At 48.5% G+C, this 60948-nt stretch overlaps 1 non-coding gene and 10 pseudogenes across 1 annotated transcript; all 11 read right to left on the reverse strand.

The window, feature by feature from the left end:
- Positions 1-38260: 38260 nt before the first annotated feature.
- Positions 38261-38369, reverse strand: LOC143998464 (5S ribosomal RNA; annotated as a pseudogene).
- A 108-nt stretch (positions 38370-38477) lies between these two features.
- On the reverse strand, positions 38478-38594 carry LOC143998814 (5S ribosomal RNA; annotated as a pseudogene).
- A 108-nt stretch (positions 38595-38702) lies between these two features.
- On the reverse strand, positions 38703-38821 carry LOC143999681 (5S ribosomal RNA; annotated as a pseudogene).
- A 148-nt stretch (positions 38822-38969) lies between these two features.
- LOC143999674 (5S ribosomal RNA) lies at positions 38970-39088 on the reverse strand (annotated as a pseudogene).
- A 291-nt stretch (positions 39089-39379) lies between these two features.
- Positions 39380-39498, reverse strand: LOC143999180 (5S ribosomal RNA; annotated as a pseudogene).
- Positions 39499-39606: 108 nt separating this feature from the next.
- Positions 39607-39725, reverse strand: LOC143998712 (5S ribosomal RNA; annotated as a pseudogene).
- Positions 39726-39833: 108 nt separating this feature from the next.
- On the reverse strand, positions 39834-39951 carry LOC144000077 (5S ribosomal RNA; annotated as a pseudogene).
- A 4356-nt stretch (positions 39952-44307) lies between these two features.
- Positions 44308-44426, reverse strand: LOC143998580 (5S ribosomal RNA; annotated as a pseudogene).
- Positions 44427-44534: 108 nt separating this feature from the next.
- Positions 44535-44653, reverse strand: LOC143999662 (5S ribosomal RNA). Its single transcript, XR_013278122.1, has one exon. It is a non-coding gene; the product is annotated as a 5S ribosomal RNA (ribosomal RNA).
- Positions 44654-44760: 107 nt separating this feature from the next.
- On the reverse strand, positions 44761-44879 carry LOC143999667 (5S ribosomal RNA; annotated as a pseudogene).
- Positions 44880-45866: 987 nt separating this feature from the next.
- On the reverse strand, positions 45867-45985 carry LOC143998796 (5S ribosomal RNA; annotated as a pseudogene).
- Between the last annotated feature and the right edge of the window lie 14963 nt (positions 45986-60948).

Consider the following 60948-nt stretch of genomic DNA (forward strand, 5'->3'; position numbering starts at 1 on the left):
AGACTTTCCTGGCCTGCTTCAGGACATCCTGTAAGCCGGGGGAACCTGCCCAAGAACCGCTGCACCACCAGGTTAAGGATAGCTACACAGGGCACATGGGTCAGTTGTCCCTGTCGGAGGGCGGAGAGGAGGTTGGTGCCATTGTCGCAAACCATCATTCCTGGCTTAAGCTGGCATGGCGTCAACCACCTCTTGGCCTGCCCCTGCAGAGCTGACAAAACATCCGCCCCAGAGTGGCTCCTGTCCCCCAAACAAACCAGCGCAAGCACGGCATGGCATCGTTTTGCCTGCGTACTTGCGTAGCCCCTGGAACGCCTACGAAGCACCGCTGGTTCTGAGGACAGAGCACTGGAAGAGGCCATGGAGGAAGAAGAAGAGGAGGGGGTGGAGGAGAGAGGTGTGTCACAACCAATAGTAGCATTTTGGAGGCGTGGTGGCGGAACAACCTCCAACACTACTGCACCTTGTCCTGCATCCTTCCCAGCTGCCAGAAGAGTGACCCAATGGGCCGTGAAAGACAGGTAACGTCCCTGTCCATGCCTGCTGGACCATGAGTCAGCGGTAATATGCACCTTACCGCTGACCGCCCTGTCCAGCGAGGCAAGGACATTGCCTTCCACATGCCGGTAGAGAGCCGGAATCGCCTTCCGTGAGAAAAAGTGGCGTTTGGGGACCTGCCACTGAGGAACCGCACATTGTACAAACTCACGGAAGGGGGCCGAGTCTACCAACTGAAAAGGCAGCAGTTGAAGTGCTAGCAATTTAGCCAAGCTAGCATTCAACCGCTGGGCATGTGGATGGCTGGGAGTGAACTTCTTTCGCCGGTCCAGCAGCTGGGGCAGGGACATTTGCCTGCTATAATCGGACGTGGGTGTACCGCTAGCAGAGTTCCGAAAGCACTTGGCTGTGACACACCTAATTCTACACCTTCATTCCTCTCAGAGCAGGTTTCAGAGAGGACTGAAGGTCTAGTGGGGTTGAAGATGCCAGCTGATGAGGAGCAAGGAGAGGTCCGCTTTGTTCTTTGGTGTGGGTCTTTGAGGTACGCTTGCCAACGAGCTGCATGGCAGGTCAACAGATGTCTGGTCAAGCATGTGGTGCCCAAGCGGCTGATGTTTTGGCCACGCGAGATACGCTTGAGACATATGTTGCAAATAGCAGGGGTGCCATCTGATGCACTCGTCTCAAAAAAGGCCCACACCAAAGAACTTTTAGAATAACGCGCAGAGGCAGCGCCCTGCACAGGCGGAGCTCTGCGGTGTGATTCAGTCGGTGTGCTGCCCCTAAGCTGGCCCTCGGAGGGCATCCTGCCTCGTTGGACATGTGCCTCCTCCTCCTCCTCCTCTCTCCTACCAGGCACCCACGTGGAGTCAGTGCCCTCATCATCCCCTCCCTCTTCATTGCTGTAGCAAACCTGGCAATATGCTGCAGCTTGTGGAACATGACTGCCAGATTGCTGTCCTTGAGCATCCCCTCTCTCTGCATTCACGCTACTGCCTTCCTCTAGCTGAGAGTCATCATCAGAGCCTACAATACACTGGGCATCCTCCTGGAGCATGTACCCAACACTGTGCTCAAAGAGTTCAGGAGACTCCTCAGGAGGACGTGGTGGGTCTAGGGAAGGAGTCACTGATGATGACATTGAGACGAGGGAAGAGGATGCGTTGGCAGCTTCTTTGCTAGTACCCTGAGCCTGGGTGAGAGAGGATGAGAAGGATGAAGAGGGCTTGGTCATCCACTCTACCAAGTCGTTGGCATGTTGCGGTTCAACATGTCCAGCTGCCGAAAAGAAGGACAAGCGTGTCCCATGGCCACGTGCTGATGACAATGCACCACGTTCATGACCAGCACTGTTGTCTCTAGACACAGAGCCTGCTTGCCCTCTTTTATCGGCTAGCGCCTGTCTGCCTCTCCTTGCTGGCCTTCCAGACATGGTAATGGCCTGAAGGGAGTTGGGTAAAACAGCAGCTGGGTAGTGTATATTGTGCTGGAGGCACACAACACCCACTAACTCCTGCAGATGCCTTTATTATAGAACACCAGAGATAAAGGGGTATACTGTACTGGAGGCACACAACACCCACTAACCCTGAAGATGGATCTATTAGAGAACAGCAATAAAGGGTAGATACAGGTGTATATTGTGCTGGAGGCACACAACACCCACTAACTCCTGCAGATGCCTTTATTATAGAACACCAGAGATAAAGGGGTATACTGTACTGGAGGCACACAACACCTACTAAGCCCTGCAGATGGCTCTATTAGAGAACAGCAATAAAGGGTAGATACAGGTGTATATTGTGCTGGAGGCACACAACACCCACTAATTCCTGCAGATGCCTTTAATATAGAACACCAGAGATAAAGGGGTATACTGTAATGGAGGCACACAACACCCACTAAGCCCTGCAGATGGCTCTATTAGAGAACAGCAATAAAGGGTAGATACAGGTGTATATTGTGCTGGAGGCACAAAACACCCACTAACTCCTGCAGATGCCTTTATTATAGAACACCAGAGATAAAGGGGTATATACATATGTATACTGTGCTGTGCTGGAGGCACACACAACTTCCAATAACTCCTGCAGATGGCAGATGGCTCAAATAGAGAAGAGCTATGTAGGTGGATATAGCGGTGTGTACTGTGTACAGAGCACGCAGACAGCACGCACAAGCTCCTAACACTACTGACTGCAAGCTCTATTATAAAAGATAAATCACTAGCTATATAGGTGAGGTGAATATAGCGGTGTATACTGCGGTCAGGGCATGCAGACAACAACCACTACAGAAGAGCAAGATCGAAAATCGGCCGATAACGATCGGTGTATACTGTGTTGAAGGTACACAGAACACCCACTAACTGCTTCAGGCGCCAACACACTACACAAGGCCGCCGCGCTGGCGGCCTTATATAGTGTGGGGCGTGTACTACACAGCCTGAGCTATGATTGGCCACAGGCATCCTGCCTGTGGCCAATCATGGCTCTCCTCGCTGCTGGCGCTGTGATTGGCCAAGCATGCGGGGTCACAGTGCATGCTTGGCCAATCATGAGCCAGCAATACACTGTGATGACGCAGTGCATTGTGGGCCGTGAGCGCCACACGAATTTGGCGCGAACGGCCCATAATGTTCGGAATTCGCCGAACGGGCGAACAGCCGATGTTCAAGTCGAACGTATGTTCGACTCGAACACGAAGCTCATACCTACTTGTGACAGCAATAAAAGTGATCAGAATTTTTTATTTTATTTTTTAAAATGGACAAAGCAAAAAAAGAAAAAAAAATAAGATATTTTTTTTAAAGCACCCCCCTCCCGTCTTCACATGCTTGCGCAGCAAAGAAAACGCATACGTAAGTCACGGCACATATATAAATGGTGTTCAAATCACACGTGAGGTATTGCCACAATCGTCAGAGTAAGAGCAATAATACTAGCACTAGATCTCCTCTGTAACTCTAACCTGGTAACCGTTATATTATTTTTAAAAGCACTGCCTATGGAGATTTACTAGGTACCTTAGTTTGTCGCCATTCCATTAATGTTCACAAGCACGACATGTTAGGTATCTATTAACTTGGCGTAACATCATCTTTCACATTATAGAAAAAAATTGGGCTAACTTTATGGTTTTTTTTTTTCATAAAAGTGTATTTTTCCCCCCAAAAAATGTGTTTGAAAGAGCACTAAGCAAATATCATGAGAAAAAAAAAAAAAACAATTTCAACGATCACCAATTTATTCGCTAGGGTCTCTAGTAAAAAAAAAAAAAAAAAATGTATGTATGTATGTATGTATATAGTTTAATGTTTGGGGGTACCACGTAATTTTCTAGTATAAAAAAAAAAACAGATTTTAACATGTAAGCAACAAATGTCAGAAATAGGCTTCGGGGTGAATGGGTTAAAGTAACGCAGTGCCATATCGCAATAAAAATGGCCTGGTCATGAAGGGGGGGTAAACATCACATACATTAACGTATGTTATATATAACACGTCCTAATACACATTGGTCAGGGAGGCCTGAAGATAATTTAGTTACACACAGCATTTGTCAAAACTCTCCTCCAAAGTAAATTTACAAGCAGCACCGCATCGTAGTATTGTACATTAGACTGTAGCAATGTAGAAGTTTCATCATTAACTACTAGCCGATATACGTCGGCACAATGGCAGCAGTGGGCAAATGGGTGTACCTGTACATCCCCTTTAACTGTACGGGCTGGGCTAGCGCGCACAGCATGACCGGCAAACTCGATGTCCGCCGGTCTCTTGGCGATCGTGTCACGGAGTGGCAGAATAGGGAAGTGCCTATGTAAACAAGGCATTTCTCTGTCATCGGGAGCAGTGATCACTGTCATGTGAGTAGTAGCCCCCCCCCCCCACATTTAGAATCACTCCCACGGACACACTTAACCCATTCATTGCCCCCTAGTGGTTAACCCCTTCCCTGCCAGTCTCATTTACACAGTAATCAGTGCATTTTTATAGCACTGATCACTGTATAAATGGCAGTGGTCCCAAAATAGCGTCAAAATTGTGTCCGCCGTAATGTCACAGTCTCAATAAAAATCACAGATTTTATTGCTCTGGTCAGGAAGGGGGTAAAATATTCCAGAGCTGAAGCTGTTCATTTAGGTTTTCATCGATGAGTAATCAATAGAGGAAAATAAACTGTTTCAGAGATAGTTATTGAAATCTGAATGGGATCGGAAGCTTTGAATGCCTTTGTGGCCATAAATTGCAAATGGGTACACAATGTGGAGAGTAAGGATGAGCTCAGGCGTGTTCGCATGGTCCACGTGCAGAGCCTGCCAGGAAGTAGGCGCAGCGCTGCACTAATCACAGGCAGTGAGATATTGCCCCGATGCGCGGCTGCTGAGATCGGGCAATGTCTCACTGGCTGTGATTAGCACAGCGCTGTGCCGACTTCCTGGCGGGCTCTGCACATGGACCATGCGAACGCGCCTGAGCTCATCTGTAGTGGAGAGGGTGATACAGGGACAAGGTTGCAAGCCAAAGCTTTGAACTTTTACTATATGCTGCAATGGTATAACTTGATATAATATACAAAGCTTGGTTTGGTTCCATGGTGGCGGCTGGATGGAGGGTAAGCAGACTTTATTGAAAGGCGTGAGCCATAGTACATGGAAATACAAAATGTGATCCAAATCTAACATTGTTTTACCTTCTTGATGTCAGGTAGCCATTGTACCCTTAGACAAACTGAATGTAAGGATCCACCTTCTCCAACACATCCCTGTACCAGTGAGTATCTGATTCATTACTGGTGTTGATGTTGCTAAGGTTAACCCTATAACCCAGCACAATGTTCTGCCAGATTTGTTTCTAGGTCTTATAATATAAATACTGTATTGTCAAAAGTATTGGGACACCTTTATACACACATGAACTTTAATGGCATCTCAGGCTTAGTCTGTAGGGTTCAATATTGAGTTGGCCCACCCTTTACAGCTATAAAACTGGGTGCACACTAGTGTGAAGTGGAAATGGGTTTCCCCACTGCCAATTTGCATATCAGGAGATTGTGACCGGCTCTCTATGGAGTAGGGTTGCCACATCATCCCTTTAACCACTTGCCGACCGCCGCACGACGATATACGTCGACAGAATGGCACGGGCAGGCATATGGGCGTATATATACGTCCCTGCCTTCCCGCGGGTGGGGGGCCCGATCGGGATGCGGCGGTCGGTATCCTTTCAGGAGCGATCCGGGATGAGGGGGCGGCCATTCATTCATGGCCACCCCCTCGCGATCGCTCCTGACGAATGGAAATGCTGTGTGACATCACTTCCTCTCCTGTAATGTAAACACAGGCAGAGGAAGTGATGTAATCTCTCCTTGTGTCTGTCTTTTTCGTTTCGGCACCGAGAAGAGAGGAACTGTGAGTTGCACCTAACACTACACTAACAGTAGAACACGCCAGGCACACTTTTCACCCCCCCTTCACCCCCCGATCACCCCCCCCCAATCACCCCTGCACCCCCAGTCACAGTGACACCAATTGCATTTTTTTTTTGCATTGGTGTCATTTGTGACTGTAATAACTGTTAGGGCAGTTAGGGTTAGCCCCCTTTAGCTCTAGGGTACCCCCCTAACCCCCCCAATAAAGGTTTAACCCCGTGATCACCCCCCTGTCGCCAGTGTCACTAATAAGCGATCGTTTTTCTGATCGCTGTATTAGTGTCACAGGTGACGCTAGTTAGGCAGGTAAGTATTTAGGTTCGCCGCAGCTTTTTATAGCATCAGGGACCCCCATATACTACCGCATAAAGCCCCCTGATTGCCCCCTAGTTAACCCTTTCACCAGTGATCACCATATAACTGTTACAGGTGACGCTGGTTGGTTAGTTATTTTTTTTTTGTTTCAGGGCACCCGCCATTTATTACCTAATAAAGGTTTAACCCCCTGATCACCCGGCGGGTGATATAAGTTTGAGGGTCAGATAAGGTCTGCGTCGCCCCAGCGTCAGGTTAGTGCCAGTACCGCTAACACCCACGCGCAAAGCATACACCTCCCTTAGTAATATAGTATCTGATCAGATCTATATTAGCGTTGCCAGCATTTTAGGTTTCCCAAAACGCATTGTTAGCGGGATCAGCCCAGATACCTGCTAGCACCTGCGTTTAGCCCCTCCGCCAAGCCCAGCCCAGCCCACCCAAGTGCAGTATCGATTGATCACTGTCACTTACAAAACACAACACACATAACTGCAGCGTTCGCAGAGTCAGGCTTGATCCCTGCGATCGCTAACAGTTTTTTTTGTAGCGTTTTGAAACAGTCGCTGACAGGCTAGGTGCTTTTTTACCTGTGAGTCTCACTAGTGTACCCCTAAATTTAGAGCCCAAAATGGCAAAGCGAAGGTACACTAGTGAAGAGGCCTACACGTTTCTGAGCATGACAGATAGTGAAGAGGACGTCACTCATCTGTCAGATTCAGGCTCAGAATACGATCCTGTAGAGGACAGCGGCTCCATGACAGATAGCTCTGACGACGGAGATGAGGTCCCTGTTAAGGACAGGTGTGCCCGATCCCGAATGTATTCTGTTGTTCAGGTGCAGGAACCGCAGGTCACTCGTATGGAGCAGAGACGTACTAGAGCCGCTCATCCTTCTGGTGAACTGGCAAGCACCAGCGGCCTAGTACACCCTGGACGTACATCCAGCACTGCAGTAACACGTGGTGACGTGGCGAGTCCCATAAGTGCAGTTCAAGCTGGCGAGGTGGCAAGCACAAGTAGTGTCCCGCTGCCACCAAGACAAAGACAAAGACAGGCCCGTCGTACCCATAGTGCCCTTCCTGCAGAATTCGCCAATCCTAATTGGGTGCCCACCACTTCTGCAGAACCCGTACTTCCCCCATTCACTGGCCAACTTGGCATTAACGTGGAAACAGTTGATTTTACGACACTTGACTTTTACTCACTGTTTTTCACCGAAGATCTCTATAGATCTATTGTGGACCAAACCAATTTGTACGCTGGTCAACACATCGCCACTATTCCCCAGTCCGCCCTTGCCAGACAATGGAAACCAGTTACGGTTTCCGAATTTAAAATCTTTCTGGGCCTCTCCCTCAACATGGGCATAACCAAAAAGAGTGAGTTGCGGTCATATTGGTCCACTGACCCAATTCACCATATGTGCGTGTTCTCTGATTCCATGTCCAGGGCACGATACAAGCAGATTTTGCGGTTCATGCACTTCAGCGACAATGAACTCTGTCGCCCTCGTGGAGACCCTGAATACGATCGGCTCTACAAAATTCGGCCCCTCATAAACCACTTCAACCAACGTTTTGCAGACTTGTTTACTCCCCATCAAGTTGTCTGCGTTGATGAGTCCCTGATTAATTTTTCTGGTCGCTTGTCATTCAAACAATACGTCCCCAACAAGCGTTCCAGATATGGGGTCAAGATGTATAAGCTCTGTGACAGGGCCACAGGCTATACACGTAGTTTTATGGTTTATGAGGGTAAAGATAGTCACGTAGAGCCGGAGAACTGCCCTGACTACATAGGAAGCGCTGGCAAGATAGTGTGGGACATGGTGTCACCCTTATTCGGAAAGGGGTACCACTTGTACGTGGACAATTATTACACAAGCGTGCCACTGTTTAGTCACTTGTTTGATCAGCAGATTGGAGCATGTGGCACCGTGCGACCTAATCGCCGGAGCTTTCCCCAGCGGCTTGTAGAGTCCCGTCTTAGGCTGGGGGAGAGAGCCTGCTTGCGCAGTAATAATTTGCTCGCTATGAAGTGGAGGGATAATAAGAATGTTTTCGTTCTTACCTCCCTTCATGCAGACACGATGGTCCAAATTCCTACGGCGACTGGTATTGTGGAGAAACCCCTCTGTGTCCACAAATATAACCTTAATATGGGAGGGGTGGACCTCAATGACCAGTTGTTGGCGCCGTATCTAGTTGCCCGTAAGGCCAGACGCTGGTACAAAAAAGTGTCTGTTTATTTATTCCAATTGGCTATACTGAATGCTTATGTACTACACAAAGCTTCAGGATGGACTGGATCCTTCCTTAAATTCCAGGAGGATATCGTCAGAGCCCTTCTGTATCCAGGCGGTGCTCCACCTCATGTTCCCCAACCAGATGCAGTAAGCCGGCTGCATGAGAGGCATTATCCTTATGTCCTCCCGAGTACCCCTACCCAACAAGCCCCCCAAAGAAAATGTCGTGTCTGCAGAAAGCGCGGATATAGGCGTGACTCCCGTTATTGTTGTCCCCGCTGTCCTGACAATCCTGGTCTTTGCATTGGTGAATGTTTTGAACGCTACCATGAACTAGTTGAGTTTTAGAGTAGGGTACAGCATTGCACAGGCTAGGCACACGTTCACAGGGTCTCCCAAGATGCCATCGCATTTTGAGAGACCCAAACCGCTGGAACCGTTACAACAGAAGTGTTAAAGTTACATTAAAAAGTGTTTAAAAAAAAAAAAAAGTAAAAAAAAAAAAAAAAATAGTTGTCGTTTTATTGTTCTCTCTCTCTCTATTCTCTCTCTATTGTTCTTCTCCTTTGTACTGTATTCTATTCTGCAATGTTTTATTGTTAACCATTTTTTGTTTTCAGGTACGCCATTCAGCTGTAGCGTGGATTTATTTATCTTGACAGCAACAGCGTTTGCTCCCACGATACGTAAAGCCGCGACTCCAGCACTGTCGGAGGTGATTTCACCACCACAGTTAAAAAAGAGCATATATGCCAAAGCATGGGGGCATACGGGGTGGAGGAGCGATCTGCTCCTACCTTTTGCGGGAGGATGCCCCCATGCTTCGGCATATATATATTTTAGGCACAGATTGTGTTAAATGTGTTATTTTTTGCTATTTTTTTTTGTATTTGCTTTGCAGGTATGGTAAGTCTTACTGTTATACTGTAATGTTACTTTGTTTTATTGTTAACCATCATTTGCTTAGCAGGTACGCCATTCAGTTGCAGCGCGGATTTATTTATCTTGACAGCAACAGCGTTTGCTCCCACGATACATAAAGCTGCGACTCCAGCACTGTCGGGGGTGATTTCACCACCACAGTTAAAAAAGAGTATATATGCCGAAGCATGGGGGCATAAGGGGTGGAGGAGCGATCTGCTCCTACCTTTTGCGGGAGGATGCCCCCATGCTTCGGCATATATAAATGGTGCATGTATGCCCACCATTAGAAGTGGGTGGATGAAGGGAGGTATCTAATGGTGGGCATACCCACTGATCAATATTTTTTTTTCGTTCAGCCCACAGGCTGCATGAAAAAAAAATTACAATATATGCCCAACCAGTTCCAGCAACATACTGGTATGTTGCTGGACTTTGAGTGCTTATACCAGAATGATGCCTGCAGGTTTAGGTATCATCTTGGTATCATTCTTTTCAGCCAGCGGTCGGCTTTTATGTAAAAGCAATCCTAGCGGCTAATTAGCCTCTAGACTACTTTTACAAGCAGTGGGAGGGAATGTCCCCCCCCCCCCGCACCATCTTCCATGGTTTTCTCAGGCTCTCCTGTCCCAACAGGGAACCTGAGAATGCAGCCGGTGGTTCCGCCAGCTGACCATAGAGCTGATCAGAGACCAGAATGGCTCCAATCATCTCTATGGCCTAAGACACCGGAAGCTACGAGCATTTCATGACTTAGATTTTGCGGGATGTAAACAGCGCCATTGGGAAATTGGGAAAGCATTTTATCACACCGATCTCATTTGGGGGGGGTTTTGTGCCATCTTGGCATTTTATGGCCTTCAAAACTGTAATAGGTAGTGAGGAGTGAAATGAAAAATTTACGCCCTTAGAAAGCCTGAAAGCGGTGCTTGGTTTTCGGGGCCCCGTACGCGGCTAGGCTCCCAAAAAGTCCCACACATGTGGTATCCCCGTACTCAGGAGAAGCAGCAGAATTTATTTTGGGGTGTAATTTTACATATGCCCATAGCATGTGTGAGCAATATATCATTTAGTGACAACTTTGTGAAAAATTAATAAAGTTTGTAATTTCCCCGCAACTTGTGGCAAAATATAAAATATTCCATGGACTCAACATGCCTCTCAGCAAATAGCTTGGGGTGTCTACTTTCTAAAATGGGGTCATTTGTGGGGGTTTTGTGCCATCTTGGCATTTTATGGCCTTCAAAACTGTGATAGGTAGTGAGGAGTAAAATGACATATGTACAGTGGTGTGAAAAAGTGTTTGCCCCCTTCCTCATTTCCTGTTCCTTTGCATGTTTGTCACACTTAAGTGTTTCGGAACATCAAACCAATTTAAACAATAGTCAAGGACAACACAAATAAACACAAAATGCAATTTGTAAATGAAGGTGTTTATTATTAAAGGTGAAAAAAAATCCAAACCATCATGGCCCTGTGTGAAAAAGTGATTGCCCCCTTGTTAAAACATACTATAACTGTGGTTGTCCACACCTGAGTTCAATTTCTCTAGCCACACCCAGGCCTGATTATTGCCACACCTGTTCACAATCAAGGCATCACTTAAATAGGAGCTGCTTGACACAGTAAGGTCCACCAGAAGATCCTTAAAAGCTACACATCATGCCGAGACCCAAAGAAATTCAGGAACAATTGAGAAAGAAAGTAATTGAGATCTATCAGTCTGGAAAGGGTTATAAAGCCATTTCCAAAGCTTTGGGAATCCAGCGAACCACAGTGAGAGTCATTATCCACAAATGGCGAAGACATGGAACAGTGGTGAACCTTCCCAGGAGTGGCCGGCCGCCCAAAATTACCCCAAGAGCGCAGCGACGACTCATCCAAGAGGTCACAAAAGACCCCACAACAACGTCCAAGGAACTGCAGGCCTCACTTGCCTCAGTTAAGGTCAGCGTTCATGCCTCCACCATCAGGAAAAGACTGGGCAAAAATGGCCTGCATGGCAGAGTTCCAAGGAGAAAACCACTGCTGAGCAAAAAGAACATCAAAGCTCGTCTCAATTTCTCCACAACACATCTTGATGATCCCCAAGACTTTTGGGACAACATTCTGTGGACCGATGAGACAAAAGTGGAACTCTTTGGAAGGTGTGTGTCCAAGTATATCTGGCGTAGAAGGAACACTGCATTTCATAAAAAGAACATTATACCAACAGTAAAATATGGTGGTGGTAGTGTGATGGTCTGGGGCTGTTTTGCTGCTTCAGGACCTGGAAGACTTGCCGTGATAAAAGGAACTATGAATTCTGCTGTCTACCAAGAGATCCTGAAGGAGAATGTCCGACCATCTGTTCGTGTACTCAAGCTGAAACGAACTTGGGTTCTGCAGCAGGACAATGATCCTAAACACACCAGCAAGTCCACCACCCAATGGCTGAAGAAAAACAAAATGAAGACTTTGGAGTGGCCTAGCCAAAGTCCTGACCTGAATCCTATTGAGATGTTGTGGTATGACTTTAAAAAGGCCGTTCATGCTCGAAAACCCTCTAATGTAACTGAATTAGGACAATTCTGCAAAGATGAGTGGGCCAAAATTCCTCCAGGACGCTGTAAAAGCATCATTGCACGTTATCGCAAACGCTTGGTTGCAGTTGTTGCTGCTAAGGGTGGCCCAACCAGTTATTAGGTTTAGGGGGCAATCACTTTTTCACACAGGGCCATGATGGTTTGGATTTTTTTTCACCTTTAATAATAAACACCTTCATTTACAAATTGCATTTTGTGTTTACTTGTGTTGTCCTTGACTATTGTTTAAATTGGTTTGATGTTCCGAAACACTTAAGTGTGACATACATGCAAAGGTACAGGAAATGAGGAAGGGGGCAAACACTTTTTCACACCACTGTATGCCCTTAGAAATCCTGAAGGCAGTGCTTGGCTTTCGGGGCCCCGTACGCGGCTAGGCTTCCAAAAAGTGGACCACATGTGGTATCCCCGTACTCAGGAGAAGCAGCAGAATGTATTTTGGGGTACAATTCTACATATAACCATGGCATGTGTGAGCAATATATCATTTAGTGACAACTTTGTGTAAAAAAAAAAAAAATATTTTTTTTTGTCATTATTCAATCGCTTGCGGCAAAAAAATAAAATATTCAATGGGCTCAACATGCCTCTTATCAATTTCCTTAGGGTGTCTACTTTCCAAAATGGGGTCATTTGGGGGGGTTTTGTACAGCCCTGCCATTTTAGCACCTCAAGAAATGAGATAGGCAGTCATAAACTAAAAGCTGCGTAAATTTCAGAAAATGTACCTTAGTTTGTAGATGTGACAACTTTTGCGCAAACCAATAAATATACAGTTATTGACTTTTTTTTTACCAAAGACATGTGGCTGAATACATTTTGGCCTAAATGTATGACTAAAATTGAGTTTATTGGATTTTTCTAATAACAAAAAGTAGAAAATATCATTTTTTTTCAAAATTTGCGGTCTTTTTACGTTTATATCGCAAAAAATAAAAATCGCAGAGTCAGTCAAATACCTTTAAAAGAAAGCTCTATTTGTGGGAAAAAAAGAACGCAAATTTCGTTTGGGTACAACATTGCATGACCGCGCAATTACCAGTTAAAGCAGCGCAGTGCCAAATTGTAAAAAGACCTCTGGTCATTGACCAGCAAAATGGTCCGGTCTGAAAGTGGTTAAAACTGAACACATATTAATTGCACAGTTTCTGTGGCTATTTAAGGTGATAATTAAACTCACTTGGTGCCTTATCTGCATGAAATTTGCCTCAGAACCTGTGTAATTCATATGTGTTCAGGTTTAAAGGGATGAGGTGGCAACTCTACTATGGAGCCTGTTCACGTATCTCCGGTGGCTGTGGAGCGGCTTGCACAGGGGTCCTGTGCGTCTTTGGCTCCATTTCAGGGCAGAATTCAGGTAAAAATTTGGCCTCACTGGACCTAGAGATGCCACCTCATCCCTTTAAACCCAAACACATATGAATTACACAGGTTCTGAAACCAATTTAATGCAGATAAGGCACCAAGTAAGTTTAATTACCACCTGAATCAGCCACAGAACCTGTGAAATGGGATGAGAGGGCAACTCTAAGCCCTTGTACACATGGTCTGAGATTCCGACGGAATGTGTCAGATCGGACTGTTTTGTCGGATATTCCGACTGTGTTTGTGGTCTACATCGGACTGTTTCCGTCGGAGTATCCGACGGACCAAGTTTTCCAACTTGTTCGATCATGTGTAGAGAATTCCGATCGGACAAAGTGCCACGCATGCTCAGATCAAATTCCTACACCAAAGCTATTGGCTACTAGCGTGAACGTAGTCCTGTCGTAACAAAATAACGTCATCACGTCGGATTTTCCGACAACTTTGTCCGACCGTGTGTATACAACAGTTTCAGACAAAATCCGTCGGACAAAATCTGATGGACAAAATAAGACGGATTTGGTTGTCGGAATCTCCGACCGTGTGTACAAGGGCTAAGAGTCCATTCACACAGGAGCAACTTTGGATCTGACTTGAAGTCGTCCCAAGTTGCCTCAAGTCGTGCAACATGAAAAAATCAATGTAAGTGAATGAGAGCCGTCTTAATGTACACTACTGAAGTCGCTCCGACTTTAGAAAAGAGAAGCCCGGAGCGTGGTGACACGCAGGGGAACTTGAGAGCAGGGCTGGGCATGACGAGGTGCCCAGTTACGCCCAGGGGAGGGGTTTTGGGAGGAGCTCAGGGGGTGGGAGCGGCAGTATAAAAGAGGGGCGGGGCCGAAGGGGAGCCAGTCGGCATTACTGTGTGCGAGGAGGCGGTTTTGTACACACCGCTCCTCGCTGAGGCAAACAAGATGGCGGACATCACGGAACTGTTGGAGCAATTGCGGGCAGCGGTGGAGACGAGGGGGCTGGCATGGCTTCAGACACAGGTCGCAGCGGTGCTGGCTGGGTGTGGTGAGGTCAGGCATAGCGGAGGCCGCGTGCGGCCGGGTGTCGCGGCCGCCGCTCCGGTATTCCCCGGGGGGCGGGGGCCCTCGAGGATGGATGGGAGCCCGGGAAGGAAGGAATCCACCCCCCGGCTAAGAGGAGCTTGTATTCACCCACGGAGGGGCAGCAGAGGCCTGCACTCCGGTCTACCGGCTCGGGGGGGCCATGGGCCAAGATGGCGCCGCTTCCCATACTCATGGAGGACAGAAGGGTCAGGACGGTCCCCCGGCAGCTCTGCACGGGCTGAGGGGGAGGATTGGGAGCAAGCAGAAGGCGAAAGGCTCCAGCGCTGGGAGGGTCAGGGGGGAGGCTGAGGATTGCGGTGGCACGTCCGGGGGGGCCTTGACCGGGGGCTCCGCTCAGGCGGGGGGTGGGGGACCTGGAAAACGACAGGCGCCTGCTAAGGATGGCAGGGGGGCGCTTTGGAGGGACTATTGCATGGCTCGGGCTCCCCTGCAGCCCTGCACGGGCGGGAGGGCGGACAGAAGGACGTCGGCGCCTTCGGTCACACCTGGTCCTGCGGGCCGGGTTACAGGAGTCGCGGCGGGGAGGTGGACGCCCCCGGGCAATAGCCAACAAGGGTCATGTGTGCAGAGTGGTGCCAAGGACGCCCCTTCTGTGCGGAACCCCGGGAGCAGGGGGACCCCAACGAGGAGCGGTGCATTATCGGTGCGCCACGGAGGGGAGCGGTGTCGCACGGCGTCCAGGTCTCCATCACCTGGGGGGCTACAGTCGGCAAGCGGTCCGGAAGAAGAGGGACGTTCCGAAGGAGAGCTGTCGGAGGAGGACGAAGTGTCCGGATGGTCGGTTCCTGCTCAGGCGGTCAGCGCAATGGCTGTGGGGACGGCACCCAGTCAGCCCGGTAAGTCTTGTGACAACGCTGCTTTTACTACTGCATTACAGTGTTTGATAGGAGTAGTGTTGGGGAGTGGGGGCCAAGGAGTCCCTCCTGCATCGCGGGTGGCCACCACTGGCCAACCGTGGGACGGGGCCGGGACTGGGAATGCGGGGTCTGGGGGTCAGTTGCAGGACTTACTGGAGGGGTTGAGAGTGCTGGTGGCTTTGAAGGGGGGACAGAGCAGTCCGAGGGGGTGGTACAGGGGGTGCCTGGGGGAGGGCCGGCGTTGGGTGTTACGGGGGCTCCTTCTGGGGAAAAAGGTTTTTTTTGCCTCCACTGGGGGCGATAGCTGCTCCCTCGGTGGTGGCTGCAGTTGATGATGTGAGTGCGGGTACAAAAGGGGCCGCGGAGAGGACCGCTAGGTCGGACATAGTGAGGATCGCGGACGCGGCCAAGTGTGAGGTGTATGTGTGCTTCGAGGGGCCACTGGGAGCACATCTGAAGCAGGAGGTTAGGGACAAAATTGTCAAGGGGGAATATGTGAAGATGAGGAGAAGAGGCAATATAGATTGATACCGCAAACGTTTGCCAACTGGTTGCAGGCGTTCGCGATCATGGCCAGTGTCATAGGAGAAAAGAACCCCGAGCATTGCTCGGTGTTATTTTGTTATATGGACGCCATCGGAAAGACTTATAGGGTTTATGGGGGTACTGCTTGGTTGAGGTACGACGAGCAGTTCCGCCAACGGAGGGCGGTCCGACCCACGCTGAGGTGGGACCATAAAGACATTAGCCTCTGGATGAGGCTCATGGCTTCGGCGAGGATGCCAACACAGTTATTTCTAGGGGGGGCCGGGGGTAGCCACTCCTCAAGATCGCCGGCCGGAAAAAAATGGGGAGTGTGCTGGCAATTTAATGAGGGCTCGTGCAAATTTGGAGGAACATGTAAGTTTAAGCATGAGTGCTCGGGGTGTGGGGGAGCCCACACCCTCGCCAGGTGTTTCAAAAAAGGAAGACGTGCCGGGGATCCTGCTCACAAGAGGGACGACGCCGGTGAAGTGGGAAAATATGCAGCCTTTCCTAAATAGATACCCGGACAGGGCAGTGGCGGGGATGCTGGGGGCGGGTTTTGGTCACGGATTTAGGATTCCTTGTGGTTTGAAGGTGGTGCCCCTACAGTCTGGGAACTTACGGTCAGCGTTACAACATCCCGAGGTGGTGACGGACAAATTGGCAAAGGAGGTGGCATTGGGGCGCATGGTCCATTTCGTGTGCAATGTTTGAGGTGTTCAGCTCTTTCCTGGAGTGGGTGGTAAGGGACGTGTCGGGTGTCGGGTGTTGAGTCACTCATCCATTACCTGGACAATTTCTTGTGCGTGGGCCCTCCCTCTTCCAATGTGTGTGCGATTCTGCTTTCTATGTTGCAGCACATGGCAGAGAGGTTCGGCGTGCCATTGGCAGCTGATAAAACAGAGGGTCCTAGGACAGAACTGAGCTTCCTTGGTATCATGATAGATTCCATGGCTATGGAATGTCGATTGCCAGAGGCTATGTTGCTGGACTTGCAGAAGGACATCAGGGAGATTCATGGTATGAGGAAGGTTCGATTACGTTCGTTGCAATCATTGTTGGGCAAGCTAAATTTTGCATGCCGGATTATTCCCATGGGGAGGATTTTCTGTAGAAAGATGTCTGCCGCGACAGCGGGGGTGACCTCCCCAGCTCATTTCATTCACCTCACCAAGGAACATAGGGAAGATCTGAAAGTGTGGTATCAGTTCCTAGCAGAGTACAATGGTAGGGCAGTGTGGATGTCGGGCCCGGTGAGCATTTTCGACGTGGAATTGGTCACCGATGCAGCGGGGTCCACGGGGTACGGGGCATTTTTCCAAGGACGGTGGAGTGCTGAACCCTGGCCTCGGTCCTGGGTCACAGCAGGCCTCGTGTGGAATCTGGTACTGCTGTAACTGTTTCCGGTGGTGCTGGCGCTGGAACTGTGGGGGGAGGCATGTCGGAACCTGAAGCTTAGGCTAAACTGTGACAATATGGGGGTGGTGCAGGTCATCAATAGCATGTCGGCGTCTTCACAACCTGTCGTTCGACTGATGCGGCAGTTGGTGTTGCGTTGCTTGCGATTGAATGTGTTTCTTTACGCTGTGCACATCCCGGGAGTGGATAACACACTGGCTGATGCTTTGTCTCGTTTTCAGTGGGACAAGTTCAGGGCCTTGGCTCCGGAGGCGGACAAAGAAGGCATGCCTTGCCCAAACTGGATGTGGGAACTGGTATTGGAATCACCGCAGGATGGATCAGGAGGTCGGTGAGTGGCGTGACATGGGGGGTATATACGAAGGTGTGAAAGGAATGGTCGGATTTGGTACAGGAGGCGGGAGTGGAGCAGGATGGGTCAGCTGCGCAGTTGTTGGTTTTGTATTTTGTGTCCAGAAACATGGAAGAGGGGTGCTCGGTGTCGTCTATCGAGAAGAAGATGGCAGGTTTGACGTTTTTGTTTAAATTGAGCGGGCAGGAGGATTGGACGAAGTGTTTTTGGGTATGGCAAGCGCTCAAAGGTTACCGGAAGGTGCATCGGTGGCAGGATACGCGCAGGCCTATTGCGTTTGCTAATTTGCTGGCTTTGCTGCAACAACTGGGGTCAGTGTGTTCATCCTCTTATGAGGTGTCACTGTTTTCGGCGGCTTTTTCGTTAGCATTTTTTGGGGCGTTTCGGGTAGGGGAACTGGTTAGCCCATCTAGGGCTGTGGCGGGGGGTGTTTTGAAGGAGGATGTACACCTCTGGGAAGATAGGTTGTCGGTTACGCTACGGAAATCAAAAATGGATCAGCAAGGGAAGGGGGTACAGGTGTGGTTGTTTGCATTGCCAGAGTGTGCAGCGTGCCCGGTGAAGGTGGTGAGGCGTTTTCTCCAAAGGAGGGTGGCTGGTGGAGGGCCTCTGTTGGTGCACGAGGATAGGTCTTATTTGTCTAGATTTCAATTCGTAGCGGTCTTGCGAAAATGTTTTGGTAACCTGGGGATGGACGGTTCGGCATACGCCTCGCACTCATTCCGGATTGGGGCAGCCACGGAGGCTGCCAGGTGCGGGTTAGACGAGGCGGCAGTGCGTAGGATGGGGATATGGGAATCAAAACGATTCCGCAGTTACATTAGGCCAAGTTTGGTTTCGGAATGAATTTTCTGCTTTGCTAAAACAAAAACAAAAAAGGGAATTTACTGTGGTGGGGGAATTGACTTGTTGTGCTAATTTTGGGATGTCTGTTATTTTGTTTGTTTTTTTCATTTCAGATGGAGGTTACCCACGCCTTGTCTGGATTGTGGGACATTCTTATGTATCCTGGGGAGCCAGGAGAGGGGATGCCAGACCTGAGGGGAGACAGTTGGGGATATCCCGGAAGGAGGCTCAGATAAGGTGGCTGGGTAGGCCTGGGATGATGTGGGGAGGGGTGGTCCCGAAGGGGGAAAGGTATGTGAGGTTTGACGGGCCGCCAGACGTGTTGGTGATACATGCAGGGGGTAATGATTTAGGGGTGAGGACAGTCAGGGATCTGATCGCGGATGTAAAGTCGGATCTGGGGTATCTGCGTTCGGCATTTCCGAACACGTTGCTGGTATGGTCGGATATGGTGGCTAGGACGGCATGGCGCATGGCCAGATTGGTAGAAAGGCTTAACAAAGCTAGGATTCGGGTGAACAAGGTGGTCGGGAGGTTTATGGTTCGTGAGGAGGGCTTGGTGGTACGTCACTGGGAACTGGAGAAGAATGTCGGCCTTTACCTAAAGAGGGATGGAGTGCACCTTACTGATGTGGGAATTGATTTATGGTCACTGGGATTGCAGCAGGGGATACAGCAGGCCCTGCGGGTGTGGAGGGGCCCTCTAGGCTGAGGTGTCATCCTTTCAGGCTGTGGCAGTGTTTTGTTTGTTGGTCAGTGACGGGAGCGGTAACGGATGTGACAAAATGGGGTGGGGGGCTCATCGGTAGTATGGCCCCTCCGGTGTATTCATCAAATGGTTGGTGAATACTGGTGGTTGCACTGCGGGAAAAGGGGGTGTCTCCGAGTGGTACAGCTGGAGGCCTATGATGGTTGGTAAAGGTCCCGCAGTGTACTGGTGTGATATATATATATATATATATATATATATATATATATATATATCCGGTGAAAGAGGAGATAGCTACGTCACTGACCAATAAACGGGGGTTGAAACATGTTGTTTCTCATGGTTGTAATTACTTTGTTTTATAAAGTTATTTTGGAGTTTTTTATATGTTATTTGGTTAATAAAAGGCTGTTATGGCCATTTATACTCCATAAGAACGGTGTGGTCTCTTATTCAAAGAAGGTGAAAAAGGGGTATGATGGGTCTGTAACAGTTAGAAGGAAGTTTATCTGGGTTACACTAGTCAAGGTTCCTGCACTACTTCAATCCGACTTCTAGGCAACTTGTACCCATTGATTTCAATAGAAGTTGCCTCCAAGTCTGATCCCCTGTCTTAACTGAAGCATCTTTCCAGGAAGTAAAAATCGTTTTCTTGATCATACATCACGGGACACAGGAGCTCATTACATAGTGGGTTATATAGGCACCTCTGGTGATTGGACACTGGTTAACCCCAATTAAGGAGAATTCCTCCCCTATATAACCCCTCCCATATGGGAGGCACCTCAGTTTTTTTGCCAGTGTCTATGGTGGTTGGTCACGTAAAACATGTGCTATGAAGAAAGCTCTGTGCAGGTCCCTGCAGGGGGCCTAAGGGCTACAACTAACCGAATCCATATCTCGGGCCGATATTTTGACTCCCAAGATTATATGGTACCCGGGCCTCGTCATCTGAAGAAACGAGGTTTGGCCTGTAAGTCCTCTCCTATTGGAAGACTGGGCTCTGGGAAAACCAGACTTGGTGTACTATTTACATAGTGGCACGAAAGTTTCTGGCAGAGTCTTTTACAAGGTCCAGGTCGGAGGTTCTTCTGAGAAGGAACCCCAAAAAAACCTGAAGGTTGACACAACTCTGCACGCTGTGATGGGTGAAGGCTGGAATCTGTCTATTTTCAGCAATTCCTGCGGCGAGGACAGGTAAGGGAAGTTAATCCTATATAAATTATATGATGGATTTCTTCATTGAGTAGTAGTATGTCTTACCTGGTTTCCACCACTAGAGGGAGTAAGAGCAGCCTGATGCATACTTACATGCCTTTCAGTACACACGCTCAGTGAAGCCTGGTTCTCCAGATGTCTCACGTCTCCACTGCAATCCCTGCCACAATAAAGGTAATACAGGGGTCCCACGTAGTCTGGGGGTCCCACGCAGCTCCAATGGCGATTCCCTTCCCCCCTGGATACCGGCAGTCCTCGTGCATGCGCGAGCGCGTGCCGAGCGCGCTCCCGCGCTAATGGAGGAGGGGGGAGTGTGGTTGCGAGCCGTGCACGTCGGTGTGCACGGCGCTGTACTGCGCAGGCGGCAGTTTTAAAAAGCCCAGAGCGTCAGGGGGCTGTAAGTGGAGACACAGGAGCTGTGGGCAGTAAGCATCCCAAGGGATTGGATCCAGGCAAACCGTAGACACCTACTCAGCATCAGGTTGTGCAGTTTAAGCATATATATTTATTGTGAGACTTTAAGCACAACAGTTATTGCACTTTGTATTAGTACCTCTGCTTGTAGCTTAGGACTATGTCTCCTCGTAAGAGGGTCTCAGGGGGAGGTAACAAGGGCACTGGTAAATCACTGCCTAGGTCCAGGGGTTCTAAAAATGCCTGTAAGTTACCATCCCCCCCTGCAAGACTGGAGCCAGTCTCACAGGATGAGTCAATGCCCCTGTCAGGTTTTGCAGCCTCTCCTAATGTCTCAGCCCCAGTATACGTCACTGAGGACTCCCTTAGGGCTACATTGGAGGGTTTTGAAGGGAGAATCATGAATTTTATTTCTGCTTCCCTGAAAGATAGCAGGAAAAGGGGTAGATCCCCTCCCTCTGCTGAGATTCCTCTTTCAGATGACACTTCTGACAATGAGGAGAGATCCCTATCTTGGGACAGGGATCTTGAGCAGTCGGATGAATCAGAGGAAGAGGAGAGAGTCCCCTCCTCCCAGGCACTCAGAAAACAGGTGCAGTATTATACTGAGTTGGTGCGTACCACATTCAGAATGCCTGCTGCTGAGGTCGCTACATCCTCTGTTTCCTCCCTGGGAGTCAGGAAAGTCCCACAGACTGCTTTTTCCTTTCCAATTCATCCCTTAATGGATAAATTGTTGTATAAGGATTGGGGACATCCCGATAAACTGTTTGCTCTTCCTAAAAGGTTTTCTATGCATTATCCTCTGGAGGAAAGTTTCACCAAGAAATGGGGGGTCCCATCTGTCGATACGGCTGTTTCTTGCATGAATAAAAACCTGACCTGTCCTTTGGATAATGCTCAGGTATTTAAAGATCCAACTGATAAGAAGCTGGAAACATTATTAAAAGCCTCCTTTTCCATGACTGGCTCTGTAGTGCAACCTACAGTCGCAGCCGTGGGGTTGTGTCAGTTCCTCAAGGAACAGGTTAAGCAGATGCTTGGCCTCCTTCCCAGTGAGGAAGTGGAGAATTATGCAGAAATACCTCAAATTCTGTTTCATGATTTATGCGATTTTGGATTCGGTCCAACAAGCATCTCGTTTGTCTCTCCTGTTGGTACACATGCAAAGGGCCCTATGGCTAAAGAATTGGGCAGCTGAGCTATCATGCAAGAAGCATTTGATCCCGTTTAATGGGGAACGTTTGTTTGGAGAAGAATTAGGCAAATTTGTCCAAAAAATTTCAGGGGGTAAATCTACTCTCCTTCCAGTCAAAAGGAGCAAACGTCCATCATTTAGGCGTTCTCTCTCTCCCGGAGCATCAAGCTCTAAGCAGTGGCGACGGCCTTCTCAACCCTCCTCTACAGGAAAGGCTCAAGGCCAGGCCCAGCTGCAGAAGAAATCCTGGGGGCGAAAGCCTGCCAAGCAGAGCCCGAAAGCTTCCTTGTGAAGGGGCACCCCCGCTCGGCCGAGTGGGGGGAAGGCTCCTGCAGTTTGCGGAAGCCTGGCGGGAAGAGATCCTCGACAAGTGGGTGATCTCTTCGGTATCTCTGGGCTACAAGCTAGAGTTTCAGGAGATTCCACCTTCTCGCTTTCTAAAGTCAAGGATCCCCAGGGACCCAGTAAAGCAAAAACCGCTATTTCTGGCCTTAGATCACTTACTATCCCAGGGGGTGATAGTAGAAGTGGACCCAAAAGAACAGGGTTCAGGGTTTTACTCGAATCTCTCCACCGTTCCAAAGCCAAATGGAAGTGTCAGACATATCCTGGATCTTAAGGATCTGAACCGTTTTTTACGCATCCGGTCCTTCCGAATGCAGTCAATTCGCACGGTGGTATCCTCCCTGCAAGGGGGAGAGTTTATGGCATCAATAGACATCAAGGATGCATATCTCCATGTGCCAATTTTTCCCGCACACCAAAAGTATCTAAGGTTCGCGGTAGAACGGGGCCATTTTCAATTTGTGGCCTTGCCATTCGGCTCGCTACGGCCCCTCGTGTCTTCACAAAGATTCTGGACCCTCTCTTGGCAAACCTAAGAGCTCAGGGTATAGCCGTCATGCCTTATCTAGACGATTTGCTTCTCATGGAGAAAACAGTAGCGCTCCAGGGCAAGGCATTTCTTCCAAGGCCAAAAGCCTTGGCCATTGGGGATCTGGTGTGCCTAATTCTGGGCAGGAGATCTTCCCCCATTCGGTTGTGCATGAGACTGTTAGGGAAAATGGTCACCTCCTTCGAGGCCGTTCCATTCACCCAGTTCCATTCAAGGCCTCTGCAAAGATGCATCCTTGCGGCTTGGAACAGGAAGCGCCAGTCCTTGGATCTTCCTATGCGTCTATCCCCAGGGACACGCAAGAGTCCGTCTGGTGGTTACAAACCGAGAATTTGCTGAAAGGCAAAACTTTTCTTCCTCTTCCATGGAAGATTTTTACGATAGATGCCAGCCTGACAGGCTGGGGAGCAGTGTTGGAGGAGACGTGCTCGCAGGGGAAATGGTCTGCGATCGAGAAGCTATTGCCCATAAATGTCTTGGAGATCCGGGCAGTTTATATGGCTCTCATAAACTGGTCTTTCAGACTACGGGGTCTCCCTGTTCGGGTTCAGTCCGAAAATGCCACAGCAGTGGCCTATATCAATCACCAGGGCGGTACCAGGAGTCTGGTTGTGCAAAAAGATGTGAATCGCATACTTGTCTGGGCAGAAAAGCATGTTCCATGCCTTTCTGCAGTCTTCATTCCAGGAGTGGAAAATTGGCAGGCGGATTTTCTGAGCCGCCAGCAGTTGTGCCCAGGAGAATGGGCTCTGCACTCCGACGTGTTTTGGAACATATGTCGGAGGTGGGGTACTCCAGACGTAGATCTGTTTGCGTCCAGGTTCAACAGAAAACTGGACAAATTCGTGTCAAGAACAAGAGATACGCTTGCTCAGGGGTCAGATGCTCTGACAGTTCCCTGGGATCAGTAAAATCTGATTTATGCTTTCCCCCGCGTGCCCGCTTCTGTCACGGTTCCTGGGAAGAGTCAAGAGGGAAACAAAGTCGGTCCTATTGGTAGCCCCGGCATGGCCCAGGCGACCGTGGTACGCAGAGATCATTAAGTTGGCCGTAGGCAGGTCATGGATCCTCCCTCTCCGACTTTTCTAGGTTTATAATCCAACCTAGGCGTTCCAGGTGTTCTAGTGTTCTGGAAACACTGTGGTTTAGGAACCCTACTGTTTTCTCCATGAGAAGCAAGTCATCTAGATAAGCCATGACGGCTATACCCTGAGCTCTTAGGTTTGCCAAGAGAGGGTCCAGAATCTTTGTGAAGACTCGAGGGGCCGTAGCGAGCCCCAACGGCAAAGCAACAAATTGAAAATGGCGCCGCTCTACCGCGAACCTTAGATACCTTTGGTGTGCAGGAAAAATTGGCACATGGAGATATGCATCCTTGATGTCTATTGATGCCATAAACTCTCCCCCTTTCAGGGAGGAGACCACAGTGCGAATTGACTGCATTCAGAAGGACCGGATGCGTAAAAACCGGTTCAGATCCTTCAGATCCAGGATAGGTCTGACACTTCCATTTGGCTTCGGAATGGTGAAGAGATTCGAGTAAAACCCTGAACCCTGTTCTTTTGGGTCCACTTCTACTATCACCCCTTGGGATAGTAAGTGATCCAATGCCAGAAATAGCAGTTTTTGCTTTACTGGATCCCTGGGGATCCTTGACCTTAGAAAGCGAGAAGGTGGAATCTGCTGAAACTCTAGCTTGTAGCCCAGAGACACCGAAGAGATCACCCACCTGTCCCGGATCTCTTCCCGCCAGGCTTCCGCAAACTGCCGAAGCCTTCCCCCCACTCGGCCGAGCGGGGGCGCCCCTTCACAAGGAAGCTTTCGGGCTCTGCTTGGCAGGCTTCCGCCCCCAAGGCTTTTTCTGCCCTTGAGCCCGGCCCTGAGCCTTTCCTGTAGAGGAGGGTTGAGAAGGCCGTCGCCACTGCTTAGAGTTTGATGCTCCAGGGGAGAGAGAACGCCTAAATGATGGACGTTTGCTCCTTTTGACTGGAAGGAGAGTAGATTTACCCCCTGAAATTTTTTGGACAAATTTGTCTAATTCTTCTCCAAACAGAACGGGAACTTTAACCACTTAAGGACCGCCGTATTGCCAATGTACGTCATTACAATGGCACAGGCAGGCACAAGCACGTACATGTACGTGCCTGCCTTCCAGCGGGTGGGGGGTCCGATCGGACCCCCTCCCACTGGATACGGCGGTCCGTTTCCCTCCAGGAGCGATCCGTGATGAGGGGATGGCTGTTGGTTTCTGGCCACCCCCTCTGGATCGCTCCTGACCAATGACGAACTTCCTCCCACTGTGTATTGTTTACACAGGAAGGAGGAAGTGATGTCATTCTCCTCGGGGCGGTCTTTTTGACCGGACTACGAGGAGAAGACACAAAGTAAGTGTGCACCAACACTACACTAACATGTAGGCACACACAGGCACACAAACCCCCCCCCCCGATCGCCCCCCGATCCCCCCGCCCCCCCCTCCCCCCCCAGTCACAGTGTCACTGATTGCATTGATCATTTCTTTACTGATCACTGCATTCAGTGTCAGTTGTAAAAGTAAAAACTGTCAGGACAGTTAGTGTTAGGTCCAGGGTAGCCCCCTATCACCCCCCAATAAAGATTTAACCCCCTGATTGCCCCTGGAGTTAACCCTTTCACCCCCTTTTGCCAGTGTCACTAAGCGATAGTTTTTCTGATCGCTGCATGTGTCGCTAGTGTCGCTAGGTAGCTAGTTCTTTTTTTAGGTTCTCCGCTTGGTTTTTATAGCGCTAGGTACCCCGATATACTACCCAATAATGGTTTTAACCCCCTGATTGCCCCTAGTTAACCCTTTCACCCCCTTTTGCCAGTGTCACTAAGCGATCATTTTTCTGATCGCTGCATTAGTGTCGCTAGTGTCGCTAGGTAGCTAGTTATTTTTTTAGGTTCACCGCCAGGTTTTTATAGCGCTAGGTACCCCGATATACTACCCAATAATGGTTTTAACCCCCTGATTGCCGCTAGTTAACCCCTTCACCCCCTTTTGCCAGTGTCACTAAGCGATAATTTTTCTGATCGCTGCATTAGTGTCGCTAGTGTCGCTAGGTAGCTAGTTATTTTTTTAGGTTCACCGCCAGGTTTTTATAGCGCTAGGTACCCCGATATACTACCCAATAATGGTTTTAACCCCCTGATTGCCGCTAGTTAACCCTTTCACCCCCTTTTGCCAGTGTCACTAAGCGATCATTTTTCTGATCGCTGCATTAGTGTCGCTACTGTCGCTAGGTAGCTAGTTATTTTTTTAGGTTCACCGCCAGGTTTTTATAGCGCTAGGTACCCCGATATACTACCCAATAATGGTTTTAACCACCTGATTGCTGCTAGTTAACCCTTTCACCCCCTTTTGCCAGTGTCACTAAGCGATCATTTTTCTGATTGCTGCATTAGTGTCGCTAGTGTCGCTAGGTAGCTAGTTATTTTTTTAGGTTCACTGCCAGGTTTTTATAGCGCTAGGTACCCCGATATACTACCCAATTATGGTTTTAACCCCCTGATTGCCCCTAGTTAACCCTTTCACCCCCTTTTGCCAGTGTCACTAAGCGATCGTTTTTCTGATCGCTGCATTAGTGTCGCTAGTGTCGTTAGGTAGCTAGTTATTTTTTTAGGTTCACCGCCAGGTTTTTATAGCGTTAGGTACCCCCATATACTACCCAATAATGGTTTTAACCCCCTGATTGCCCCTGGAGTTAACCCTTTCACCCCCTTTTGCCAGTGTCACTAAGCGATAGTTTTTCTGATCGCTGCATGTGTCGCTAGTGTCGCTAGGTAGCTAGTTCTTTTTTTAGGTTCTCCGCTTGGTTTTTATAGCGCTAGGTACCCCGATATACTACCCAATAATGGTTTTAACCCCCTGATTGCCCCTAGTTAACCCTTTCACCCCCTTTTGCCAGTGTCACTAAGCGATCATTTTTCTGATTGCTGCATTAGTGTCGCTAGTGTCGCTAGGTAGCTAGTTATTTTTTTAGGTTCACTGCCAGGTTTTTATAGCGCTAGGTACCCTGATATACTACCCAATTATGGTTTTAACCCCCTGATTGCCCCTAGTTAACCCTTTCACCCCCTTTTGCCAGTGTCACTAAGCGATCGTTTTTCTGATCGCTGCATTAGTGTCGCTAGTGTCGTTAGGTAGCTAGTTATTTTTTTAGGTTCACCGCCAGGTTTTTATAGCGTTAGGTACCCCCATATACTACCCAATAATGGTTTTAACCCCCTGATCGCCCCTAGTTAACCCTTTCACCAGCGATCACAGTATAAGTGTCACTGGTGACGCTGGTTAGCCAGTTAGTTATTTAGGTTCCCCGTCAGGTTTTTATATAGCGCCGGGGACCCCCATATACTACCTAATAAAAATTTGAACCCCCTGATTGCCCCTAGTTAACCCTTTCACCACTGATCACCGTATAAGTGTTACGGGTGACTTTGGTTAGTTTGTTTTTTATAGCATCACCCACCATTTATTACCCAATAAAGGTTTAACCCCCTGATCACCCGGCGGGTGATATAAATTAGGTTTTAGGGTCAGGGTCTGCGTCGACCCAGGCAGCGCTAGGTTAGTGCCAGTACCGCTAACACCCACACGCAAAGCATAAACCTCCCGTAGTGGTATAGAATCTGAACAGATCAATATCTGATCTGATCAGATCTATACTAGCGTCCCCAGCAGTTTAGGGTTCCAAAAAAACGCATTGTTAGCGGGATCAGCCCAGATACCTGCTAGCACCTGCATTTTGCCCCTCTGCCCAGCCCACCCAAGTGCAGTATCGATCACTGTCACTTACAAAACACTAAACACATAACTGCAGCGATCGCAGAGTCAGGCCTGATCCCTGCGATCGCTAACAGTTTTTTTGGTAGCATTTTATATTTAAATCCGGAAGGCAGTGCTTGGTTTTCGGGGTCCCGTACGTGGCTAGGCTCCCAAAAAGTCCCCCACATGTGGTATCCCCATACTTGGGAGAAGCAGCAGAATTTATTTTGGGGTGTAATTTGACTTATGCCCATAGCATGTGTGAGCAATATATAATTTAGTGACAACTTTGTGCAAAAAAAAAAAGTTTGTAATATTCCCGCAACTTGTGGCAAAATATAAAATATTCCATGGACTCAACATGCCTCTCAGTAAATAGCTTGGGGTGTCTACTTTCCAAAATGGGGCCATTTTGGGGGGTTTTGTGCTATTTTGGCATTTTATGGCCTTCGAAACTGTGATAGTTAGTGAGGAGTGAAATCAAAAATTTACACCCTTAGAAATCCTGAAGGTGGTGATTGGTTTTCGGGGTGCCGTGCGTGATTAGACTCCCAAAAAGTCCCACACATGTGGTATCCCCATACTCGGGAGAAGTAGCGGAATATATTTTGGGGTGCAATTCCACATATAACCATGGCATGTGTGAGCAATATATAATTTAGTGACAACTTTTTGTAAAAAAATATTTTTATTTTATTTTTTGTCATTATTCAATCCCTTGCGACAAAAAAAAAAAATATTCAATGGTCTCAACATGGCCCTCAGCAAATAGCTTGGGGTGTCTACTTTCCAAAATGGGGTCATTTGGGGGGGTTTTGTGCCATCTTGGCATTTTATGGCCTTCAAAACTGTGATAGGTAGTGAGGAGTAAAATAAAAAAATGTATGCCCTTAGAAATCCTGAAGGCAGTGCTTGGATTTCGGGGTCCCGTACGCGGCTAGGCTCCCAAAAAATCCCACACATGTGGTATCCCTGTACTCAGGAGAAGCAGCAGAATGTATTTTGGGGTGTCATTTCACATATGCCCATAGCATGTGTGAGCAATATATCATTTAGTGACAACTTTGTGCAAAAAAAAAAGTTTGTAATATTCCCGCAACTTGTGGCAAAATATAAAATATTCCATGGACTTAACATGCCTCTCATTAAATAGCTTGGGGTGTCTACTTTCCAAAATGGGGTCATTTTGGGGGGTTTTGTGCTATTTTGGCATTTTATGACCTTCGAAACTGTGATAGGTAGTGAGGAGTAAAATGAAAAAGTTGCACCCTTAGAAATCCTGAAGGTGGTGATTGGTTTTCGGGGTGCCGTGCGCGACTAGACTCCCAAAAAGTCCCACACATGTGGTATCCTCATACTTGGGAGAAGTAGCGGAATATATTTTGGTTTGCAATTCCACATATAACCATGGCATGTGTGAGCAATATATAATTTAGTGACAACTTTTTGTAAAAAAATATATATATATTTTTTTTGTCATTATTCAATCCCTTGCGACAAAAAAAAAAAATATTCAATGGTCTCAACATGGCCCTCAGCAAATAGCTTGGGGTGTCTACTTTCCAAAATGGGGTCATTTGGGGGGGTTTTGTGCCATCTTGGCATTTTATGGCCTTCAAAACTGTGATAGGTAGTGAGGAGTAAAATAAAAAAATGTATGCCCTTAGAAATCCTGAAGGCGGTGCTTGGATTTCGGGGTCCCGTACGCGGCTAGGCTCCCAAAAAATCCCACACATGTGGTATCCCTGTACTCAGGAGAAGCAGCAGAATGTATTTTGGGGTGTCATTTCACATATGCCCATAGCATGTGTGAGCAATATATCATTTAGTGACAACTTTGTGCAAAAAAAAAGTTTGTAATATTCCCGCAACTTGTGGCAAAATATAAAATATTCCATGGACTCAACATGCCTCTCAGTAAATAGCTTGGGGTGTCTACTTTCCAAAATGGGGTCATTTTGGGGGGTTTTGTGCTATTTTGGCATTTTATGGCCTTCGAAACTGTGATAGGTAGTGAGGAGTAAAATGAAAAAGTTGCACCCTTAGAAATCCTGAAGGTGGTGATTGGTTTTCGGGGTGCCGTGCGCGACTAGACTCCCAAAAAGTCCCACACATGTGGTATCCCCATACTCGGGAGAAGTAGCGGAATATATTTTGGTTTGCAATTCCACATATAACCATGGCATGTGTGAGCAATATATAATTTAGTGACAACTTTTTGTAAAAAAATATATATATATTTTTTTTTGTCATTATTCAATCCCTTGCGACAAAAAAAAAAAATATTCAATGGTCTCAACATGGCCCTCAGCAAATAGCTTGGGGTGTCTACTTTCCAAAATGGGGTCATTTGGGGGGGTTTTGTGCCATCTTGGCATTTTATGGCCTTCAAAACTGTGATAGGTAGTGAGGAGTAAAATAAAAAAATGTATGCCCTTAGAAATCCTGAAGGCGGTGCTTGGATTTCGGGGTCCCGTACGCGGCTAGGCTCCCAAAAAATCCCACACATGTGGTATCCCTGTACTCAGGAGAAGCAGCAGAATGTATTTTGGGGTGTCATTTCACATATGCCCATAGCATGTGTGAGCAATATATCATTTAGTGACAACTTTGTGCAAAAAAAAAGTTTGTAATATTCCCGCAACTTGTGGCAAAATATAAAATATTCCATGGACTCAACATGCCTCTCAGTAAATAGCTTGGGGTGTCTACTTTCCAAAATGGGGTCATTTTGGGGGGTTTTGTGCTATTTTGGCATTTTATGGCCTTCGAAACTGTGATAGGTAGTGAGGAGTAAAATGAAAAAGGTGCACCCTTAGAAATCCTGAAGGTGGTGATTGGTTTTCGGGGTGCCGTGCGCGACTAGACTCCCAAAAAGTCCCACACATGTGGTATCCCCATACTTGGGAGAAGTAGCGGAATATATTTTGGTTTGCAATTCCGCATATAACCATGGCATGTGTGAGCAATATATCATTTAGTGACAACTTTTTGTAAAAAAAAAATTTTTTGTCATTATTCAATCCCTTAGGACAAAAAAAATAAATATTCAATGGGCTCAACAGCAATTTCCTTGGGGTGTCTACTTTCCAAAATGGGGTTATTTGGGGGGGGTTTGTACTGCCCTGCCATTTTAGCACCTCAAGAAATTAGATAGGCAGTCATAAATTAAAAGCTGTGTAAATTCCAGAAAATGTACTCTAGTTTGTAGACGCTATAACTTTTGCGCAAACCAAAAAATATACGCTTATTGACATTTTTTTTACTAAAGACATGTGGCTGAATAAATTTTGCCCACAATGTATGACTAAAATTTCGTTTATTCGATTTTTCTTTTAACAAAAAGAAGCAAATATCTTTTTTTTTCAAAATTTTCGCTCTTTTTCCATTTATATCGCAAAAAATTTAAATCGCAGAGGCAATCAAATACCATCATAAGAAAGCTCTATTTGTGGGAAGAAAAGGACGCAAATTTCGTTTGGGTGCAATATTGCATGACCGCGCAATTACCAGTTAAAGCAGCGCAGTGCGAAATTGGAAAAAGACCTCTGGTCCTTAAGGTTTTTATTGGTCCGGGGCTGTAGTGGTTAAACGGGAACCCAATCAAATGCTTCTTGCACGATAGCTCAGCTGCCCAATTCTTTAGCCATAGGGCCCTTCGCATGTGTACCAACAGGAGAGATAAACGAGATGCTTGTTGGACAGAATCCAAAATTGCACTAATCATGAAACACAGAATTTGAGGTATTTCTGCATAATTCTCCACTTCCTCACTGGGAAGGAGGCCAAGCATCCGCTTGACCTGTTCCTTGAGGAACTGACACAACCCCACAGCTGCAACTGTAGGTTGCACTACAGCGCCAGTCATGGAAAAGGAGGCTTTTAATAATGTTTCGAACCTCTTATTAGTTGGATCTTTAAATACCTGTGCATTATCCAACGGACAAGTCAGGTTTTTATTCACACAAGAAACAGCCGCATCGACAAATGGGACCCCCCATTTCTTGGTGAAACTTTCCTCCAGAGGATAATGCATAGAAAACCTTTTAGGAGGAGTAAACTGTTTATCGGGATGTCCCCAATCCTCATACATCAATTTATCCATTAAGGAATGAATTGAGAAGGAAAAAGCAGTCTGTGGGATTTTCCTGACTCCTAGGGAAGAAACAGAGGATGTAACGACTTCAGCAGCAGGCATTCTGAATGTGGTACGCACCAATTCAGTATAATACTGCACCTGTTTTCTGAGCGCCTGGGAGGAGGGGACTCTCTCCTCTTCCTCTGATTCCTCCGACTGCTCAAGATCCCTGTCCCAAGATAGGGATCTCTCCTCATTGTCAGAAGAATCATCTGAGAGAGGAATCTCAGCAAAGGGAGGGGATCTACCCCTTTTCCTGCTATCTTTCAGGGAAGCAGAAATAAAATTCATGATTCTCCCTTCAAAACCCTCCAATGTAGCCCTAAGGGAGTCCTCAGTGACATATACCGGGGCTGGGACATTAGGAGAGGCTGCAAAACCTGACAGAGGCACTGACTCGTCCTGTGAGGCTGGCTCCAGTCTTGCAGAGTGGGATGGTAACTTACAGGCATTTTTAGAACCCCTGGACCTAGGCGGTGATTTACCAGTGCCCTTGTTACCTCCCCCTGAGACCCTCTTACGAGGAGACATAGTCCTAAGCTACAAAGCAGAGGTACTAGTACAAAGTGCAATCAATGTTGTGCTAAAAGTCTCACAATAACATATATATGCTTAATACTGCACAACCTGATGCTGAGTAGGTGTCTAAGGTTTGCCTGGATCCAATCCCCTGGGATGCTTACTGCCCACAGATCCTGTGTCTCTCACTTACAGTCCCCTGATGCTCTGGGCTTTTAAAACTGCCACCTGGCGCCTGCGCAGTACAGCGCCATGCACACCAACGTGCACGGCTCACAACCACACTCCCCCCTCCTCCATTAGCCTGGGAGCGCAAGTGGCGCGCGTGCACGAGGACCGCCGGAATCTAGGGGGGAAAGGAGTCTCATTAGAGCTGCGTGGGACCCCCAGACTACGAGGGACCCCTGTATTACCTTGTTGTGGCAGGGACTGCAGTGGAGACGTGAGACCTCTGGAGAACCAGACTTCACTGAGCGTGTGTACTGAAAGGCATGTAAGTATGCATCAGGCTGCTCTTACTCCCTCTAGTGGTGGAAACCAAGTAAGACATACTACTACTCAATGAAGAAATCCATAATATAATTTATATAGGATTAACTTCCCTTACCAAAAAAACTGAGGTGCCTCCCATATGGGAGGGGTTATATTATGTCCCGTGATGTATGATCAAGAAAATAGGATTTTTATATACAGCTTACCTGTAAAATCCTTTTCTTGAGAGTACATCACGGGACACAGGGCTCCCGCCCCTCTTGGGTTTTACGTGGTTTCCTATTGCTTTGCTACAAAACTGAGGTGCCTCCCATATGGGAGGGGTTATATAGGGGAGGAATTCTCCTTAATTGGGGTTAACCAGTGTCCAATCACCAGAGGTGCCTATATAACCCACTATGTAATGAGCTCCTGTGTTCCGTGATGTACTCTCAAGAAAAGGATTTTACAGACAAGCTGTATATAAAAATCCTATTTTCTAGGCAAACCCCTCCCTCCCACAGAGCTGATTATTATGTGATTGACCTCTGGTAAAGTCCCCTGTCCTGGAAGCAAATTCAAGTTGCCTGATAAGTTGCCTCAAGTCATGCTGTGATTCATACTCAAGTCGTGTCCAAGTTGCCTCTCAAAGTCTCGCTCAAAGTCATGTTGCCCCGTGTGAATGGACTCTAACTGGACCCCTGCTGCGAGCCACATCTGTCTACCAATCCTTAAGCCTCATACACATGATCGGATTGTTGGCCAACAAAACCTCAGACTTTTGTCCAAAAGGCGTGTGCCGGGAACTTGTCCTGCATACAAGATTGTACACAATTGTCGGCCAACAAACACGAACGCAGTGATGTACTACGTGGAATTTCAGCTCTTGAGCGCCACCCTTTGGGCACCTTCTGCTAATGTCGTGTTTGGTGAGCATTGATTCCGCTCATGCGTGTTTGTACTTTGGACTTTTGTGCGACGAGCTTGTGTACATACGATGCAAAATCTGACAACAGACCGTTGTCTGCCAAAAATTTACTAGCATGTCATCTAACATTTGTTGTGATTGGGCAGCTGATGACGTGGTAAAGAACCTATGTCAGAGGCTCTTTAGCTTGATCGAAGATGCGGTATGTCAAACTGACTCACCACACCACCGATCGCTGGGATGCACGCCCTCACAGGCACACGACCACATCTTATCCTGTTGGACGTCATATGTCGCCCAGTCAGGATAATGAAACCACTTCTCAGATGTAATTTTGTTATATGGTGGTTGGGAAGTGGTTAACCACATGCTGACGGTGCTATAGCCAAAATATTGGTCTTGTGTTTGTGGGCTTAGGAAGGACACACTACACTATAATCCCACTATACTGACACAGTACACTATACTCACACCATACTGAAACCCTACACTGAAACTACACAATATTGACACACTATACTCAAACTATACTCACACTATACTAACACTTTCCACTGAGCCACAATAACACACTAAGTCTCTAGAAGAAAACTGAGCCCTGCTCTATCTATCGCAACTCCAACAACACACTGCAAAAGCTTCCTGTGGGAAGGAACCTTTTATAGTGTGGGATGATCACTGAGAAATCATTGAGCAAAGTCTTCATGACTTTGTCCAATCATGGCTCTGACAGTGTTTTGTGCACCGATTAGGTGAAGCTTTGCACCTAACCAGCGGACAGAGGCATTGCTTCAGCCAATCGGGGCCCTACTATGCACTGTGCATTGTAGGGTGCTTGGCGGGCGAACATCCCACAGAGAGCCCCGCAAATTCAGGTGTTCGCCAAACAGGCGATGTTCGGGCCGAACGCTTTCTTGGCTCAAACTGTTCACCAAACTCTAGCTGCAAACAAGGGTCTGCTACCTCTTAAATTCCTTTCTTGTGGACTAGTTCCCTAATCTGCTTCCAGTGATGTACTCCTGAAGAAGATCCTTGGGTGGGGCCTAGTGTCATGTGGCATCAGTACTGTGGAGGGGCTACTCCTTCACAAACTTTTATGTACAAAGTTTTTTTTTTACCAGCAGTATTATAAGCTCCTGTAAGCAGAATATACAGATAATTTGTTTAATCTGAGGATGCATTTTCATCTGTTTCTTGCAGTACCATCATGAACGGCTGTCATCTAGTTCTGGACTTTTAGGACTGTTCCTGCTATTCTTACAGTCATGCTGGGAGGGCTTCTCTTTTGGGGAAGGTGCTCCAGAAAACATGTACATTAGGGATGAGCCAAACACCCCCTGGTTCGGTTCGCACCAGAACTTTCGAACGGACCGCAAATTTGTGCGAACTTTAGAACCCCATTGAAGTCTATGGGACTCGAACGTTCAAAATAAAAAGTGCTAATTTGAATGGCTAATATGCAAGATATTGTCCTAAAAAGCTATTGGGGACCTGGCTCCTGCCCCAGGGGACATGGGTCAATGCCTAAAATGTTTTTAAAAACGGCCATTTTTTCGGGAGCACTGATTTTAACCCTTTCCCGCCGAGTGTACGCAGATGTGCGTACTCGGCTTCCGGGGGGTATACCGGGATGATGCCCACACCTGCAGGCATCATCCTGGTACCGTTTTGTTCAGCGGGTGATTGGCTATCCAGCCATAACAACCGATGCGGCTAAAAGCCGCTCGGCTGTTATGCCAGAGGAGCGGGAGGGGACGCCCCCCCCTCCTGTCGCCTCCCGCCGCTGTTACCGGTGCTCCCGCTCGATCGGGAGCACCGATTCCTGCTGCGCTGCCTCCGGCCGCTGGGGAGGAACTGGAACGAAGCCGTAATTGGCTTCGTTCCAGTCTCCTCATAGTAAACACGGAAGCGACGTCATGACGTCACTTCCCGTTTACTCGGCTGCCAATGGCGCCGGTTTTAAAAAAATATCCGGTATTCAGAATCGCCGTTTTCGGCGATCTGAATACACTGAAGTGTAAAGGAGGGGTGGGAGGTCTTTTAGACCCCCGATCCCTCCATAAAGAGTACCTGTCACCGCCTATTACTGTCACAAGGGATGTTTACATTCCTTGTGACAGCAATAAAAGTGATCAAATTTAAAAAAATTTATTTTAAACAATTTAGTCATTTTAAAATAAATAAAATAAATAAAAAAATAAAAACATTTTTTTTAAAACGCCCGCCGTCCCCGCGAGCTTGCAAAGCAAAGAAAACGCATACGGAAGTCGCGCCCGCGTATGTAAACGGTGTTCAAATCACACGTGTGAGGTATCGCCACGATCGTCAGAGTGAGAGCAATAATTCTAGCACTAGACCTCCTCTGTAACGCTAACCTGGTAACCGTAAAAAATGTTTAAAGTGTCGCCTATTGAGATTTTTAGGTACCGTACTTTGTCGTCAATCCACAAGTGCGTGCAATTATAAAGTGTGACATGTTTGCTATCTATTTACTCGGCGTAACATTATCTTTCACATTATGCAAAAAAAATGGGATAATTTTACTGTTTTTTTTTTTTTAATTCATGAAAGTGTCCCTTTTCCCAAAAAGTTGCATTTAAAACCCCGCTGCGCAAATACCGTGTGACATAAAATATTGCAACAATCGCCGTTTTATTCTCTAGAGTCTCTGTTAAAAATATATATAATGTTTGGGGGTTCCAAGTAATTTTCTAGTAGAAAATATGGATTTTAACTTGTAAACACCAAATTCCAAAAATAGGCTAAGTCATGAAAGGGTTAATGACGACTAAAGTGAAAAAAAAGGGAAATATTCCTTTAAATATCGTGCCTGGGGGTGTCTATAATATGCCTGTGAAGTGCCACGTGTTTCCCGTGTTTAGAACAGTCCCTGCACAAAAATGACATTTAACGGAAAAAAAGTAATTTAAAACTGCTTGCGGTTTTAATGTAATATCTGGTTCCGGCAATGTGGATGAAAATCATTGAGAAAAATGGCATGGGTAACCCCCCTGCTCATTACCAGCCCCTTTGGGTCTTGTACGGATATTAAGGGGAACCCAGTACCCATATTAAAAAAAGGAAAGACGTGGGGTCCCCAGGCCCTCTATACTCAGAACAGCAGTATACAGGCGGTGCAAACAAGTCAGGGACTCTGTAGGTTTGTTGTGTTAAGTAGAATCTGTTTGTAATTTTGAACTGGTACATTTTTAAAGTGTAGCTCCAGTCAAAAAAATCTATTTTTAAGCTTTTTGGAAAACATAGGGAAGGGTTATCATCCCTGTATAATTTTTTTTTTGCCGTACGTCTTTTTTCATCTCACTTCCTGTTGTCTCCTTCCGTTTGTAAGTAGGAGACGTTTGTAAGGTGGATGTTTGAAAGTAGGGGCCTGCCCTATATGCTCTGCAGAAATGGCAGAACAAGGTGTTGGTGTTGCCACAACACTGTAAGCCCTCAAAGTGACTCTTGGTGGGTGCTGGAGCGCCCTGCTGTGAACGATTATATCAAGAATTGTAATTACAAGCCATTGATGAACAGTGGTAGAAAAATTGGGCCTTTGGTGGTGGTGGTGCTGGTGCCACAACACTATATGTCCTCACAGTTACTCTCGGTGGGCACAGGAACGGGTCCTGCTGTGAAATATTATATCAAGAATTGTAATTACATGCCCCTGTTAAACAGGGGCTGAGAAATTGGGCCTTAGGCACTGGTGCTGGTGCCACAACACTGCAACCTCTCCCATATACTCTAGTTGTAGTGCAGGAATGAACCCTGCTGCAAAACATTGCATCAAATTTGTAACTACATGCCCCTGTTAAACAGGGGCTGAAAAATTGGGCCTTAGGCACTGCAACCTCTCCCATATACTCTAGTTGTAGTGCAGGAATGAGCCCTGCTGCAAAGCATTGCATCAAAAATTGTAATTAAACAGTCCTGTTAAACAGGGGCTGAAAAATTGGGCTGGTGGCACTGGTGCCATGACACTGCAACCTCGCCCATATGCTCTAGCTGTAGTGTGGGAATAAGCCCTGCTGCAAAGCATTGCATCAAAAATTGTAATTACATGCCGGCTGACAAATTGAGCCTTAGGCACTGCTGCTGCTGCCACGACACTGCAACCTCTCCCATATACTCTAGTTGTAGTGCAGGAATGAGCCCTGCTGCAAAGCATTGCATCAAACATTGTAATTACATGCCCCTGTTAAACAGGGGCTGAAAAATTGGTCCTTAGGCACCGCAACCTCTCCCATATACTCTAGTTGTTGTGCAGGAATGAGCCCTGCTGCAAAGCATTGCATCCAAAATTGTAATTAAACGCCCCTGTTAACAGGGGCTGAAAAATTGGGCCTTAGGCACTGGTGCTGGTGCAAAGACACTGCAATCTCTCCCATATACTCTAGTTGTAGGGGCGCATTTAGGGTGATGTGGCTGTAGGCGATCTTCCTGGCCACTCTCAACCCTCTTGACAAACGCTAAGATGGTCACCTCAGCAAACAAGCAGAAAAATTAAACAGGTCGTCGACGCCAACAACATATTAAAAAAAAGCCTACAACACCTGGTATTCCCAGGCGGTCTCCCATACAGGTACTAAACAGGCCCGACCCTGCTTAGCATCTGAGATCAGGTGCATTCAGGGTGATGTGGCCGTAGGTGATCTTTCTTGCCACTCTCAACCCTTTTGACAAACACCAAGATGGTCACCTCGGCAAACAAGCAGAAAAATAAAACAGGTCGTCGACGCCAACAACATATTAAAAAAAAGCCTACGGCACCTGGAATTCCCAGGCGGTCTCCCATCCAGATATTAACCAGGCCCGAGTGCTTAGCATCCGAGATCAGATGAGATCAGGCGCATTCAGGGTGATGTGGCCATAGGTGATCTTGCTAGCCACTCTCAAACCTCTTGACAAATGCCAAGATGGTCACCTCGGCAACCAACCAGAAAAATAAAACAGGTCGTTGACGCCAACAAATTATTTTAAAAAAGCCTACGGCACCTGGTATTCCCAGGTGGTCTTCCATCCAGGTACTAACCAGGCCCGACCCTGCTTAGCATTCGAGATCGGACGAGATCGGGGGCATTCTGGGTGATGTGGCCGTAGGGGATGAGATCAGGTGCATTCAGGGGGATGTAGAAGTAGGCCATCTTGCTGGCCACTCTCAACCCTCTTAACAAACGCCAAGATGGTCACCTCAGCAAACAAACAGAAAAATAAAACAGGTCTTTGACGCCAACAACATATTAAAAAAAAAGCCTACGGCACCTGGTATTCCCAGGTGGTCTCCAATCCAGGTACTAACCAGGCCCGACCCTGCTTAGCGTCCGAGATCAGATGAGATTGGGCGCATTAAGGGTGATGTGGCCATAGGCAGTCTTGCTGGCCACTCTCAACCCTCTTGACAAACACCAAGATGGTCACCTCGGCAAACAAGCAGAAAAATAAAACACGTTGTTGACGCCAACAACATATTAAAAAAATCCTACGGCACCTGGTATTCCCAGGCGGTCTCCCATCCAGGTACTCACCAGGCCCAACCCTGCTTAGCATCCGCGAGACTGAGATCAGGAAAATACAGGGTGACAAATGCCAAGATGGTCACCTCGGCAAACAAGCAGAAAAATAAAAAACAGGTCGTTGATGCCAACAACATATTAAAAAAAAGCCTACGGCACCTGGTATTCTTAGGCGGTCTCCCATGCAGGTACTAACCAGGTCCGACGCTGCTTAGCATCCCAGATCAGACGAGATCAGGCGTATTCAAGGTGATGTAGCCGAAGGCCATCTTGCTGGCCATTCTAAACCCTCTTGACAAACGCCAAGATGGTCACCTCGGCAAACAAGCAGAAAAATAAAACAGGTTGTCGACGCCAACAAGATATTAAAAAAAAAACTACGACACCTGGTATTCCTAGGCGGTCTCCCATCCAAGCACAAACCAGGCCCGACCCTGCTTAGCATCTGAGATCAGACGAGATTGGGCACATTCAGAGTGATGTGGCCGTAGGCGATCTTGCTGGTCACTCTCAACCCTCATGACAAATGTCAAGATGGTCACCTAAGCAAACAAGCAGAAAAATAAAACAGGTCATTGACGCCAACAACATATTAAAAAAAAGCCTACGGCACCTGGTATTCCCAGGCGGTCTCCCATCCAGGTACTAACCAGGCCCGACCCTGCTTATCCTCCGAGATCAGACAAGATCGGGCGCATTCAGGGTGATGTACAGTAGGTGTTCTTGCTGGCCACTCTCAACCCTCTTGACAAACGCCATGACCCGTGTAGTCATAATGTCCCCTTCTTCCACTGTTACCCTTCTTCACCCTTTTCTTACCCTTATAATAACGAGACCACACTTTCTCTTTGGAGTAAACTGGCCACAACAGCCTTTATTAAACAACCAATAATTACTCACTCCAAAGATATATATATATAAATAAAGATATAAATATATATATATATAACCATAACAAACATTAAACAAAACACTTTTACTGAACCCAGTCTGGTGATCTCTGACGGTGACCCACTTTACCACATAACACCACCTCACTGCGGTACCTTTTACCATAACAGGCCTCCAGCTGTGACCACTCAGAGACAACCCATTCCTGCAGTGAAACCATCCCAGTATTCTGTCCACCGTTCAGTAATACACCGGAGGGGCCCACATTACCAATGATCCCCCCACCCCTTTTTGATCTCCTCTGTTTACCGCCACCGTCAAAGACCACCAGAAAGATAACGCCACAGCCTGAAAGGGTGACCACCTTACCCTTGAGGACAACCCCACACCCGCAAGGCCTTTTGAATGCCATCCTGCAACCCCAGGGACCATAAATCTATGCCAACGTCGGAGAGATGTACCCCATCCCTTCTCAAATAAAGGCCCACATTAGACTCCAGTTCCCTGTGCCTGATCAACAAACCCCCGTTCTGGACCACAAACCTCCCCACCACCTTATTAATCTGAATCTGGGTCTTCTGGATGCTAGCCACTGATCTAGCCCACCGCCACTTTGTCCTGGCCACAATGTCAGACCACAACAGGACGGTATCAGGAAATCTCTCCACTTCCCCCATAACCCTGTCCCACTTCATGCCAGGGATGCCCAGCCAATGCAAGACAGCTTCACTCCTGGAAATCCCCAGTTGCCTACCATCCAGCCTCATGTCTCCTCTCCTGGCCCCCCAACACAAATATGAGTGGCCTATGATCCAAACGAGGCGTACTGCACCTCCATCTGAAATGAGCACCACAACAGACTGACAAAACATACATTACAACATCACCACTAGCCAGCCCTTAACCATAAAACTCCCCACCGCTCGCCTAACCCCTGTCAAATTAGATCCATACTCCAGTACAGTGTCCTTTTAGTTTTTTTTTTAGTTTTTTTGTTTTTTTAGCAACGCTAGGGAGAAAACCCAACTGCCAGCTGCGGTCGGATATATGACCGAAACCTTCACGACTCCCACCTGCCGATTCTGCGCACCGATGCCTCATCCAACCCACATCTGCCAGCCTCCGTGGCTGCCCCGATGCAGAAGGAGTGTGAGGCATACTCCGATCCTACTAAACCCACAGCCCGCAAACCTCTTCGGAAAACCGACACAAACTGAAACTGCGACAAAAAGGACCCATCCTCGTGCATAAGGAACGGCCCCTCTCTCCCGGGTCTCACCCCCCGATACTCCCACACTGCGGCCACCGGGCAATCCGCAGACCCCGGCAGCGCAAACAGGCACACCCGTTTGGTCCGTTTTGGACCTACTGATATGCAAACACACCCTATCATCTTCCAGCCGCACATCCCGATCCAACAACCCCCCGGGCACCCATTTTGCCGGGCTAACCAACTCCCCCATCCGAAACACCCCGTAAAAGGCCAAGGTAAAAGCTGCTGTAAATAACAGTGCCTCAAACCGAGACGTGCAAATTGAGCCCAACTCCACACATAGAACCACCAAATTCTCAAAAGTGACCAGACGTCTCTTATCCACACTCTTGTTCTGTTTTCTAAAACCCTTCAGCATCTGCCACAACCAAAAGTCTTTAGTCCAATCCTCAGAACCCTGCAACTTGAAAAGAAACGTCAAGCCCACCATTTCCTTGTCAAGCGCGGACGCCGACCGCCCGCCCTCCGTATGTCTAGCTACAAAATATAAAACCAACAGGCTCCCATCACCAGCATCGCCGTCCACACCTGCCTGCAGCACCAACCTCTCCCATTCCTGCCATACCTTCACGTATGCCTTCCATGTGGAACCACTTACGGACCTCTGAATCCATCCTGCGGCGACTCCAAGGGCAGCGCCCAGATCCACTCCGGGCAAGGAACTCCTGCCGCTGCTGCGCCGGGTGCCAGTTCCCTGAACTTGTCACACTGAAACCGAGACAGTGAGTGAGCCAAGGAGTTGTCCATCCCCGAGATATGAACTGCATACATAAAAACATTCAACCGGAGGCAACGAAGCACCAATAACAGTTTGATGACCGGAGGTGAAGACGCAGACCGGAGGTGAAGACGCAGACATGCGATTCACCACCTGCACCACCCCCATGTTATCACAATTAATCCTCAACTTCAGATTCCTGCATTCCTCCCCCCACAGCTCCACCGCAAATAGTTCCAGCAACACTAAGTTGCCCAGGAAACCTGCGGCCTTCCAAGACCGTGGCCGCGGCTCTGCGCTCCACTTGCCCTGGAAAAACGCCCCATAACCCGTCAAGCCCGCTGCATCAGTGACCAATTCCATGTCGAAATTGCTAACTGGTCCAGACATCCACACCGCCCGTCCATTGTAGGAGGACAGGAAATCGTGCCACACTTCCAAATACTCCCTATGCTCCTTCGTCAAGCGAATTAAGTGATCAGGGGCTCGGCACTCCAGCGGTCGCCGCCGACAGCCGTCGGCTGAGCACCCGCCCCATAGGGATGATTCTGCACGCAAAGTTCAGTTTTCCAAGTAACGACTGTAAGGTCCGCAACTGCAACTAACGTCAGCCCCGGATGTCCCGAATCATCGTCCTTCTTGGAGTCATTGGGCTTAACCCTATCCAAGTTGAACTTCTCCAGCAGTAGCAGTGAGAGGATCTCCACATACTCACTCTTGGAGATCTTTTCCCACACTTCCGAATTCAAATGCGCTCTCAGCGGTCCCTCGAAGCACACATACACCTCGCACTTAGCTGCATCCCCAATCCGAACCACATCTGACCGGCCCGCTGCTACCTCCACCGCCTTGTCCCCACTTGTCCCACCGGCCGCACCGGAGCCCCCCCGAGGGAACCGGGGGCACCGCTACTGGATGGTGCTCCACCACCACCTCCCCGCCGGCCACTTCCACCCCCCAAGGTGCCGCTTGGGCTGGACGGCCCTGCCCCCCCAAACCTATCCACCAATGCCCGCAGCCCCTCTAAGAGGTCCTGCATGAGCGGTGCAGGCCCAGACAAAGCAGGTCCAAGCCCTTCCATTGGCTGGTCCGGCACCCCCCCCCCGCTCACTGGTGCCACAAGCCCCCCCGAGCCACCCTGAACCACCCCAGCAACCCCTGCAAAGCATCAGACAGCAAAACATGATCAATGGACTTACCAAGCTGACTAGGAAGACGCCCCGCAGCTGCTCTCCCACTCTCCACTGCTGTCACCGGCAACTCTTCTTCAGAGGACACTTCGGACCGCACATCCAGGTTCACCTCCGGCCGTGTGGTGAGTCCCCTGGGTGAGTCCACCCCAGAGGCCGCTGCCCGCGGGAGTGTGTCTTTCTCCTGCAACAGGGGCCCTATTCCCCCCAGACCGGCAGTGCATACCAGACCTGGGTCGCCCCCGCAGCACTCCCGGTGACTCTCCGCGTCCACTCCTCGCCTGCTGTCCATCCGCTCTGCTCCGCCCCCGCATCATCGAACTAGGCCTCTGGCCGGCCTCCACATCCCCAGCCGCTGCTGCCTGGTCTCTCCCCCCATCCCCCTTGCTCGTGCTGGGGCCCCCATTCGGTCCTCCCACGCAACGGCGTGTTGACCTCCTAGTGCCCAATGTGCCATGCTGCCTCCTTTTTGCGCGGGGGACCGATCAGTCCTCCCCCGGGCTCCGCTGCCCACGAGGTGGCTGGGGTGCAGGCTCAGTAGAGAAGCGCGCCGGAGGCCAGGACCTCCGCGTGCGCTGCGTGGCTCCGCCCATGCTACTCACTCCGTCCCCGACAACCAGCATACCCGACACCTGCCACTCCAGCCATTCCAACCCTCGTACTGCCGCCTGGTCTCTCAGCTGCCCCAACACCGCCTCAATTGCCGCCATTGTGGAGGAGCAGTAGAAAAGCTGCCTCCTCACGTTCGTCTGTTCACCACGCTGTCCTCCACCACCCTTTTATACTACTCCTCCCCTTTTCTTCATTTCTAACCCCACCGCCTGGTCCTTTAACCCTTCCTGTGCAGGCTCCACAGACACAACGGTCATGTCCGCATTACCCTCCCCTTTCCAGGTTGTCCATTCTCGGGGCTCTGTAGATGGTCACCTCAGCAAACAAGCAGAAAAATAAAACAGGTCGAAAAATAAAACAGGTCGTCGACGCCAACAACATATTAAAAAAAGGCCCACGGCACCTGGTATTCCCAGGCGGTCCCTCATCCAGGTACTAACCATGCCCGATCCTTCTTAGCATCCAAGATCAGACGAGATCGAGCGCATTCAGGGTGATGTGGCCATAGGCGATCTTGTTGGCCACTCTCAACCCTCTTGACAAACACCAAGATGGTCACCTCGGCAAACAGGCAGAAAAATAGAACAGGTCGTTGACGCCAACAACATATTAAAAAAAAGCCTACGGCACCTGGTATTCACAGGCGGTCTCCCATCCAGGTACTAACCAGGCTCGACCCTGCTTAGCATCCAAGATCAGATGAGAACGGGTGCATTCAGGGTGACGTGGCCATAGGCAATCTTGCTGGCCCCTCTCAACCCTCTTGACAAACGCCAAGATGGTCAGCTCGGCAAACAGGCAGAAAAATAAAACAAGTCGTCAACGCCAACAACATATTAAAAAAGGCCTATGGCACCTGGTATTCCCAGGCGGTCTCCCATCCAGGTACTAACCAGGCCCAACCCTGCTTAGCATCCGAGATCAGATGAGATTGGGTGCATTCAGGCTGATGTGGCCGTAGGTGATCTTGCTGGCCACACTCAACCCTCTTGACAAACACCAAGATGGTCACCTCGGCAAACAAGCAGAAAAATTAAACATAATAAATTTTGTGAAAAACAGTGTAGCGCTTATTTGTTTTTACCACATTACAATGTGACCAATGTAGTCAATACATATATTAGACTGTGCAAAAAAAATAAAAAAACATTTAAACATTCATTGCTGTATATGCAAAGCTAGAATGTCCAGATAAATATATGAAAAGATGTGTCCAAAAAAATGGAAAAACAGCATGGAAACCAGTGAAGAGTTCTCCGAATTTTCCAAAATATCTGTGTGTGATACGATGAAGTGAAGACAGTCCTACACCTTCTCCAAGGAATAGTCACACAATCACCGCGTGAACCCTCCACCACATAAAATGGGGGCTTACCAGATTTAATAGATCCTGCTCAAAATTATATTTGGAGGATCATATATGCTTGTAGATATACAAAGGCTGTTTTTGGGGTGTTGTCCTTTTCTGGAAGACTTTCAAGTGTGGCTATTTCCTCTGCGGTATGTCTCCATCCACATAAATCATCATAGGTAATGGGATAGATATAAAGGAAGAAAGCAGGGACCACAATAGTGTAACTCCGTTTTTCGTTTCAAGTAATTTAATAAAAAATTATCAAACTCACGTGTACAAAGAACATAAGCGCTTTTTCAATAAAATCTCAGGCTGCAGTGAAGTCCCGACGCGTTTCGTCTTAAGCAGACATCATCACCCCAGATGATGTCTGCTTAAGTCTAATATATGTATTGACTACATTGGTCACATTGTAATGTGGTAAAAACAAATAAGCGCTACACTGTTTTTCACAAAATTTATTATGTCACATTTGTACACCTAGATGTTGTGTTAGCTGCTGTTTGTATATTTGCTACACATTTGAATAGCGCAGTGTTTTTGGCTCTTTTAGAAAAATTAAACAGGTCGTCGACGCCAACAACATATTAAAAAAAAGTCTACACCACCTGGTATTCCCAGGCGGCCTACCATCCATGTACTAACCAGGCCTGACCCTGCTTAGTAACCGAGATCAGACGAGATCGAGCGCATTCAGGGTGATATGGCCATAGGCGATCTTGCTAGGTATGTAATCAGGGCACTGATAATCAGTGCCCACCAGTGCCAGTAATCAGTGGCCAATAGTGATGCCAGTCAGTGCATATTGTGTGGCATATTCGTGCCTCCTCATCAGTGCAGCCTCATAAGCACCCATCAGTGAAGGAGAAAAATTACTTATTTACAAAATTTACTGACAGAAACTAAAAAAAAAACATTTTTTCAACATTGTTGGCCTTTTTTTAATTTCTTTTAGGGAAAAAAAACAGGAGTGATTAAATACCACCAAAAGAAAGCTCTATTTGTGTGAAGAAAATTATAACAATTTCACATGGCTACAGTGTAGCATAACCGTGCAATTGTCATTCAAAGTGTGACAGCACTGAAAGCTGAAAAATGGCCTGGGCAGAAAGGGGGTGAAAGTGTCCGGTATTGAAGTGGTTATGGACCCTGCTTTGTGCACTGGTCAAAATCATTTGGTGGAGGGGGGATTATGGTTTGGGGTAGTTGTTCAGGGGTTGGGCTTGGCCCCTTAGTTCCAGTGAAGGGAACTTTTAAGGTGTCAGCATTTTGGACAATTTCATACCCCCAACTTTGGCGCCTTCCTGTTCCAACATGACTGTGTACGATATATACAGCGGCAAAGCGGCTCCTCTGCACAGAATCACGTACCTGTAGGTGCCCTCAACAACCCCATTTCCGCTGTAATTGGACACAGAGGGAGGCAATCAGTGGGTCTAGTAGATGAGATCCGATCGTTCCCAAGAGAGACAGAAAGGTGATCTACCTATGTAAACCAGGCAGAGCGCCGTTCTGTGAGGAGGGGAGATAGTGATCCTGTGTTTCTCAAAACAGGAAAATGGATCTCTGCCTTCCCATGGTACAAGCACCTCCCCCACACAGTAAGCACTCCCTGGACCAGTGATGGCAAACCTTGGCACCCCAGATGTTTTGGAACTACATTTCCCATGATGCTCATGTACTCTACAGTGTAGTTGAGCATCATGGAGAAATGTACTTCCAAAACATCTGGAGTGCCAAGGTTCGCCATCACTGCCCTAGCAACACATTTAACCCTTTGATCGCCCCTTGATGTTAACTCCTTCCCAGCCAGTGTCATTAGTACAGTTAGAGTGCATATTTTTAGCACTGATCACCATTAGGGATGAGCTTGATGTTCGAGTCAAACATACGTTCGACTCGAACATCGGCTGTTCGCACGTTCGGTGAATACCGAATGTTATGGGCCGTTCGTGCCAAATTCGTGTGGCGATAATGCCCCACAATGCACTGGCGCCATCGCAGTGCATTGCTGGCTCATGATTGGCCAAGCACGCACTGTGACCCTGCATGCTTGGCCAATCACAGCGCCGGCAGCGAGGAGAGCCATGATTGCCCACAGGCAGGATGCCTGTGGCCAATCATAGCTCAGGCTGTGTAGTACAAGCCCAACACTATATATGGCCGCCAGCGCGGCGGCCTTGTGTAGTGTGTTGTCATCTGTAGGAGTTAGTGGGTGTTCTCTGTGTACCTTCAACACAGTATACACCGTTCGTTATCGGCCGATTTAGCGTTCTTGCTCTTCTGTAATTGAGCTTTTAGTAATCTGCAGGAGTTTGTGGGTGTTGTCTGCGTGCCCTGACCGCAGTATACACCATTATATCCATCTATATAGCTAGCTATATTGCTCTTCCGTAATAGAGCTTTCAGTCAGTTGTAGGAGATTGTGCGTGTTGTCTGTGTGCCCTGACCGCACTATACACCATTATATCCAATTATATAGCTAGCTATATTGCTCTTCCGTAATAGAGCTTTCAGTCATTTGTAGGAGATTGTGCATGTTGTCTGCGTGCCCTGACCGCACTATACACCATTATATCCACCTATATAGCTAGCTATATTGCTCTTCTGTAATAGAGCTTTCAGTCAGTTGTAGGAGATTGTGCGTGTTGTCTGCGTGCCCTGACCGCACTATACACCATTATATCCACCTATATAGCTAGCTATATTGCTCTTCTGTAATAGAGCTTTCAGTCAGTTGTAGGAGATTCTGCGTGTTGTCTGCATGCCCTGACCGCAGTATACACCATTATATCCACCTATATAGCTAGGTATATTGCTCTTCTGTAATAGAGCTTTCAGTCAGCTGTAGGAGATTGTGGGTGTTGTCTGTGTGCCCTGACCGCAGTATACACCATTATTCACCTATATAGCTCTTCTCTATTGAAAGCACTCTATGTACTGTACCTATTCCCCTCTATACAGAGTGTGGTTTACCATATCTATATATTTTACAGGTATCTGTCGCATCTGCTCCTGATGAGTGGAGAATACATCCACGAAACGCGTAGAGCTACATTTGATGCTACAGTGATAATTACTACGGCCCGACGTTACTTTTAATTAATTTTTAATATTAATTCAGTACATTTATGTTTACATTATGTGATTACAAACACAGGTACCGGATATGTCGCCCTGAGGCATTTTTAGGCTATGCTGTTGCTCCACATACTATTTACTGTTCATATATGTTTTTTGACTTTATGTGTCTTTACATACACCTTGATGTCTTCATATAACACATTTTGTGCCCAACAATGGCACATGTATGTATGTATATATATGAATTTACTTTGTATCATATATTATGGATTCAATTAAACTACCTTTTTCTGACCCTCACACTTCAGCCGCTTCATTTTAAAGTCCCACTTTTTTCCTTCCTTATTGTGCTAAATACCGGGATGGAGGCGCTAACCCGTGCCTCATTTAAAGTCCCAAACTGCTGTGCCTATCATCAGTGACTCCTTCCCTAGACCCACCACGTCCTCCTGAGGAGTCCCCTGATCTCTTTGAGCACAGTGTTGGGTACATGCTCCAGGAGGATGCCCAGTGTTTTGTAGGCTCTTATGATGATACTCAGCTAGAGGAAGGCACTAGCGTGAGCGCAGAAAGAGGGGATGCTCAAGAAGGACAGCAATCTGGCAGTCATGTTCCACAAGCTGCAGCATACTGCCAGGTTTGCTCCAGCGATGAAGAGGAAGGGGATGATGAGGGCACTGACTCCACGTGGGTGCCTGGTAGGAGAGAGGAGGAGGAGGCAGGATGTCCTCCGGGGGCCAGCTTAGGGGCAGCACACCGACTGAATCACACCGCAGAGCTCCGCCTGTGCAGGGCGCTTCCTCTGCGCGTTATTCTAAAAGTTCTTTGGTGTGGGCCTTTTTTGAGACGAGTGCATCAGATCGCACCGCTGCTATTTGCAACATATGTCTCAAGCGTATCTCTCGTGGCCAAAACATCAGCCGCTTGTGCACCACATGCTTGACCAGACATATGTTGACCTGCCATGCAGCTCGTTGGCAAGCGTACCTCAAAGACCCCCACTAAAGAACAAAGCTGACCTCTCCTAGCTCCTTATCAGCTGGGATCTCCAAACCCACTAGACCTTCAGTCCTCTCTGAAACCTGCTCTGAGAGGAATGAAGGTGTAGAATTAGGTGTGTCACAGCCAAGTGCTTCCGGGCACTCTGCTAGCAGTACACCCACGTCCGATTATAGCAGGCAAATTTCCCTGCCCCAGCTGCTGTACTGTCGAAAGAAGTTCACTCCCAGCCACCCACATGCCAAGTGGTTGAATGCTAGCTTGGCTAAATTGCTAGCACTTAAACTGCTGCCTTTTCAGTTGGTAGACTCGGCCCCATTCCGTGAATTTGTACAATGTGCGGTTCCTCAGTGGCAGGTCCCCAAATGCCACTTTTTCTCACGGAAGGCGATTCTGGCTCTCTACCGGCATGTGGAAGGCAATGTCCTTGCCTTGCTTGACAGGGCGGTCAGCGGTAAGGTGCATATTACCGCTGACTCATGGTGATGTCCTGAAGCAGGCCAGGAAAATCTGTGTGGATTTCCGCGAATCATTTAATGCCTGTGCTCGGCTGGCTGAGCTCCAAAAGGAGTTGAACCTGCCCAAGAACCGCCTTATATGTGACATGCCCACCAGGTGGAACTCAACGTTGGCCATGCTGCAGCGGCTGCACATGGGCCATCAATGAGTACCTGTGCGACTACGGCACCAGGACAGGGTCAGGGGAGCTCGGTTTTTTCTCACCACGCCAGTGGGGCATGATCAGGGATGCATGCACTGCACTGTTACCGTTTGAGGAGGCCACAAGGATGGTGAGCAGTGACAGTGCATGCATCAGTGACACTGTACCTCTTGTCCACCTGTTGGAGCATACGCTGCGTGGAATAATGGACAGGGCACTTGAGGCAGAACAGAGGTAGGAAGAGGAGGACTTCCTTGCCTCTCAAGGCCCCCTTTATCCAGACAGTGTTCCTCCTGTCCCATCCATCACACAGGAAGAGGACGAGAAGGAGGATGAGGAGGAGGAGGATGATTGTGTCAGCATGGAGGTGGAGGCTGGCACTCAGCATCAGCAGCAGCAGCAGTCTTGTAGGGATGATTTACAGTCCCAAGAAACCCGTGGACTTGTACGTGGCTGGGAGGAGGTAGCTACGGATCATGTTGTCCTTAGTGACCCAGAGGACTCCGGACCGAATGCCTCAGCTAACCTACGCTGCATGGCCTCCCTGATCCTGCAAAGCCTGCGGAAGGAGCCTTGCATTCTTCGGATCAAGGTGAGGGAGCATTACTGGCTGGCCACTCTCCTTGATCCAAGGTACAAGGGTAAGGTTGCCGACCTTATCTTGCTATCGCAGAGGGAGCAGAGGATGAGACATCTCTGCGGGGCCTTGCAGAAAGGTCTGTGCAACGCGTTCTCAGAGACTGGGAGGTTACAAACTCCTGGCCCTGGACAACGTGTTGCTGAGGCATCAGTCAGAAGGAGCGGTGGAGAAGGTGGCCATCGGACTGATGCGTTCAGACAATTTTTTAGTCCGCAGCCCCAAGGTATGATCGGTTCCAGCAACCATCGCCAGCGTCTGATTTACATGGTGCAGGAATACCTAGGGGCAAGGTCAGACTTGGACACCTTTCCCACCGAAAATCCTCTGGCTTACTGTGTCTTGAGGATGGATCACTGGTCAGAGCTTGCACAGTATGCAATTGAGCTACTGGCCTGTCCTGCATCCAGCGTTCTTTAGGAACGCACCTTCAGGGCTGCTGGTGGCTTTGTTACCGATCACAGGGTGCGCCTGTCCACCGACTCGGTTGATCGACTGACCTTCATAAAGATGAATCAGTCTTGGATCACCCACAGCTACCAAGCACCTGAAGCTGATGTAACCGAATATTTTTTTTTTAAATATCACATCCCTTCAAGACTGCCTATGCTGATGCTGAGTGACTGTCCTGTTATGTTGATTGTCTATCCTCTTCCTCCTCCGCTGATATGTTGGAAGAACATTTTTGGTTCTGGGTGATGCCACCAGCCCAATTTTCAGCCCCTGTTTAACAGAGGCGTTTAATTACAATTTTTGATGCAATGCTTTGCAGCAGAGCTCATTCGAGCACCACAACTAGAGTATATGGGAGAGGTTGCAGTGTCGTGGCACCAGCACCAGTGCCACCAGCCCAATTTTTCAGCCCCTGTTTAACAGGGGCGTTTAATTACAATTTTTGATGCAATGCTTTGCAGCAGGGCTCATTCCTGCACTACAACTAGAGTATATGGGAGAGGTTGCAGTGTCGTGGCACCTGCACCAGTGCCTAAGGCCCAATTTTTCAGGCCCTGTTTAACAGGGGCGTTTAATTACAATTTTTGATGCAATGCTTTGCAGCCGGGCTCATTCCTGCACAACAACTAGAGTATATTGCAGAGGTTGCAGTGTCATGGCACCAGCACCAGTGCCTAAGGCCCAATTTCTCAGCCCCTGTTTAACAGGGGCATGTAATTACAATTCTTGATATAATATTTCACAGCAGGGCCCGTTCCTGTGCCCACCGAGAGTAACTGTGAGGACTTATAGTGTTGTGGCACCAGCACCACAACCACCAAAGGCCCAATTTTTCTACCACTGTTCAACAATGGCATACAATTACAATTCTTGATATAATCATTCACAGCAGGGCGCTCCAGCGCCCACCAAGAGTCACTTTGAGGGCTTACCATGTTGTAGCAACACCAACACCTTGTTCCACCATTTCTGCAGAGCATATAGGGCAGGCCCCTACTTTCAAACATCCAACTTACAAACATCTCCTACTTGCAAACGGAAGGAGACAACAGGAAGTCAGATGAAAAAAGACAGATGGCAAAACAAATTATACAGGGGTGATAACCCTTCTCTATGTTTTCCAAAAAGCTTAAAAATAGATTTTTTTGACTGGAGCTACACTTTAAAAATGTACCAGTTCAAAATTACAAACAGATTCTACTTAACACAACAAGCCTACACAGTACCTGTCTTGTTTGCACCGCCTGTATACTGCTGTTCTGAGTATATAGGGCCTGGGGGCCCCACGTCTTTCCTTTTTTTAATATGGGTACTGGGTTTCCCCTTTATATCTGTACAAGACCCAAAAGGGGCTGGTAATGGGCGGGGGGGGGGGGGGGGGCTGGCTACCCATGCCATTTTTCTCAAAGATTTTCATCCATATTGCCGGAACCAAATATTACATTAAAACCGCAAGCAGTTTGAAATGACGTCATTTACGTTAAATGTCATTTTGTGCAGGGACTGTTCTAAACACGGGAAACACGTAGCACTTCACAGGCATACTATAGACACCCCCCAGGCATGATATTTAAAGGAATATTTCACTTTTTTTCACTTTAATCGTCATCAAAATCAGTGCTCCCGCCAAAACTGCAATTTTTAAAAACATTTTAGGCATTATTATTATTATTCAGGATTTATATAGCGCCAACAGTTTGCGCAGTGCTTTACAATATGAGGGCAGACAGTACACTTACAATACAAATCAATACAGGAGGGATAAGAGGGCCCTGCTCGTTAGAGCTTACAATCTAGAAGGGAGGGTCAAGTTGAAACTAAAGGTAATAACTGTGGGGGATGAGCTGATGGAGAAAATGAAAATACAGTTAGGTGTGGGTGGGGTAGGCTTCTCTGAAGAGAAGTGTTTTCAGGGATCGTCTAAAATCTAATAAAGTAGGGGGGCGTGGCCTGGAGCTTCATGGTGTAGGACGTGTTGAGTGAGAGCTCCGTCTGAGACCCTATCCTTACATCTCATCCTTTGGGGATTTTCCTCTGATACTCACCGCAACGACGCCCGCGAACCCTGTGCTCACTCTGCCCCCCATGTCGCCGACTAAAAGACCCTCCGAGGTGGTCGCCAAGCTGGTCAAGTACCACCTCGAGGGCCAAGACGCGGCGGAAGAAGATGGCTCCGGCCCTGCTCGCACCGCGGAGGAGCTTCCCTCCAACGACACAGCCAAGATTCTGTTGGCCGTCTCCTCCTGCCAGACTGCCCTTACTACTAAGACAGAGGAGGTAAAAATCGACATCTCACATATTCGGCATGACTTGCAGAAACTGAGGGACAGAGTGTCTGAGGCTGAACGGCGGGTGGACCACGTGGAGGCGGACATTCCTCCTCTACAGACTTCAGTGGAGCTCCTACAACAACAACTCAGTGTCGTCCTCCATAAACAGGACGACATGGAAAATAGACTCCGCAGGTGCAACCTCTGGTTCGTGGGTCTCCCGGAGCGCTCGGAGGGCTCTGACCCCCCCACCTACTTGGAAAACCTCCTTATTAAAACCTTTGGCAGGGAGTCCTTCTCCTCCACATTTGTGATTGAAAGGGCACACCGCCTGGCAGCTTGTCCCCCGCCGGCCGGCGCACCCCCACGGACATTTATTGCCAAGCTACTCAACTACAGGGACCGGGATACAGTGCTTCGTCTCACCCGTGTACGGGGAAATATACCGGTCGACAACGCTACAGTGGCGGTGTTCCCGGACTTTTCGGCGGAGATCCAGCGGAGGCGAGCGCAATTCACCGAGGTCAAGCGCCAGCTGCGTGTCCGCCATCTTCCATATGCAATGCTGTTTCCTGCTCGGCTCTGGGGGACCCGCGAGGGCAAGACACATTTTTTCAAAGACCCTGCCGCTGCCTCATCGTGGCTGGAGCAGGGAGAGGGGTGGGGCCCTGCTCACTGATGACCATCGCTGCCCCCGGAGAGCGCTTACCTACTTACTTCAACAACCGTGAGTGATCCCTGTTCCTGCCTGTCCCCCCGATGTGTCCCCCCTTTCCCACCGATCCCTTGAACTGCCGCCCCTGTCACTGTGGACACCCTCTGTCCAGGAGAACGCTCTGCTGCTGACTGCTGAGTTTGCCCACCCTCATACTCCTTTTGCACCCCGGACCTACGGATGTTATTACCCCCTTAATTGTTTTCTCCTCTGCATTGATGGTCGGGTGGTGGACGGTGGGTGCATCCTCCTCCGCTCTGTCTGTACTGGACACCCGCATGGGGGTGACGCGGGTCACGCTGGGGGATCTGTATCGGGACACGATGCCTCTGCCCTTGCTCCAATCTACTTGTGCCCTCCTCCACCCCCTTCCCTGTCCTTTCCTGCTAGCACATGCGGAGATCCCCCTATGTCTGAATGGACCCCTTGCTTCTATACCTACCCACCACCCCCTCCTGTTTGGTCCCTCGCCCACTCTACTCTGCCCCTCTTCCCCTATGAGCCCCCCACGATATGTTCACTCTTGGTCTCTCAGACGACCAGCTGACCAGCTGACTCTTGCTCTGGAAAATGTATACCATGCACTCCGTTGCACTGTTTCCCTGGCCAGCTGTCAATACCGCGGCTGCGGCGAGTGACCGTTCTGATGTTCTGCCCCGCTGGTCCAGTGTAGGCACTGTTATTAATGTTATTAAGTTTATATATGTCATATACTGTGTTATTTACAGCTGTAGCTTTATTAATGGTGTGTTCTTGTTTTTGTGGGAGATTCCTGGGGGGGGTCCCATAGATGCCTCTGTAACATGCCCACCCGAGCTTCCCATTCTGGGGACCGGTAGTGGGCTTCCACTTATCTGAATGATCCATGGCTGCGCTTAAACTTGCAACTTGGAATGTCAGGGGCCTTGGAGCCAAACCCAAGCGATTGGCTGTCCTTACTCACCTTAAACGCCTGAGAGTGGACATCTCGATCCTCGTCGAGACTCACCTCACAGGCCAATCCCAAAGGGCGCTCAGAAAACCCTGGGTCGGCTGGATGTACAGTGTCCCTTAACCTCCCATTCACGAGGAGTAGCCATTTTAGTTGCCAAAACTGTGCAGTTCCAGCTGCATGACCTGCGTTCAGACCCACACGGTAGATTTCTGTTCCTGCATGCCACCGTGAGTGGACTGACGCTGCTTATCATGGCATTCTACATACCACTGCCCTTTCAATTTCAGGCCCTGCAAGAGGGTCTTACCTTTATGACCAAGTTCCCCACAGTACCCGTAATCTGGATAGGGGACTTCAACATGACCCTTAACCCCGGCCTCAACAGACTCGGCACAACTGACCACCTGTCCCCCCTGCCCACGTCACCAGATTCTGCAAATTTGAACTGGCCATGACAGACTCCGGGAGATATAAACATCCGACCACAAAGGCCTTCTCCTGCTTTACCCCCTCATGCCGTGCCATGTCCCGCATAGACATGGCCCTGCTCTCCCCTCCCCTACTACCCGAATTATTGGAAGTGGGATTCGACGCCAGGGTGCTGTCGGATCACTTCCCATACTGGCTGACATTACGACTGCCATCGACTGTACCTCCCCGCATATGGAGACTGAACCCTTTTTGGCTCACGGTTATCCCGGGTTTGGAGGAATTGCAGAGGGAAGTGGCTTACTTCCTTCGCGCGAACTCGGGGTCTGCATCCGTTGGGTCAGTTTGGGAGGCATTTAAGGTTGAACATATTTTTATTTCCAAGATCAATGAAAGTTCAGTAATACAAAATTACAAAAATTACAAAAATACACAAGTACTGAGGTACATAAATATGGAGAACCTTGTGTGTAACATAACCTTGTTAACATCCATTTTTAAACACATACAGAGGGAGGAATAGGTTGACAGGGAGGGCGGGGAGGAGGAGGGTGGGAAGGGAGAAGGGGAAAAGCAAGGTAGACAGGTGAAGGGGACATGGCAGTTTGATACATAGCATTATACATCTCAAAGACCTTATCCCAGAAAGGACGGACCATGACACATTCCCACCATATGTGAAGAAATGTTCCTTTTGCTCCGTGGCACCTCCAGCACACATCCGTTGATCCGGGGAACATCTTGTGCACCGAGACTGGAACTCTGTACCACCGTGACAACAGTTTGTAATTCTTCTCCTGAGTGAATCCTGATCTGGAGGATTGATGGGTAAGTATAAAGGCTGTATGCCATTGTGTTGGGGTAATCTCTGCGTCAACGTCACTGGACCACTTGTTAGTGTATATAGGAAGAGAGGTGTAGGTGAATGATTGGATCTCCTTATAAAGAAGAGATAGAGTATGTTTAGGAGTGTGGGGGAGGGTGCAAAATTCCTCAAACAGGGTGAGCGGCCTATGGATATTACCGGAGATATGTAGCGATTTACAAAATTGGTTTAGGGATCGCTTGGAAAGCCAGTCCAAGCTGGACGAGGGTAATGATGTTGACGGGTCCCTTAGATGACCTGTGGAAGAGTGAACAAATTGATTAGCCGTGGGCCAGTCCTCTCTATGGAATGCCCCAGCATGGGTTGCTGAGAGGAGAGTGGGTAGGAGTGCATTATCAAAGAGGGGGGAGAGAGGGCTGGGGTCCATAGACAGGCCCAGTTTACAAGACACTTCATACCATTTGGTCAGAACCGCGACTGTTAGTGGAGAAATGAGGGAGTGGGAATACCATGAATAGAAGCATTGTTACGTATAGCCTGTGCCAGGTGTTCCACCGTGATTGTGAACAACAAGGGCGAAAGAGGGCAGCCCTGTCTTGTACCATTGCTAATTTGGAATGGTGCGGACGATTCCCCGTTAGCTGAAACTCGAGCGGTAGGTTGGGAGTACAGGGCCATGACCTTCGAGAGTAATTTTGGACCTAAGCCTATTTGTTGCAGGGATGCTTTGAGGAACTGCCAGCTCACCCTGTCGAACGCCTTTTCAGCGTCGCAGGCCAAGAGGCAGGTAGGAATATTATGTTCTTTAGCGTAAGAAATTAGGTGGAGTGTTTTCGTGGTGTTGTCCCTGGCCTCTCGGCCCGGGACAAATCCCACTTGGTCCCCATGTATCAAAGAGGGAAGAAGGGGGGCTAAGCGTGTGGCAAGAATTTTAGCATAAAGCTTCAGGTCGACGTTCAATAAAGATATAGGGCGATAGTTACCGCAAAGTGTGTAATCTTTCCCGGGTTTGGGGTTCACCACTATTTGGGCTTGCAGAAGCGTGATGGATAGTGGGTGATTGTCGTCTACCTCCTCAAATGCCTTTGCCATCAGTGGGGCTAATTGTTGGGCGTGTTGCTTGAAAAACAGAGGTGTGTAGCCGTCAGGGCCAGGGCTTTTGCCCTTTTTAAGCCCTTTTATGGCATTTAAAAAGTCAGACGTGGTCAGTGGTTGTTCCAGGTCTGCTGCCGCTTCTGGGGTTATCCGAGGTAATGCCGTGTCTTGTATATATTGTAAGAGGTCCAATTGCGAGGAGGGGGTGGGCATGTTGGCTGCTGGGAGGTTGTACAGAGATGAGTAAAAGTCATGGAAATCCGAAACTATTTCCGAGTTTTTGGAGTGTTTTACGTGGGCGGGGGATATACGGTGGGAGATATTTTGTCTACGTTGTTGGGGGTGGATTGTGCGAGCTAGGTGTCTCCCGCATTTGTTTGCGTGAGCATAGTAGACATGTCTGCCCTTAGTACAGGCAATCACAGAGCGTTCCGTGAATATCTGTTTCAGGTCCCTACGTGCGTTAGAGAGTTCTGCCAGTGTCCTAGAGTCCAGGGAACGTTTATGGGAATCCTCGAGAGTAGATATCAGTGTGAACAGTCGGCTAATTTCGGCAGTGCAGGCTTTTTTTAATCTAGAACCATGCTGTATTAAAATGCCTCGTAGAACACATTAAATGCCTCCCATTTGGTTAGATTAGAGGTTTCGTCATGAGCATGGGTCAGATTAAACTCTGCGATCACTGCGTTTATCGCCGCGTTGCAAACAGAGTCATGCAGGAGGTTATCATTCAGTCTCCAGGAGTTGTGTCTAGGGAGGTGTGGGGGTCTCCCTAGTGTCAAATGCACCGGGGCGTGGTCAGACCAGTTTTTTAGGCCGATCTCGCAGGTAGGGTCACAGTCCAACATTGATTGGGAGACTAGAATATAGTCGAGCCAGCTGTAGGAGTTATGTGCAGGGGAGTAGTAAGTGTAATCCCGCTCAGACGGGTGGAGTACCCGCCATGGGTCTACAAGGGACAGGTCTTTCAGAGCAGAGCGTATATTAGTCAGTGTGGAAGGTGGTATGTTTGACTTACCAGTGGATGAGTCCAGTCTCGGTACTAGCGGTATGTTCAGATCACCTCCAAGGATCAAATTGTGAGTTCCAAATACATGGAGGCGGGATGCCACAGAGGAAAGAAATCGGTACTGATTCTGGTTAGGGAAATAAACATTAACAATGGTTAAAACAGTTTGTTGAACCTGTAGTTTCAAAAACACATATCTACCTCTAGGGTCTATTTCCTGATCAAGTACGGTTGGGTTAAAGGAATTATGGAAGGCCACGGAGGCCCCCCTTGTTCTAGCGTCAGGATTGGTGCTGTGAAACCAAGTCGGGTAGCGTTTGTCAGAGATGGAAGGGAGTTTATCTGACCTGAAATGAGTTTCTTGCAGTAATAAAATTAGCGTTTTAGCTTTGTGAAAGTGGTGTAGAAGCTGTCTACGTTTCCCTGGGGTGTTGAACCCTCTACAGTTGAGAGAGGAGATTTTAATTTCTAAGGGAGACATAGCAAGAGGGGGGGACAAGAGGGGGGTGCTAGGGTTCCTGTCAAGGGAGCCGGAGGAGGTAGCCTCCAACTTGAGAAGCAAAGGGTCAGTAAGTGGAGTGTAGGTTCAGGAAAGGGGAGGGTGTCAAGAAAAATAATGAGTTACCACCTCCGGCAGAGGGGCCTGGTACTAACGTCCAGAGGAAGCACACAGGGGCACCGTCACCCTCAGGAGGGCCCCGGTGAGCCCGTGTGAATATGTTGGGATATGGTGCCCTCGGGCAGGGTAGGTAGGGCGCAGTCAAACCACACCCTCTAGTGTTCAATAGGGAGAAGGGGAATGAACACTACGCAGTATTTCTAAGAAATATCAAGAAACAGAGGCAATAAAGACTCTGCACGCCCTAACGTGGGGAACATGGTAAGGCGATTCTCAGGGGCTCCGCCCCAACATAACAAAACAAACAATAAAAAAAAAATGCTTGTCTAAAGCGCACAGCACAGTGCATTGAGAGAGCTTAAACCAATAGTTAACAGTGCAAACTTAGTAACAAAGTGACTGAATTACAGCCCATGTCCTTGTTCAAAGTAGGTACCCGACCGTGGCTTAAGTGGCCAACAGAGGGGCCTATGTCGAGTTTAGCTTTCCAAAGAGTTGGCAGAAACAGGTAGAACTAGTAAGCAGGGAGGTAATCCTGTTGTCATGATCGTCCTGGCGTCTCGGTCGCACACGGGAGAATTACCCACAGAAACCTGTTGCCGAGAACCCGTCGTTCCCCTTTGACACGCGTTAGCGCGAACGGACGCACTCGGGTGCGCGGGGTCACGAACGGGCGCACGGCCACTCGCGGGGGCACGCTGACTCGTCGTGCAACCGTTTTGGCACCCTAAAGGCTTCTTAAGGTCTCTGCTCCATCCCCTTCTTGCTGTCCAGTCTACAGCGTGTTCGGAGATTCTGCTATTCTGTTACCTGTTACCTGTTGCCTAGATTCCTGTGACCCGGCTTGTTCTTGACCACGATCCATTGCTGCCTGCCTTTGACTACCTGCCTGTCTGACCACGTCTCTGCCTCGTCCCCTTGTACTGTGTTGACCGCCTGCTGCCGACCCGGCCTGTACCCGACTCTGCTGTTCCTGCAAATCCGTTCGGATTTCCTGTGCCTGCTGTCTCCGCTGACGATCGTCTGCTTGCCAGTCTATCCGCTTGTGCCTGCCGTCACCAGCCGATTGTCATCAGCCTTATCCACCTGCTGTCTGTGTGCTGCTGACTATCCGGACCTGCCTCTACCTGCCAGGCACTTGTGCCCTCTGAACTTTTGAATTCCTGTTACCACCTCCAGGTTTTCTTGAGACAGGGGATACGAGGGGCCGCTCCCTGCATTCCGGGCTCGCCTACTAGGTACGTGACACCTGTAGAGAAGGCAAAGCTTCTCAGGCTGGAACGTATCGTCAGAGTTCATTGGCCAGTCCAATGGTCTCCTAGAAAAGGAGAGGAGGAATCACCCTCCGTCGGCCACTGTGAAATGGAGGGCCAGGACTTCAAAACAACAACCGCAAAGGAAAAAACTCAAGGGGGGGAGGATCCCCATAAAAAGGGGGCAAGGGAATCAACCCGGTGGAGATTTAGATGTACGAGATCTGGATCTCTTCTTCCTGGATTGCTTTTCCCATCTAGGGGCTTTAGGGAACCCTGGAGTGGCCGCTTCCAATGGCCAGTCTGGAATCCTAATCTGCGGCAGTTCAAATACACCTAGGAAGTTAGTTAAATCTCCCAGGGTGCGAAAGGTGGCTGATTTACCCTCGTGGGATGCAAACAAGTGGAAAGGGAAGCCCCATCTGTATTTAATTTGCATGAAGTGGAGTGCATCCGTAAGCGGTTTCAGGGCTTTCCGCATAAGTAGAGTCTGCCGTGAGAGATCTGTCAAAAGCATGATTGGAGAGCCATTAAACAAGATGGATTCCTGATTCCGGGTGGCCTGCATGATTTCAGACTTGGTATGAAAAAAGTGAATGCGGCAGATAATGTCTCTGGGGTAAGCAGGGTTGGGGTTGCGGGGGCCCAGGGACCTGTTAATTCTATCAATTTCCAGGTGATCTTCCTTAGGTTT

Source organism: Lithobates pipiens, unplaced genomic scaffold (genome assembly GCF_037356315.1).
Source record: "Lithobates pipiens isolate NorthernLeopardFrog02 unplaced genomic scaffold, aLitPip1_a1.2 Scaffold_19, whole genome shotgun sequence".
In the NCBI taxonomy this organism is placed as follows: Eukaryota; Metazoa; Chordata; class Amphibia; order Anura; family Ranidae; genus Lithobates; species Lithobates pipiens.